The sequence below is a fragment of the Staurois parvus genome, unplaced genomic scaffold, assembly GCF_062004578.1.
Source record: "Staurois parvus isolate SC_StPar_1 unplaced genomic scaffold, SC_StPar_1.0 ptg000038l, whole genome shotgun sequence".
NCBI classification, from domain to species: Eukaryota; Metazoa; Chordata; class Amphibia; order Anura; family Ranidae; genus Staurois; species Staurois parvus.
Genome location: NW_028317834.1, coordinates 1,644,919 through 1,717,007, shown reverse-complemented (window position 1 = coordinate 1,717,007; position 72,089 = coordinate 1,644,919). Strand labels below are relative to the sequence as shown.

The window sequence follows — 72,089 nt, the reverse complement described above, 5'->3', positions numbered from 1 at the left end:
TGACATTAGGGGTCTGATAGACCTCTTGTGTTTCTTTAAAGAGGATCTGTGACCAGCAATATGTTATCACATGCGAGGCTATTAACCCCCTATATGGCAATAATAAAGTTCAGAGAAAGAAAAGTGTAAAGTAACACACTGTAAATGAAAAAACACACAAAACACATTTTAAAGCCCCCAGTTCCCGTATACATGAGAAATTGCAAGGGTTGGGTGCGGTTATGTAGGAAAACATCAATCACACTACACATTGTACATATCTCTGCACACACCAGAGGGAGAGGAATAACTCTAGGGCCATCATTCATGGTTCACTATATAAACTGATGACTGTAAAGGCTTTTAAAGCGTCCCCTATGGACAATATCTGGTACTGAAGATTGTCACCATTTAACAAATACGCACAATTTTTAAAGCTTGGCATGTTTGGTATCTATATACTTGATGCCAACCCAATATTTTACATTTCACCAAACAAATTGGGTCATATATTGTGTTTTTTGTGTATTAAAATGATCTTTCGTGGGATTTTTTTCCAGAAAATATGCATTTGATAAACAGCTGTGCTAATATCCTGTGACATAGAAAATGGGAACTACCACCATTATATTCTCCAGGGTCTCTGCTTCAGAAAACAAAACTTTTGTGGGTTTCAAGTAATCTTCTGTTCTAAAATGTGAATGTAATCATGTGCATAAAAAAGCAAAATCAACTGGCAGCAAAACACACAACAGCAACAATGTATAAAATTATCATCAAATCTATAGTAGGAACTAATGGCCTAAAAAGCAAAGCCACCATATTACTCAACCAAGTTCCAGCTAACCCCATCCAAGAAAATGGATCCCACTTCCCCCCACCCAGGTGACTGTTGGAACTCCTTTACCTTGTGTAGATATCTCCTTCTGAGATCCTCATGATCTAATATAAATGTACAACACTCTCTGACACCAGATTGTAGACTCTGGATTGATCTTCCGAGAGATAGTCAGCCACCATGCAGTTCTGTGACACCACCTTAGGTGATGGAGCCACTTCTGCTGTCAGCTCTGCTATACCATCAATGGTGTCATTGGTTATCTGATCCATGACTCCAGTACACCGGTTCATCTTACTTATCTTAGATTACTTAGATTCCCCATCCCATCTATGAAGGGCTCACTGCATAAAACATCTCCACTCCAGAGAAAATGTTTCTTCTCACTGGAAGGCCAGGGGAGTATTGGGAGAAATTGAGGCTTTCCCTTACAGATATGGGGGAGGGGCAACATCACCTAAAGTACAGCTATGGGTGGAATTGAAGGGAAGCCATTTTAGGGCGCTCCTTCCACACAAGAAGCAATATCATCTGGAATGACTAGGAATCCATTGGACCAATGGGGATTAAACATTCTGCAATACATTGAGACACCATGAAATGTTACTGGCCTGTGATTGGCTCTCCTATTGTTAGTGAAGTGAGACTCCCCTTGTCGGTGTCATTAATGGAAAGAAACCATGTGAAATGTTTCCCCCAAATCCAAAAAGGTGACCCCCTTGGGTAGGTAGCCATCCTACTATTCCTGATATGAGTTTGTAGTCCCTGTTACTACAGGAAACATGCGGGCGATCATTTACACCTTTTACAGCAGGACAGTAAATATCAGAAAACAAATCAAACATCAGACCAACAGCAGGAAGTCTGCTAACTGAATGTGTAATGCAATCTGTCATTAGCATTCCCAGAGTTCCCTCTGCAACATAGTTGTATCAGCTGTTGGTCCTGTCTGCAGATCTGTTATTTTCCCACTTTCTGTAACAGGGTGACAACCCTGATCATTCTGCAGGAACATTACACAGCAGCGTTGTCACCCTGTACAGGGAAGTCTTAGATAGATTATAAGTAAGACACACAACAAGTAAAGCCCAACTTCAGCTAACGCTTCTACAGCAGTTACAGCAACAGGTTCTCTATAAGGTCCAACCCCCCATATGAATGACAACTGACAGTTGTGAGCACCCCCAGCAGTGTTATAGGATTTGCCCCAACCCCTCCAACTGCCATTTTTCCCGAAAGACTTGGCCTTCTACAGGAAGTAGACAAAAAATATCTACTGGCAGGGATAACAAAAAAATAAAACAATAAGAGACTCGGAAAAACAAAACCTGCTCTGCTAATGACAGATTTCATTATTAATGTCATTATTGATGTTGCCCATAGTTACACTTTGGTGCCAACGTTGTAATATTTCCAGGGAGAAGAAGTTTTCTTTACAAACTTTCCAGCAAAAAGAGATGTGTGCACTCAGAGTGATTATTGTGAACCCCAATCAGAGGAATGTCAGTCCCCCGGAAGAAGTGGTAGGAATATGACCGCACACTCAGCACTTTGTAAGTTCAGATCTCTGGCAGTTGTATTGTGTGATTAGTCTATGGAGAGGAGTAATAGCTGGAAAGAGAAAACATGGAACAAGGATTTCTGATCTTCACCTGATGGAATCCCATTTGGCAGAACCACATGGAACACAAGTGGCCAGCTGGGCTTACGTTTTACTGCTGAATACATCCCCTAAATCAGCAGTAACTCAGTATTGGAAGGCCTGCATCAGCTTGGGATGTTGTTTTCTCACTGAACAGAGACTTCTTTCTAGCTGGTGTCACAGCCGCAGACCTGCCTGAAAGGTTGTCACCCATGAGATGATATCCTACAACCTCACAAACACCCCCTTTCCTCTCTATGATCACAATTAGAGATGAGCGAAGAAATGAAAAATTCGATTCGACTGATTCGGCGAATTCGTGGACAATATTTGATTCGAGTCGAATAAATTCGCTGTGAATTTAACTTAAAAAAGGGTGTTTCTAGGCTTCAGAGAGACTTAATATTAGTGCAGAACACTGTACCTTTAATTTAAATGCCCTTGGAGTCTGCTGGGGAAGAGAAATAATACTGTCAGTCAGTATGACATGCAGATGAGTGCCGTCGATCTTAGAATCACTGCACACTTCACTCATTTGGCCAGTCACGGGGCCAAAACCAGTGTTTGGAGCCACAGTGTGGCGGTGGAGCCAGCAGCAATGGGAGGCCATACAGAAACCTATGACAAAATGGAAACCAGCAGGAGCGTGAGGAGACCTGAAAGTGGCACATGGCAGAGTGGGAGCAATGGGAGGCGGTACAGGGACCCAGGTCACACTGTGGGCCCAGCAGCAGCGTGACCAGGCGGTATGGGGGCCCATGGCCGATTTGGGGCCTGGCGGCATCTATGGGAGGCCTGTAATCTGCCAGCAACCTATGACAAAATGGAAAACCGCAGGAGTGTGAGGAGACCTCAAAGTGGCACATGGCAGAGTGGAAGCAATGGGAGGCCGTACAGGGACCCAGGTCACACTGTGGGACCAGCAGCAGTGTGACCAGGCGGTACGGGGGCCCATGGCCGATTTGGGGCCTGGCGGCACCTATGGAAGGCCTGTAATCTGCCAGCAACCTATGACAAAATGGAAAACCGCAGGAGTGTGAGGAGATTTCAAAGTGGCACATGGCAGAGTGGAAGCAATGGGAGGCCGTACAGGGACCCAGGTCACACTGTGGGCCCAGCAGCAGCGTGACCAGGCGGTACGGGGGCCCATGGCCGATTTGGGGCCTGGCGGCACCTATAGGAGGCCTGCAATCTGCCAGCAACCTATGTCAAAATGGAAAAGCACAGGAGTGTGAGGAGACCTCAAAGCGACACATGGCAGAGTGGGAGCAATGGGAGGCGGTACAGGGACCCAGGTCACACTGTGGGACCAGCAGCAGCGTGACCAGGCGGTACGGGGGCCCATGGCCGATTTGACCTCGTTCATCCCATAGTCCTGCCGACTCACAAATAGCGTGGCCTCCTCAAAGGGCCTGAGCAAGCGCAGGTGTCACGCATGAGCTGCCAATGGCTGACATCTAAGTTACACAGGGAGTACCTTTATCCGCTTTTAACATCAGGAAATCTGTGATGGCCTTTCGCTGTTCGTAAAGGCGGTCTAACATATGTAGGGTTGAATTACACCTTGTTGCAACGTCACAGCATGAGGAGTCGGTAAGGGGGCCCATGGCAGATTACGTGCCTGGCAGTAGCAATGGGAGGCCCGTAATCTGCCAGCACCCTATGTCAAAAAATTCAACACACCAGCAGTGTGAAGAGACCTGAATGTGGCACATGGCAGAGTGTGGCGATGGAGACAGCAGCAATGGGAGGCCGTACAGGGACCCATGAGAGACTCTGGACTTGGCAGCAGCATGAGGAGGCGGTATATAGAGGCCCATGGCAGATTAGGGGCCTGGCAGCAGCTATGGGAGGCCCGTAATCTGCCAGCACCCTATGTCAAAAAATTCAACACAACAGCAGTGTGAAGAGACCTGAATGTGGCACATGGCAGAGTGTGGCGATGGAGACAGCAGCAATGGGAGGCCCGTAATCTGCCAGCACCCTATGACAAAAAATGGAACACACCAGCAGTGTGTGAGGAGACCTGAAAGTGGCACATGGCAGGGGCATGATTCATGGCGGATTTAGTCGGTTGTGTCAGGAACTGGTGGTTTGAAATCCAGACTAATCCACGCCTGATTCATTTTCACAAACGTGAGTCTCTCCACACTTTGGGTGGACAGTCGTGTCCTCCGCGGAGTTACAATACCTCCTGCCGCACTAAACACGCGCTCCGATGCCACGCTACTGGCCGGGCATGACAGCCTTTCAAGGGCAAATTCAGCTAGTTGGGGCCAAAGGTCAAGTTTCGTTGCCCAGTAGTCAAGGGGATTGTCTACCTCGGTTGGCAGGGTGCTGTCCAAGTAGGCCCAAGCCTGTTGTTTGAGGTCCTGCTCCATGTCCACCTGATGCTGCTGCTGCTGCTGCTGCTGCAGCTGGTTAGTAGTTTCCTCACTGCGCTGGTGAAGAAAGCTACTCATCATCGACTGCAGACTGAGGCAGCCGCTGCTGGTGGAGCTGCCACTGCTCCTACCACCCCACCCCTCCCCTGCTGCCATGGCAGCGGAACGCGAGCGCACAGGGCCCACAGTGTCTGAGGATGGACGTTGGCACACAAAGGCAGAGACCAACTGACTACATAGGTGGTTTTTATAGTACGTAATTTTGGCCTCCCTCTCAGCAGGTGTGAAAAAGGCCACCATTTTGGAACGATAGCGAGGGTCCAACAAGGTGGACAGCCAAAAGTCATCCCTCTGTCTGATGGTTATTATTCGGCTGTCGCTACGCAAGCAACCGAGCATGCTATGGGCCATTTGTGCCAAGGAATGCGAGGGACTCCCTGCCTCCATCTCCACAGCATACTGCCACGGTGCGTCTGGGTCCTCTGTCTCCTCCTCCTCTACCAGATGCTCCTGCTCCTCCACTCCTGTCCGCTGAGTGGAAAAACCACCCATTTCACTCAATAATTCCTGAGCACAAATGTCCTCCTCTACCTCCTCCTCTTCTTCCTGTCCTGGCCCCACAGGGGTCATGTGGCGTTGAGATCTGTGCGCCACGTCTACCGCACCCTGACCAGCCATTGTTAACAGCATTTGTTCCAGGACGTGCAACAGAGGAATGACGTCGTTCATCCCATAGTCCTGCCGACTCACGAATAGTGTGGCCTCCTCAAAGGGCCTGAGCAAGCGGCAGGTGTCACACATGAGCTGCCAATGGCTGACATCGAAGTTACACAGGGGAGTACCTTTATCCGCTTGTAACATCAGGAAATCGGTGATGGCCTTTCGCTGCTTGTAAAGGCGGTCTAACATGTGTAGGGTTGAATTCCACCTTGTTGCAACGTCGCAGATCAGGCGATGATGTGGAATTCCGTTCTGCCGCTGCAGCTCAATGAGGGTGTGCTTTGCGGTGTAGGAATGGCTGAAATGCATGCAAAGTTTACGTGACATTTTAAGGATGTCTTGCAGTGGGATGGTGGATTTTAGGAACCGCTTGACAACCAGATTGAACACGTGAGCCATGCATGGCGCATGGCACAACCTTCCTTGACGCAGAGCAGACACCATGTTCTTTCCGTTGTCGGTCAACATGGTTCCGATTTTCAGTTTGCGCGGAGACAGCCATCTGTCGATTTCTCTGTTCATTACACTCAGAAGTTACTCCCCTGTGTGACTACGTTCGCCAAGGCATACCAGGTGCAGCACAGCGTGACACCGTTGCGCCCTGCACATGTGATATGCCGGTCGGGTAATGGGACTTGGCACGGGGGTGGCGGCTGAGGACACGGCGGAAAAAGAGGTGGTAGAGGCGGACATGTTTGCTGGACCAAGGACGTGCAAACGTGGAGGCAAAAGCGTCGTGACCTGTCCAAGTTGCTGGTGCGGCTGTGCCGGCACCACGTTCACCCAGTGGGCCGTAAATGACATGTACTGTCCCTGACCGTAGTTACAGCTCCACACGTCGGCGCTGCCGTGCACTTTGGCAGAGACCGACATGCTCAAAGACTGGCCCACCATCTCTTCTACATGTGAATGCAGGGCTGGCACTGCCTTTATGGCGAAGAAATGACGGCTTGGCACTCTCCACCGCAGCGCAGCACAAGCCATCATTTCTCGGAAAGGTGCTGAGTCCACCAGTTGGAAAGGGAGGGACTGCAGCATCAGCAACTTGGACAGGAGGACGTTCAGCTTTTGCACCGTCGGGTGCGTGCTCGCAAACTGTTGTCTCTTGGAAACGGATTCCAAGAAAGACTGCTGACGGAATCCGAGAAGAGGAGTAGCAGGAGAAGGAGCATCTGAACGAGCGGAAGATGCCAACGAGCGACAACTCCCCTCAGCAGAGGTGTTGGAGCCTGGACTGGCTGATAGAGGGTGATTGACGACGTCGGGTGACGGAGCAAGTAACGGAGCGGGTGATGGAGCGGGGGCTGGGGCAGGCAGAACCGCCGTATCTTTATCACGGTTTTCCCAGGCCACCAAATGGTGACGCTGCATATGCTGACGCAACGCTGTAGTCCCAACATGGGCCCCCTGGCCACGCTTGCATTTCTGGCCACATAGTCGACATACGGCTACGTTTACTTCCTCGGGCGGCTTGACGAAAAATTGCCACACCACCGAGTAGGAAACTTTGCCCCCGCTACTCCTCACTGGCTGACTGCTACTTCCTCCGTGCGCACCGGCACCACTACTGGCCGTGGTGGTAGGCTGCAGTGGAGCTGGTGCTCTACTCCGTGGACGTTTGGCTCCACTGACACTGATGCGACCCTGCTGCCTCCTGGGCAACCCACCGACTGTTTCGCTCGCTGCCAAACTGGCACCCTCTACTCCTGATGATGCGGAAGAAATTGCCTGATGACGACGAGGCAGCCAAGTGCGATCAACCTCCTCATCATCAAGTAGGGTCTCCGCCTCACTACTAGCCCCCTCGGCTGCGTCTGGGTCAGGAGACAGACCTGTCTCTAGACTGGCTACCGAGCCACTCTCCTCGCCAGTACTTGTTCGCCTGGCTGCTGAAAAGGCGGATGTCTCCCCCCGTTCCTGACCGCCCTCTCTTAGCTCTTCCTCACTGTACAGTGGGGCTGAGCCCACAGCATGCGATACTTCGCTTGGTGAGGGAACAGCAAAGGACAGGGGCAGGTAGAGGACATGTGATTTCAGTGGGCTTGCTCCCGGGCCATGCCAACTAACGGTTGTGTCTGACGTACCCACCGACCGTTGGCTGTAGGTGTCAGAGGTGACCTGAGAAGAGGAAGACAACCGAGCCAACCAATCGATGACGGCAGGGTTGTCGGTGGAGACACGACCGCTGGATGACACCGGGAGCACTGGCCTCTGGCTGTGAATAGTGCTGCCTCGACCCCTTCCTCTGCTGCCACGTCTGCTCGCTCCTAAAACATTGCCTCCTCTGCCACTCCTCTGCATGTTGTCTGACATACTCTTTAATTCAACGATTATGTGTCCCTGAGAAACAATTCTGTGTCCCTGAGTAACAATTCTGTGTCTGTCCGAGTAACAATTCTGTGGCCCTAAGTAACAGTTCTGTGGCCCTCAGTAACAATTCTGTGTCCCTGAGTAACAATTCTGTGGCCCTAAGTAACGGTTCAGTGGCCCTCAGTAACAATTCTGTGTCCCTGAGTAACAATTCTGTGTCTGTGCGAGTAACAATTCTGTGGCCCTAAGTAACAGTTTTGTGGCCCTCAGTAACAATTCTGTGTCCCTGAGTAACAATTCTGTGTCTGTGCGAGTAACAAATCTGTGGCCCTAAGTAACAGTTCTGTGGCCCTCAGTAACAATTCTGTGTCCCTGATTAACGTTTATGTGGCCCTAAGTAACGGTTCTGTGGCCCTCAGTAACAATTCTGTGTCCCTCAAGAAACAATTCTGTGTCTGTCCCTGAGTAACAATTCTGTGGCCCTAAGTAACGGTTCTGTGGCCCTCAGTAACAATTCTGTGTCCCTGATTAACATTTCTGTGGCCCCAAGTAACGGTTCTGTGGCCCTCAGTAACAATTCTGTGTCCCTGAGTAACAATTCTGTGTCTGTCCGAGTAACAATTCTGTGGCCCTCAGTAACAGTTCTGTGGCCCTCAGTAACAATTCTGTGTCCCTGAGTAACAATTCTGTGGCCCTAAGTAACGGTTCTGTGGCCCTCAGTAACAATTCTGTGTCCCTGAGTAACAATTCTGTGGCCCTAAGTAACGGTTCTGCGGCCCTCAGTAACAATTCTGTGTCCCTGTGTAACAATTCTGTGTCTGTGCGAGTAACAATTCTGTGGCCCTAAGTAACAGTTCTGTGGTCCTCAGTAACAATTCTGTGTCCCTGAGTAACAATTCTGTGTCTGTGCGAGTAACAATTCTGTGGCCCTAAGTAACAGTTCTGTGGCCCTCAGTAACAATTCTGTGTCCCTGAGTAACAATTCTGTGTCTGTCCGAGTAACAATTATGTGGCCCTAAGTAACAGTTCTGTGGCCCTCAGTAACAATTCTGTGTCCCTGATTAACGTTTCTGTGGCCCTAAGTAACGGTTCTGTGGCCCTCAGTAACAATTCTGTGTCCCTGATTAATGTTTATGTGGCCCTAAGTAACGGTTCTGTGGCCCTCAGTAACAATTCTGTGTCCCTCAAGAAACAATTCTGTGTCTGTCCCTGAGTAACAATTCTGTTGCCCTAAGTAACGGTTCTGTGGCCCTCAGTAACAATTCTGTGTCCCTGATTAACGTTTCTGTGGCCCCAAGTAACGGTTCTGTGGCCCTCAGTAACAATTCTGTGTCCCTGAGTAACAATTCTGTGTCTGTGCGAGTAACAATTCTGTGGCCCTAAGTAACAGTTCTGTGGCCCTCAGTAACAATTCTGTGTCCCTGAGTAACAATTCTGTGTCTGTCTGAGTAACAATTCTGTGGCCCTAAGTAACAGTTCTGTGGCCCTCAGTAACAATTCTGTGGCCCTAAGTAACGGTTCTGTGGCCCTCAGTAACAATTCTGTGTCCCTGATTAACGTTTCTGTGGCCCCAAGTAACGGTTCTGTGGCCCTCAGTAACAATTCTGTGTCCCTGAGTAACAATTCTGTGTCTGTCTGAGTAACAATTCTGTGGCCCTAAGTAACAGTTCTGTGGCCCTCAGTAACAATTCTGTGTCCCTGAGTAACAATTCTGTGGCCCTAAGTAACGGTTCTGTGGCCCTCAGTAACAATTCTGTGTCCCTGATTAACGTTTATGTGGCCCTAAGTAACGGTTCTGTGGCCCTGAGTAACAATTCTGTGTCTGTGCAAGTAACAATTCTGTGGCCCTAAGTAACAGTTCTGTGGCCCTCAGTAACAGTTCTGTGTCCCTGAGTAACAATTCTGTGTCTGTGCGAGTAACAATTCTGTGGCCCTAAGTAACAGTTCTGTGGCCCTCAGTAACAATTCTGTCCCTGAGTAACAATTCTGTGGCCCCAAGTAACGGTTCTGTGGCCCTCAGTAACAATTCTGTGTCCCTGTGTAACAATTCTGTGTCTGTGCAAGTAACAATTCTGTGGCCCTAAGTAACAGTTCTGTGGCCCTCAGTAACAATTCTGTGTCCCTGAGTAACAATTCTGTGTCTGTGCGAGTAACAATTCTGTGGCCCTAAGTAACAGTTCTGTGGCCCTCAGTAACAATTCTGTGGCCCTAAGTAACGGTTCTGTGGAACTCAGTAACAATTCTGTGTTCCTGAGTAACAATTCTGTGTCTGTGCGAGTAACAATTCTGTGGCCCTAAGTAACAGTTCTGTGGCCCTCAGTAACAGTTCGGTGTCCCTGAGTAACAATTCTGTGTCTGTGCGAGTAACAATTCTGTGGCCCTAAGTAACAGTTCTGTGGCCCTCAGTAACAATTCTGTGTCCCTGAGTAACAATTCTGTGGCCCTAATTAACGGTTCTGTGTCCCTGTGTAACAATTCTGTGTCCCTGTGTAACAATTCTGTGTCTGTGCGAGTAACAATTCTGTGGCCCTAAGTAACAGTTCTGTGGCCCTCAGTAACAATTTTGTGTCCCTGAGTAACAATTCTGTGTCTGTGCGAGTAACAATTCTGTGGCCCTAAGTAACAGTTCTGTGGCCCTCAGTAACAATTCTGTGGCCCTAAGTAATGGTTCTGTGGCCCTCAGTAACAATTCTGTGTCCCTGTGTAACAATTCTGTGTCTGTGCGAGTAACAATTCTGTGGCCCCAAGAAACAGTTCTGTGGCCCTCAGTAACAATTCTGTGTCCCTGAGTAACAATTCTGTGTCTGTCTGAGTAACAATTCTGTGGCCCTAAGTAACAGTTCTGTGGCCCTCAGTAACAATTCTGTGGCCCTAAGTAACGGTTCTGTGGCCCTCAGTAACAATTCTGTGTCCCTGATTAACGTTTCTGTGGCCCCAAGTAACGGTTCTGTGGCCCTCAGTAACAATTCTGTGTCCCTGAGTAACAATTCTGTGTCTGTCTGAGTAACAATTCTGTGGCCCTAAGTAACAGTTCTGTGGCCCTCAGTAACAATTCTGTGTCCCTGAGTAACAATTCTGTGGCCCTAAGTAACGGTTCTGTGGCCCTCAGTAACAATTCTGTGTCCCTGATTAACGTTTATGTGGCCCTAAGTAACGGTTCTGTGGCCCTCAGTAACAATTCTGTGTCCCTGAGTAACAATTCTGTGTCTGTGCAAGTAACAATTCTGTGGCCCTAAGTAACAGTTCTGTGGCCCTCAGTAACAGTTCTGTGTCCCTGAGTAACAATTCTGTGTCTGTGCGAGTAACAATTCTGTGGCCCTAAGTAACAGTTCTGTGGCCCTCAGTAACAATTCTGTGTCCCTGAGTAACAATTCTGTGGCCCTAAGTAACGGTTCTGTGGCCCTCAGTAACAATTCTGTGTCCCTGTGTAACAATTCTGTGTCTGTGCAAGTAACAATTCTGTGGCCCTAAGTAACAGTTCTGTGGCCCTCAGTAACAATTCTGTGTCCCTGAGTAACAATTCTGTGTCTGTGCGAGTAACAATTCTGTGGCCCTAAGTAACAGTTCTGTGGCCCTCAGTAACAATTCTGTGGCCCTAAGTAACGGTTCTGTGGAACTCAGTAACAATTCTGTGTCCCTGAGTAACAATTCTGTGTCTGTGCGAGTAACAATTCTGTGGCCCTAAGTAACAGTTCTGTGGCCCTCAGTAACAGTTCGGTGTCCCTGAGTAACAATTCTGTGTCTGTGCGAGTAACAATTCTGTGGCCCTAAGTAACAGTTCTGTGGCCCTCAGTAACAATTCTGTGTCCCTGAGTAACAATTCTGTGGCCCTAAGTAACGGTTCTGTGTCCCTGTGTAACAATTCTGTGTCCCTGTGTAACAATTCTGTGTCTGTGCGAGTAACAATTCTGTGGCCCTAAGTAACAGTTCTGTGGCCCTCAGTAACAATTTTGTGTCCCTGAGTAACAATTCTGTGTCTGTGCGAGTAACAATTCTGTGGCCCTAAGTAACAGTTCTGTGGCCCTCAGTAACAATTCTGTGGCCCTAAGTAATGGTTCTGTGGCCCTCAGTAACAATTCTGTGTCCCTGTGTAACAATTCTGTGTCTGTGCGAGTAACAATTCTGTGGCCCTAAGAAACAGTTCTGTGGCCCTCAGTAACAATTCTGTGTCCCTGAGTAACAATTCTGTCTGTGCGAGTAACAATTCTCTGTCCCCAAGTAACGTTTCTGTGGCCCTAACTCTGTCCCTAATACAGAGCGGTCTGCCTCTGTTCAATGACTGGAGGCAAATGAAGAATTCCAAAATGGCCGCTATTTATAGCTCGACCATTACACAGTGCTGGCTGGCTGGCTGCTGATTGGCTGATGCGATCACATGTCATTAAGGAATGCATTATGGGTCAGCGCGCCTTGTCTGCTCACCTTCCCAGACATCCCCGCTCCGTCGCCGCACATGTCCGCCGCCATTTTCGGAAAAATTTTGATTCGCGCGTCCGAAGTAGGCTATTTTTTGGATTCGGCGCGAATCGAAATTTTTCCGATATTCGACTCGAATTCCACTTCGCCTACTTCGATTCGCTCATCTCTAATTGTATACACACAGCGGGCAGATCTCAATCAATGTCACCCACTAGTCTATACTGTCACGGGGTTGGCCAGCCAATCATGTGGCTCCTATTCTGTCCTTCCAATGACCATTCCTAGTACATAGGACTCATCTTCCATACTACATTCATGATACAACAAGATGGAAACTCCCAATATACAGAGAAAATCTCCCATAAAATACATAGAAATCACATCTGCCCTAAAGGGCCATAAACATAAGAAGATTGCCCCCGACGCCCCCAGATTCATCTACAATACTAGCCAAGGTGTCATTGGTCCCCCTAATACACGGACAGTACCTGTTTCATGTACAGGAATGAAGACAACACAAGCTGCTGGTGTGAGGAATCATGTTGTACAACAGAACTGCATCCAGGTCAGCATAGAACAGGAAGCAGGAAGTAGAAGGCCATGCAATATTCCCGGATACAAGTCAGGTCACAGGATTTGTACAATGACTCTATAACGTCTCCCTTTTTTACATTCCATTCAAACCTTGTAAACAATGAAACTAAAACAGATCCTGAACAGTCTTGAACATGGCATGCTGTGTGACTGGTAGATACACTACAGATTGAGTCCATCTGGTGGTCTGGAAACTCGACCACTACGCAAGGCCACAGGGATTTTCCTGGGGAAATCCGTTCAGCTCCAGAAGGTGTTGATAAGGAGCGACCCTCTTTCCTGGCTGGTGTGTTTGGCAGAGAAGATCTTGTCGGGATATGTGGCTGCATTATGTCATCCTCATTGTATCCCGATATGACAGCGGAGTTCTCTCTGCTTTGAGTATATGGTCCAGTAGGACTCGGGGCATTGAGCACCTCAGGAGGATCACGTGCAGGATGCTCATAGGCTTGTGTGGTGAATCGTTCTGCCTTTCGCAGGTCCACTCGATTGCGGCGGTAAAGACTGCCTTCTACATCCACAAGATATGATCGAGGAGCAACCATCTGAACACAGGAACCCAGTCTCCAGAGACCGGTCCTGTCACCTGGAAGCGGCTTCATACAGATTGGCTCTCCAATGCTTAGTTCAGGTAAGTCTTTAGCAGACACATCGTATGACAGTTTGGCAATCTGTTTCCTCCTCTGCAGTTTCGCCGGGACACCTGTAACCACACAAGGATCAAGTAATATGTTGGCCACAGGCAATGTCTCCTAGACATCAAGCGCTGTGCAGGACTACTGTCCATGCCTTCAGATGGGGTGTTCCTCCAATGTAGAATGGCCTTCCACGGATCAGTACCATCAAACTTGGCCTTTGTCAGGGATCGCGGCGTCCTGTCGGCCGGCGCATGCGCGCTGGCAACGGCTCACGCCGGGATACAAGCACTAGGTCCCGGCGAGCCGCGGATGACAGGACGCTGCGCATGCGCAGTGGGAGCCGGGGGCGCGCCTCGGGTGGCCAATGACAGCCCGGGGGCGCGTCCTGGGCGGCCAATGACAGTGCAGGGCGCGATATTTAAAGATGCCCTGCACTGTCACTGATTGCCGCAAGGTCTTCTGAGTTCCTGAATCCTGTACCTGTGTTTTTGATCCTGATTGACCCTGACTACTCTACTCTCTCCTGCATTTTGACCCGGATTGTCCTGACTACTCTACTCTCTCCCATCCTGACCCCCGGCTTGTTAAACCTATCTACGGACTGACTTCTCCTGCTGATCCTGCGAGTGACCTGACGATTCTCCGCCTGCCGATTCTGTACCACGCCTCTCCCACGGGACCACTGCTCGCAATCTATCCTGCTGGGCCCTGCCGTCCTCCTCACATCTGGCTCTACCGGTACCAATACATCCCCAGAGGTTCCCCCTGCCACTGGTGGGCCTGCTCAGAGGTCGTGACCTGGTCCTGGTCTGTTTCAAGTCCATCCTCACCATCAGGGGCCCTGGTGAAAGCACAGACCGGGACTTAGACTCCACGCTTTAGGTAGGTCTGTCAAGTGGGCAGCCAGCAGCACCATCTGGCGGATCTTAACAGTACCTTGCGGCCATGACAGAGCCAGGAAGAGGACCGGCGTCCCTAGAGGATATATGCCAGCATCTGGCGACTCTAACCCAGGCCGTCCAGAACTTTCACAGCCGCTGCACCCGTCTTGAAGACCGCTTAGAGACATTAGCCACCCAGACTCCCCCTGCTCCTAGTTCCGCCACTGCGGAGTCACCCGCTACCTCAGCATCCGGAGCAGTTGCTACACCCCTAGCTCCTGAACCCTGCGTTCCCCTGCTGGAACGATTCCGTGGAGACCGAAGCCGCTTCCGGGCCTTCCGGAACGCGTGCACTTTATTTTTTGACCTGCAGCCCCGCACATTCATCACCGAGACCGTCAAGGTGGGGTTTGTAATCTCCCTCCTTCAGGATGAGCCCCAGGATTGGGCTCATCGCCTGATGGAGAAACGCGACCCCCATCTTGATTCCGTGACTGGGTTCTTTCAGGCCATGGCCATCTTATATGACGACCCCATTAGGGCTGCCTCTGCAGAGGCTACGCTATACTCTCTGCGGCAAGGCCGCCGGGCAGCCGAAGAGTATGCGGCTGACTTTAGGCGTTGCATGGGAGATACCAGATGGAACGATGCAGCACTATGTCACCAGTTCCGCATTGGGCTGTCTGAGTCGCTAAAGGACGAATTAGCACGAGTAGGTCTACCGGACTCTCTTGAGAAACTGATAGAGTTGGCCATCCAAATTGACCGCAGACTGAGAGAGCGTCGCCTTGAAAGGAGCAGCCAGGGTCAAAGGTTGGCATGGATTCCACCGAGGGAAGCAGTTCCAAACCCAGGGAACCATACCCGGAGCACGGAAGCAGGGGATACCTTGGAACCCATGCAACTGGGACTGGCCCGTTCCACTTTATCGGCCGAGGAACGTCAGAGGAGACGATCGCAGAACCTATGTCTGTATTGTGGGGAAGCTGGTCACCAGGTGCGCTCCTGTCCTGCAAAAATGAGTAAGTCCGCTTCCTGTTTTCCTTTACCTACTGAAAGGGGTGATCAACCTAGTTACCTGGCAATACCTGTGTCTTTACAGCTCCCCGGAAGAACCCTGTCGGTGACCGCAATCATTGATTCGGGAGCATGTAGTTGTTTCATCGACCTTACTTTTGCTCACCGGCAAAAGATTCCCCTCCAGACCAAAGAAAGGGGGTTTAACATCTTCCTGGCAGACGGGTCTAGCATAAGGTCGGGAGTGGTGGATCAGGAGACTCCCCCTATTTTTACCACGATGGCTGACCATCATCAGGAGTTCCTCCGTCTGGATGCCATCGCGTCCCCCCTTTTCCCAATCATTCTGGGGCTCCCTTGGCTGCGGGCCCATAACCCCCAGGTTGATTGGGAGATGGGAACGGTTCAATTTCGGTCACCGTACTGCCGGGATCACTGCCACGTCCCAGGGCCCGTGTCTTCCCGGTTTCTCCTGTGCATGGATGGTGATACGGATCTTTCGCAGGTTGTCCCTCCGGCCTACCACGATTTCCTAGATGTGTTTAGTAAGCGAGGTGCAGACATTCTTCCCCCGCATCGTTCATACGATTTCCCCATAGACCTCCTACCGGGATCTGAGATTTCGTTTGGTCACATTTTTCCCTTATCCGAACTAGAATCAGGAGTTTTGAGGGAGTACATTGATGACAATCTACGGAAGGGATTTATTCGCCCGTCCACGTCCCCGGCCGGGGCTGGGTTGTTTTTTGTGGAAAAGAAGGATAAATCATTACGGCCCTGTATTGACTACCGTGACCTGAATAAGATCACAGTAAAAAATCGCTACCCGTTACCCCTAGTCCCCGAGCTCCTCCAGAGGTTAGGATCAGCAGCAATTTTTACTAAATTAGATCTGCGGGGGGCTTATAACCTTGTTCGCATCAGGGAAGGGGATGAGTGGAAAACAGCCTTTCGTACGAGATTCGGTCATTTTGAATATTTGGTGATGCTGTTCGGGCTCTGTAATGCACCGGCCACCTTCCAGCACTTTATCAATGACGTCTTTCGTGATTTCCTCGATGTCTTCATGGTTGTTTACCTAGATGACATTCTGATATTTTCATCCTCACTGGAGGCTCATAGGGAGCATGTGGCAAGGGTCTTAGCACGTTTACGTCAACACGGGCTTTACGCCAAAGCAGAGAAATGCTGCTTTGAACAGTAAAATCACGTTCTTGGGACTGGTTCTCTCTCCCGCGGGGGTTGCGATGGATCCCCAGAAAGTCACGGCGATCTTAGATTGGCCAACACCCACTGATAAGAGGGGGATACAGCGTTTCATTGGATTCGCAAACTTTTATAGAAAGTTTGTCAGGAACTTCTCAGGGCTGGTCTCCCCAATCACGCAACTGACTAAACAAGGACTCCGTTTTAGTTGGACTCCCGAAGCTCAGACCGCGTTCGACACGCTCAAGAAGTTGTTTACTTCCGCTCCCATCCTCTGCCATCCAGATTCTTCTCTTCCATATGTTTTGGAGGTAGATGCCTCCGAAAACGCGGTAGGAGCGATTCTTTCCCAAAGGAGTGGGACCAAGGAATTACTGCATCCTGTGGCGTTTTTCTCCAGGAAGTTGACTCCGGCGGAGCGCAATTATGATATTGGAGATCGGGAACTCCTGGCCATCAAATCCGCTCTAGAAGAATGGAGGTATCTCCTGGAAGGAGCCACGCACCCAATCCTAATATTCACGGATCACAAGAACCTTGAGTATTTAAGGACGGCGAAACGACTGAGACCACGCCAGGCGAGATGGGCTCTCTTCTTCTCTCGGTTCAACTTTCATATAACGTACCGACCTGGGTCTAAGAATACGAAACCAGACGCTCTGTCCCGTATGTTTGAGGACCCCGACGATACGGTGTTACCTGACACAATTTTGCCATCCGGAAGCTTCCTCGCCCTGCAAACGGAACTTCGCTCCAGACTGATTGACGCTTCCATTGGACTGCCAGTCCCGCCTGGGTTGCCTCTCCGGAACCGTGAGGGTCTGCTTTGGAAGGAAAATCGGATCGTGGTGCCAGAAGAGGTTCAAACTTTGGTCCTGGGGCACTGCCACGACCATCCAATGGCGGGGCATTTTGGGGTGACGAAGACTCGGGAGCTACTGCAGTGCTCATTCTGGTGGCCAAACATGGTCAAAGACTGTGAGCGCTACGTCCAGTCCTGTCCCACCTGCCAAAGGAACAAACCCTCCCGAAGCAAGGCCTGGGGATTACTGCGTCCATTACCGGTTCCCAAACGGGCCTGGCAAATGATTGCCATGGATTTTGTAGTTGAACTCCCACCGTCTCAAGGCTACACAGCTATAATGGTGATCGTGGATCGCTTTTCAAAAATGGCCCATTTCGTGCCCCTGGAGAGGACCCCGTCGGCGCCGGAGACTGCCCGGATATTCATTAAGGAAGTAGTGAGGCTACATGGGATTCCCGATGTCTTGGAAATTCACTTTAACGAATTTCTCCTTACCGTGAGTACTCGCAGTTGGATGCGCAGAAATCCCCCATAAAGCTGTGCGAATCTCGCTTACCACGACTGCAGCCAAACTACACGATTCCTGCCCATCCAAATACTTTGGTCCTGTTGAGTTTGTGGGTGATTGGAGCTCCGCTACCCTAGAATGATCACACGACACTCTAAGGCTGGTGTTGCAATCCACATAAGGGCTGATTTTAGGCTCAGCTCTCTGTTTTATTAAGAATACACACATGCCCCCCACATGAATAAAGTCAATCCCTCCCACCGAACAATACAATGGGGATTGCTTATACAGAGGATGTACATTCCAATTGGAGCATAGCCTTTGCTATTATCTATCACTGGTCCTCCCCCATGAACCTTCTGAGGTCAGCAGACTTCCTCCCCTTCCCCCCTATGAGCCATCTGAGGTCATATTTCCTGTCCTACTATCTTCTATTGGTATGTACATTCTCTGTACAAGCACTCTCTAAAAATATCAGTCTGTACCTGGATGGGCCCGATACGATCTTTATTAAAACACATCCATCCCAGATACAGTTTCAAGTTGGTAATGGGTTGTAAGATATGCATAAGCCTACACGTGGAGTTCACACCGCTTGCGCATTGCGTTATGAAGCCCACGTGCTACCATGCTGCTGATATGTGGATACAGGCCCACGGTCTACTGACAGCGGCATTCGCATGGAATGCCGTGGTGGTATACACGCCGGTCTATAAGCGCAGATCTGCCATCTCATCCATTACCAAGCCGAGTACTGTAATACATACATTGTACATGCGCATGGCCCAATTGCAGCCTTCAGAGCTTTAATTAAGCCACACGAGAGACATATGAATAACACGAATACATGACACATTTAAAGTTCGACCAACAATACAAAATTTCCATGACATTCCCTCCTGTTTTATCATATTCTCCTCGTGTCCCTTCTTGATCTTCTTCAGCTTGATGGGTGTAGTCTCAAACTTCAAAGAGTTCCTGTAGTTGTCCCTGAGAATAAAGCTCCACGGGGTACCTGAAACAACAAGACCCGACGCAGACTCGACGCAAACAGGCTTGATTGAAGCGATGATCCTCAAGAGCGTTGGAACCTTCACTACAGGAAGGCTCTTGCAAAAACCACAAACAGACTTGTGGTATGAATAAAGCTTGTGATCCCACGGTGGTCTGGGGAGATCCAGCAATAGATTCTCAAATTGCCCCTGCAGACGGGGCCACACAAGGCTGGTCTCGACCCAGACAGTTTTCCAAATCGCAGACACAAACAATGATGAGGCTTGAAGCTTGCTTGAAGGTCTTGGAGAATGTGGTCTTCAGAGAGATAAATTAGAGGGAAGCCAGGACGTAATCTGTAGAGAAGGTGGATGGTTGGTGAGGTCTTCCTCCGATCAGTGGTTGGAGTGGGATCCCAGGAGCGGGCATGGAGATGTGGTCGTCTGCCCGAGCTTGGTTTACACGGTCGATGAGGCAACAGGAACATCTCACCGCGGCATATAAAAGGCAGATGAAAAAGAGAAGCATCAGGATATACACTCCCACTTCCTTCAACCAAGATCCGATGGAGAACAGGAAATCTCCCAATCCTCCCAAACCCTTGAACGGATTCCAACCCTCACTAGCTATAGCTCTAGCTTTTCCCTGTAGTTCACTAACTTTGTCCATATGGGCCTGGACCTTGTCATCGGTGTCTTCTATCCAAGTACAACAATCCTCTCCGATGAACTCACAGAACCCCCCTTTGGCGGCTAAAAGATAATCAAGGGCCATCTTCTCCTGAAGCACTAAAATTCCCATCTGCCGTTGTTCTTGGGCAATTTCTCTGACAGCCTCTACGGTCTCGTTAAACATACTATCCACGATGACAGAAAAATTGTTCAGGCGCTTCATAAGTTCTATTCCCCATCCTGTCCATGAGGGGAACCAAGCCCATGCCTGGTCGCCCTCAGAGAACAGTTCCCTGCGAACTCTCCCTGCCATCCTTACCTTCTTGTGGACCATCAACTCTTCATGGTCCATCACTACATAGGATGCGGGGACTAGCTTTATGAGGGCACACGAACCTTTCGCGTTCTGGGGAAATGTTCTATAGGCTGCCGAACCACACAGAAAATAGTATGGACCTGTCAGAGCAGAACAGGAGGAGTTCCTCGTTCGGCCTCTGGTACTGAGCAACAGTTGCACAGACTGGGGGATTGCTCCCTCAGTCTGCACATCACATCCGTCCTTCCAACACACGTGGTCTGGTCGGTCAGTGTGGTTACTCAGAAGGGAAGTCTGGTTAGTCAGATTGACAGTTATACCTCCCTCACAGGTGGTAGTCCCAACAAACTTGTTACCTGTGCCAAAGCTGATGTTAAAGCACACCTGAGGGCTGCCTAGCTGCCCAGTTACCCATAATGGACTGACGAGGGCCCTACAGGAGCTAGAGCTAATATTGGTGCTGAAACTGATGTTACCTGCTAAAAATGTGTCATTAAGTTCTACCGACAAATGTCTACGTGGGGGCTGACCAGGGGTCCCTTGCTTTTTCATGCCGACGCGGATGTCATATAGGGCATGAACAGCGGCCATTGCGGACATGTGATGACTGGGTGGGGGCTTTGAGCATACCCAACAGTTGGTTTTGTTGGCGGTTCTGGCTAAACGCAGGTGCATTTTAAATAAAAGGTTGGGGTATCTGCCGTCTTTTCCTCCGTTCACACACATGTATGACATACAAACAAAAAGAAAAAGGAAAATGACACCCCTCATTCTCTGGTGTAGCTGAAAAGCTTCTTGCAGTGGCTTGCGTGCACCCAGTTGTCTCGTCCCTCGAGCTTGAGTGAGGTAGGTGTCGTCAGCTGGACTTGGTATGGTCCGGTGAACCGTGGCTCGAGTCCGGTTCTTTGATGTTTCTTTAGGACGACCCAATCACCTGGCTCAATAGAAAGAACACCTGTTATTGTATTTGGATCGGGGAGCGATTCGCGAACCCGATGGTGTATCTTCTGCAGCTCCCGTTGCAGAGATTGCACATAACCTGTAAGCTGTGAATGCAAAGACAACAACTGTTGAGGAAAGTACAACCCTGTTTTGGGAGGTCCCCCAAACAACACCTCGTAGGGTGACAGCCCATGTGGTTGCCGAGGGGCATTCCGGATGGAATAGGGGGCAATGGGGAGACATTCAGGCCAAGGTTTTTGGGTATCGGAAGACGTTCAACCTTACCGCTACTCTCGGGGTGATATGGGGTGTGTCGCCGCTGACTCCAGTTCCACCAAAGAGATGCAGTCGTGTCCTTTGGAAGAGAGATTAGTAGTGGACAAAGAAGACATGTTAGCAGAAGAGGTGTTAGTATTGTTAGTCGTGTTGCAAAATTCAGCACTGTCATTGCTGTCCTCCCCCCCCTTCTCATCTTCCGACACAGGAAGAAGAGAAGCTGGGTTAAGAATAGTGCATCGTTTGATAGTGAGGTTAGTAGGGGTTAGGAGGGTTTTCCCCTGAGAGGGGTACCTTGCCTTGGATGTCCTGTTTTCGCAGGACCGTTCTTGCTGCACTGGTGTCGGTGAGGCAAGGGAGGGGATATTTTAATTCCTCTAGAAAAAGATGGATCTGGGCCGACACCGATTTGTCAACTTCCTATGAGAATTCATAGGAGTTACTTACCATGGTGGTCATAGGGGCGGAGGACTCATCAGGAATGAACTGCCACCGACCTTTAGGTAATTGGGGACAGCTCCTCCTCATGTGCCCCGTTTGGTGGCACTGGAAGCACCTGGGTGGGGGCCTATCCTTCCTGTGACCCGGATCCCTTGGTTTTTCGTGTGGGGTCTGGGACATAAGAACTTTGGCCTTGTCTTGTTTTCTTCTATCCATTTCCCTCTCTATTGCCGCAAGAGTGGAAAGGATAGCAGGGATAGACATCTCATTATATTCGGGTCGGGCCAGAACCAGCCTTTCCCGAATTTTAGTATCGATGCCTTCCAAAAATTTGGCCCGCAACAGAATGTGCGTCGCGGTCACCTTTACCCCTTCAGTTGGAGCATCAGGTCCAACTTCCAGATCCGCATCCAGTGCCGTCTGCTTGAGACGGCGCCAGAAGCAGGCGCTTTCCTCATTAGGACCCTGGGTGAGCTTCATCATGTCCGTAGTAGAGGTAGCACCATACATTTCTGGAAGCTTTGCCTTTAGCTGTGTACAGAATTCTTTGCCCCCTGAAGTCATCTCCTCATGAGTGGTTATAGAGCACCCTGCAATCACTGTACTGGCCACTTCCATGCCCACCTTTGCCCGTAGGATCTGTGCACAATCTGACCCGCTCATACCATAGCTGAACTGGTTTTGTCCAAACATTCGAGCAAATCCTCTCGGATTGACTCGATAGTCCGGGAGCTCAGCCAGAATAGTGCGGATCTCTGCCGGGGTGAAGGGGACATGCCAAACTACCCGTTCCCCTAAAGTCCGTTCCCCCCGTGCATTGGGAGGACCTTCAAATTGCTGCACCCTGACTGGATAGGCCTCGGTCCGGGAAGAGTGCAAGGGCTGACCCAGCATCATCGGTGGGCTTAGATTAACCACCTCGCTTACTGCACCTTCAGGTTTGAGGTCCCTCAGATCAGGGTATAGCTGGGGGGCAGGGGTCTGATCAGTGGCTCGTAGCGCTTTGATGCAATCCGCCCTGTTTTTTAACCGGGTGTCTATTCCCCTTGATTCACAGATAGTCTGCAAATCGGTTGTTGAGTAGGCTTCATAGTTGGAAACAGAAGGAGCTGGGGTGAAGCAGGGAGAAGGGAGAGGTAGAGGCAGAGGCTGAGGCATAGAGACAGAAGACACAGAAGGTATGTCAAGAGTGACGTCACTAACAGAAGAGACAGGTGCAGTTATACTTATCTCAGCCACTGTTGGTTGTTGGGGAACCCCAGCAGACCCTGATCCTGCCTGCCTTAGTAGAGTCAGCCCTGAAAGAGCTTCCTCCACCTCTGACACCGGATCCTCCTGTTTTATTCCCTCTGGAGGCCAGGTATACATCACCTGGTTCTTCCGGACAGACACCAGTTTATGTATGCCCTGCTTCCCTAATCGGATTGACCTGTGAAGCCATAGCTGTGCGATCTCTAGTTCTGACGCCTGCATCCGTGGTTCAAATTCAGAGATGAATTTTTCCCACCTCCATGCGTCAAATGTACCTTCCCGGGGAATTTCCCATCTGGTACCCTTCGACCATTTATTCCACCTTTTGAGGGGTTCTGTAGACTTCCCCCCCAAACTCACCTTCATCAGTTGTGCAGCTGTCCTTACCCTGAAGAGGGCTGGTTCCCCCTCTCTCTTCATGGACTGACTACTGCCCATCGTGACTAGTCACTGGTATATATCCCGCGTCCGGGTACCTGTTTACCCCCTGGAGCACTCGGTGGGATCCTACCGAGAGGCCTGATTCCACCACTTTCCCAGCACAGCGTAATTTATGTGATACTTATCGATCACCCGAAGCGCATCAAGTGGCGGTCAGACTGAGAGCACACCTCCCACTCCCACAGCGCAATTTGTGTGATCCTGACCACCCGAAGTGTTTGTGGTAACCAGGCTAAGTGTTATACTTCCCTGGACCGCCCACTCGCACAGCGTAATTTATGTGGTTCTCATCACCCACTGTGTTTGGCAGGCCACACCGCACAATGATGAAAGTGGCTTTTCTCTCCCTGCACACAGTAGCTAACACAAGTCAAAACAAAAAGAGGGGTTCTTGGATGTTACTTAGGGGTCACTGGTTGGGCAGAAACCTGCTAACTGACCTTTAGGAAATTTGTGTAAAGAAAAAAACTTTCCTAATACACACAGAAAAAAAAAAACTCTTTTCAACCTGAAAAACTGTTAAAAAGGACAAAGTGGATCCTTATGAAAAACACGGGACGTTTCACAGTAAAACAATTACACAGAGGTAAACCGAAAAACTGCGCCAAAAGTAACCTTGTTGCTGACGCAAAAATCACTCCTATCAGCACCGCTAAACGATCCACGTTATACACGCAATCTTTACTGCAACCACCTAGAACCGTTTACACAAAAAGTCTGCTGGACGTGAAACACGCGACACAGCAGCTTAAAACAAACCCGCTTTACAATAAGGAACTACTTTTAACAGGAAAAACACAAGAAAAACATAATCACTATACAAGAAATCTATGTGCAAAAACCCAGACTACACCGCGCTCATTAAATGTGGAACACGTGAAGGGAAAACTCGCTTAATACACTTTAAATTGGCTGGCAATACGCAAATTTAAAGCTAAAAGCAAACAAATGAAACTGTAAAAAATTTGGATTAAAAACACAATATGGGTCAAATGCATATAGGAAACTTCATGCACATTGCATAGAGATTACTGCACATATGGTAGCCAACAAAATGGCCACCAACAGGGAAAGCACATGGTCATTAACAAAATGGCCACCAAACAAAAGGAGTCCATGTGGTTTAGTCAAGAAGATGACCCCCCACAGAGGAGCACATGGCAGATACTAGAATGACCCCCCACAGAGGAGCACATGGTAACACTAGAATGGCCCCCCACAGGGAAGCACACGGCAGCCTCTAGCCTCAAAATTGCCTCTTACATAAAACAGACTTTTGAACAGAACATACACTGGACAATTACACAACAATATGAAGTACACATACAACACAATTTGGGCACAATCACAGAACGGACATAAAACACCAACATATCACACTAACATGCACATGTAACAGAAAGGACCCCCTGCTGCATGCTTGCTGGGAGCAGTAGTTCCACAAAACATTGTACACAGATCTTACAACAGTTAACAATTAACCTAAGCCTTTCAGCACTGTAATAATTACCTCACGTGGAGGGGGGTAAAGCAATCACCACAGTACCTACAACCCGCAAATACTTACCTAACACTATGCAACAACTTTTACCCACTAAAACATATACCCGTTTAATTTTTGGTTGGAAGATTTTTAAACTTGACCAAATCCAGCCAACCAAACCCACCCCTCTGCTGCTCTCCGCAGAGACAAACCCTCGTCTTTCACCCACAAATCAAGAGTTTAGGACAAAAAACAAGGTCCTTGTTAAGCGGTATTTCTTGTTAGCTAACAGAGAGCGAAATCAGCCACACGAACACGCAAAAAGCGATCCTCTTAATGGCAGAGAGACCTGAAATGTGCCGGCATACTTTTTGCTAGTTCATGATGGCTCATTCCCCCCTCGTTCTTGGTTAGCTACGCAAGAATACGCGTTAGTATCCACCAGGCTCGCCAAACTGTCTTGGAAATTCACTTTAACGAATTTCTCCTTACCGTGAGTACTCGCAGTTGGATGCGCAGAAATCCCCCATAAAGCTGTGCGAATCTCGCTTACCACGACTGCAGCCAAACTACACGATTCCTGCCCATCCAAATACTTTGGTCCTGTTGAGTTTGTGGGTGATTGGAGCTCCGCTACCCTAGAATGATCACACGACACTCTAAGGCTGGTGTTGCAATCCACATAAGGGCTGATTTTAGGCTCAGCTCTCTGTTTTATTAAGAATACACACATGCCCCCCACATGAATAAAGTCAATCCCTCCCACCGAACAATACAATGGGGATTGCTTATACAGAGGATGTACATTCCAATTGGAGCATAGCCTTTGCTATTATCTATCACTGGTCCTCCCCCATGAACCTTCTGAGGTCAGCAGACTTCCTCCCCTTCCCCCCTATGAGCCATCTGAGGTCATATTTCCTGTCCTACTATCTTCTATTGGTATGTACATTCTCTGTACAAGCACTCTCTAAAAATATCAGTCTGTACCTGGATGGGCCCGATACGATCTTTATTAAAACACATCCATCCCAGATACAGTTTCAAGTTGGTAATGGGTTGTAAGATATGCATAAGCCTACACGTGGAGTTCACACCGCTTGCGCATTGCGTTATGAAGCCCACGTGCTACCATGCTGCTGATATGTGGATACAGGCCCACGGTCTACTGACAGCGGCATTCGCATGGAATGCCGTGGTGGTATACACGCCGGTCTATAAGCGCAGATCTGCCATCTCATCCATTACCAAGCCGAGTACTGTAATACATACATTGTACATGCGCATGGCCCAATTGCAGCCTTCAGAGCTTTAATTAAGCCACACGAGAGACATATGAATAACACGAATACATGACACATTTAAAGTTCGACCAACAATACAAAATTTCCATGACACCGAGGACATAGTGTCGGATCGGGGAGTCCAGTTCACATCGAGATTCTGGAAAGCCTTATGTGAAGCATTAGGAATCAAACTGTCACTGTCATCCGCTTACCATCCACAGACCAACGGGCAAACGGAAAGGACCAATCAAACGTTGGAACAGTACCTAAGATGCTACACCTCCTACCTTTAGGACGACTGGCTAACACTATTACCTTCTGCAGAGTTCGCCTATAATAACTCGATCCACTCAGCTACGGGACAATCACCATTTTTTACCAATTTCGGATATCATCCTACATTTCTCCCCGACCTAATGCCTGAAAATCCGGTACCTGCATCTCAAGATGTTTTGCATTTCTTTTCTGTCAATAACAAGATTATTCAGGAGGCCATCACTAAAGCCCAAGAAGACAGTAAGAAGGCGTTCGACAGAAAGAGAAGAGGAGAGCTGTTGCTCCAGCCAGGGGATCGGGTTTGGTTGGCTACGACCAACCTGAAAATGCTGTGTCCTTCGAGGAAGTTAGGACCGAAGTACCTTGGCCCGTTTCCAATTAAACGGGTAATCAACAAAGTGGCCTACGAACTCGGGCTCCCGGAATCCTTCAAAATACACCCTGTGTTCCATGTCTCTCTCCTGAAACCGTCCAGACCTGATTCCTTCCCAGATCGCCAATCCAGACCTCCCGAGGCAGTCACCATAGGTGAACAAGAGGAATATGAGGTGGAATCTATTCTCAGTTGCCGAAAGAGGGGGGGCCAGACGCAGTTCCTAATAAAATGGAAGGGTTATGGCCCTGAGGAGAACTCTTGGGAACCCCTCCAGAATGTGCACGCCCCCAGGCTTATCCGGGAGTTTTTTCGTGGCCATCCGCGGTGGAGAGATCAGTGGGGCTCCCGGAGGGTGCCCGTAGGGGGGGGGCAATGTCAGGGATCGCGGCGTCCTGTCGGCCGGCGCATGCGCGCTGGCAACGGCTCACGCCGGGATACAAGCACTAGGTCCCGGCGAGCCGCGGATGACAGGACGCCGCGCATGCGCAGTGGGAGCTGGGGGCACGCCTCGGGCGGCCAATGACAGCCCGGGGGCGCGTCCTGGGCGGCCAATGACAGTGCAGGGCGCGATATTTAAAGATGCCCTGCACTGTCACTGATTGCCGCAAGGTCTTCTGAGTTCCTGAATCCTGTACCTGTGTTTTTGATCCTGATTGACCCTGACTACTCTACTCTCTCCTGCATTTTGACCCGGATTGTCCTGACTACTCTACTCTCTCCCATCCTGACCCCCGGCTTGTTAAACCTATCTACGGACTGACTTCTCCTGCTGATCCTGCGAGTGACCTGACGATTCTCCGCCTGCCGATTCTGTACCACGCCTCTCCCACGGGACCACTGCTCGCAATCTATCCTGCTGGGCCCTGCCGTCCTCCTCACATCTGGCTCTACCGGTACCAATACATCCCCAGAGGTTCCCCCTGCCACTGGTGGGCCTGCTCAGAGGTCGTGACCTGGTCCTGGTCTGTTTCAAGTCCATCCCCACCATCAGGGGCCCTGGTGAAAGCACAGACCGGGACTTAGACTCCACGCTTTGGGTAGGTCTGTCAAGTGGGCAGCCAGCAGCACCATCTGGCGGATCTTAACAGCCTTCTTACAAAGATTCTTCACTATCTTGACAGCCGATTCCGCTTTGCCAATGGCTTGCGGGTGCCTCGGGGGTGAGGTAACATGCTCAAATCCCCAATCTGTAGAGAAACGTCTGAATTGCTCACATGCAAATTGAGGTCCATTATCTGAGATTACTCTATCCGGCTGGCCATAACATGCAAACTGTGCTTTACAATGCTTGATGGTAGTATCAGCAGACAGGTCAGGAAGTAGCTCAATCTCCCAAAAGTCGGAATAGTGATCAACAATTAGTAGAAAATCCTGCCCAGCATAATTCAGTAAGTCCATGCTTACAATTTGCCAAGGCCGGGTGGGCAGCACATGCGACATCATAGGTCCTTTCTGTTGTGCCTGCGCATATTCATTGCATGCCGAGCAACAGCTAACAAAGTCTCTAATCTCGTTTTGCATGTTGGGCCAGTATAGGGTATCACGTGCTTGCCTATAGCATGCTTCTCCGCCAATGTGACTGGCATGAATACGAGTCAGCATCTCCCATCTTAAAGATTTAGGAATGATGACCCTTGGCCCCTTGTACAGTATACCATCTTGGATGGCGATTTCATCTCTGAAAGTCCAATATTCTCTCACAAGTAATGGGGCTTCCAACTTGGAATCAGGCCAACCGTTCAGAACAACATATTTAAGAGCCTGCAAACTCTCATCGGTTTCAGTGTGCTGTTTTATCTGAAGCAATCGTTGGTCCGTGACGTATAAATAGTCTGAATGATTAATCTGTGACAGGACCTCCAGGTCCCGCTGAACATTGCAAACTGTGTGTTGTGCATACTCAGGTGTACCACCTGCTGCTGTAGCTCTGCTAAGAGTGTCACCAATGTACATTTCAGGACCAGGTTTATAGACAACATTTAGGCAATAGTTTTGTAACGTGACAACATGCTCTGTAGACATTTGGGTGCACACAAAAGTGGTTTCTGGAAAATAGAAATCAGAGGTTTATGGTCAGTTTCTGCCGTGATCTCGTCGCGCCCATAGAGGTAGTGGTGAAAGCGCTGGCAGGCAAATACTATACTCAGACATTCCTCTTCTATTTGTGCGTAGTTTTGTTCGGTAGAGTCAGTGCCCTTGAAGCAAAAGCGATAGGCTGGCCAGCTTGCAATAGACAAAACACAAGTCCAGTTTTGCTTGCATCACTTTGAATAGTTACAGGTTTTGTAACGTCATAGTACTTCAGGACAGGTGTGTCTGTGACCAAGCGTTTGATGTCCTGCACTGCATTATCATGCTTAGGAAGCCAATGCCAAACAGCGTCCTTGTCCAGAAGCCTTCTCAATGGCTCACAGACCTCTGAGAGGTGTGGTAGGAATTTTGCTAGGTAGGTAACAAATCCAATGAAGCGCTGCAGGGATTTCACATTTGCTGGCTGCGGCATATCCAGTATGGCTCTGATTTTTTCTGGGTCAGCCTTCAAACCCTCCCAGGTTAGAATGTGTCCATGAAAGCGGACTTCTTTGACCTTGAATTGCAGCTTTTTCATGCCAAGTCTCAATTTTACCTGCCTACAACGATTCATCAGTTCCAGCAGTTTGCCATCATGATCTTACTCTGCTTCCTCATCTGTGTCCCCACAGCCAATCACAAGGATGTCATCAGCTATTGGTTCAATACCATTGAGTCCAGCCAATAGTTCATGTTGTTTATGTTGATACACGTCTGGTGCAACTGATATTCCAAAAGGCAGTTTGAGCCATCTTTTCCTGCCCCAAGGAGTCCAGAAGGTTGTCATGTAACTACTTGCATCATCCAACTTACACTGTAAAAATGCATCCCGGGCATCAACAAGCGTGAACAGACGTGCCTTAGGCAGCTTGTACAAAACATCCTCGAGAGTTGGCATGATGTAGTGAGATCGTCTCAGTGCCATATTTAAGAATTTGGGATCTATGCATATTCGTAGCTTATTTGGCTTCCTTACAATCACCATGTTACTTATCCAGCCAGTTGGGTCAGTCACTGGTGCCAAGTGTCCATTGGCCTCATACTGGTCAAGCTGTGCCTTAACTGCCTTTTTTAATGCCACCGGCACATTGCGTGGTGCACATTGGACTGGAGGGACACTCACATCAAGGTGGAAATGAACTTCCCCTGGTACAGATTCTACTGGCCCAGTAAACACATCACTAACTTCCTTTATCAGCAGTTGTTTTGTCAAGGGCCCCTTGGATAGATTGTCCATCACATTACGCTCTGCAGGGACGGAGAAACGTCTCAGCCCTAGACGCCCACAGGATGAGCCAGACAACAGTGGCTTTTGGCTGCTTCCACAATTTCACACTCCAGCTTGTGTGTTAGTCCACGTATGGTACATTCTGTCTTGAAGAGCCCTAGAGATTTCATCATCGCACCGGAGTATAACTTTAATCTGGTGTCACTTGGCAGTAGACGTGCTTCTGGTGCTGACACTATTTTGTCTCTTAAGCACATTACATCCCATGTATGCGGATGTGTTCTCCACGTTGTGTCATTTGCCTATTGATGGCCGTCGTTTACTTGACAAACAAACGTTAGTAAAATGGTTTGTTCTTCCACAAGACTTACAAGACTTCCCATAAGCTGGACACGGCTCTTTAATTCTTTCATGCACAGTCCCACAGTATTTGCAAGCTGTAGGGTTGGCAGTATTAGTGCTCATCAGGCGGCGTTGCTGAAGTTTGTTCCTGTTGCCATGCTGCATTGCAATGTTTATGCTGTCGGTCTGCTGTCTGTCCTGTTCCATAACTTTCAGACGTCTGTCAGTGAGCTCTGCTGTACGGCACGTCTCAATGGCTGTGTGTAGAGTGAAGTCATGTTCTCTTAGGAGGCGCCTGCGTGTGCTCTCTCACTAGCTATACCAACAACAATTGTGTCCCTTATCAATTGGTCTCTGAGTGCCATATTCACAAGTTGCTGCCATTTCTCTCCAGTGTGTAACAAAGTGATGCAAAGATTGTCCCTCTTCTTGTTTGCAGCATCCAAACACATCCCTTTCATAAATGACATTTGTAGCAGGTATGAGATCATCTTCCAGTACATTTACAATGGCTGTAACATTGTGTTGCTGATCTGCTGTGAGGGTCACATGGTGTTTATACACATGCCTGCATTCACTGCCCATGACTCTTCTCAGAGTTGCTGCCGGCACTCCTGCACATTTCTCATTCCAGCCTGTAGCCAGACAATAATCTTCACATTCAGCTCTGAAAGATTCCCAATTGCTGCTCCAATCCCCACTCATTGTCATCCCCTCTGGGGGAGGTATGCCATTCATGGCAGCCATATTGTCAGGAAGCCTCTGAGCTATCAAATCTCAGACAATCCTCAGTCTCAGGCTGTAGTTCACAAACCCTTGTTTCCCAAAGCTGCTGCGCTCCAAACAAGAGGCTCAGTCCTGATTCCAGTCACTTCTGACACCATGTTTCATGTACAGGAATGAAGACAACACAAGCTGCTGGTGTGAGGAATCATGTTGTACAACAGAACTGCATCCAGGTCAGCATAGAACAGGAAGCAGGAAGTAGAAGGCCATGCAATATTCCCGGATACAAGTCGGGTCACAGTATTTGTACAATGACTCTATAACAGTTTCCATCTTGTTGTATCATGAATGTAGTATGGAAGATGAGTCCTATGTACTAGGAATGGTCATTGGAAGGACAGAATAGGAGCCACATGATTGGCTGGCCAACCCCGTGACAGTATAGACTAGTGGGTGACATTGATTGAGATCTGCCCGCTGTGTGTATACAATCACCCGGCTAATGTCTAATATCAGGGGACAAAATGTGCCAGCATTCATATCAGACTAAGGGAAAATGGCCGCCAGAGGAGGGACAGGCGGGCTACAACAAAATGGAGGAGGGAGATCTAATCCACTGTAATGTAAAAACACTATATTAGACCAAGGGAAAATGGCTGCCAAATAAGGGACAGACAGGCTACAACATAATGGCGCCCAATTAGTCTATTATGGATTATAATGGTATATATAGGCAGCTGTTTGTCCGATGGCCAACTCCTGAGGAAGTCACGTGATGTGATGTAACCTATAGAGTGGGACAATGACATCAAGCTGCTAAATAGGAAGTTTACGAGCCGCCATCGTCTTTTGCTTTTCAGGGTTTTTTCCCTGTTGTTTTATACTATTCAATTTTTGCTGGACCAGCACCATCTAGTGTCTGCTCTCCTTACTGCACCCTCTGTATAAATCTTTAGGAAGTCACTTCCTGTCTGTCACTTCCTGTCTGTGTCACTTCCTGTCCCGGGAACACTTTCCTCCTCTCAGCCATTTTAGATCAGCTTCTAAAAAGTCCTGTGATTGTGGGTCTCCATCCTGAACACACGGCCACCATAGGGCCAGCATGGGATCTTCTCCATGTCAGAGCACACGGGTAAGTCAGGTGGATCTCCTATTCCTGGTCCCGGCTCCTGTCCCTGCTATAGACAGACCAATCATCTGTGACCGAACCTTCCTCCTCGTCATCGATGATCTGGGTGTATTATTATTATTTATTCCAGGTACTTGTATAGCGCCGTCAGTTTACATCTATATTGTACATTCCCATCAGTCCCCGCCCCCGAGGGGCATACAATCTAAGAGCCCTAACTCACATTCATACATACACATACTAGGGACAACTTAGACAGGAGACAATTCATGTCCCAGCATGTCTTTGTAGTGTAGGAGGAAACCAGAGTACCCGGAGGAAACCCACGCAGGCACAGGGAGAACATGCAAACTCCAGGCAGGTGGTGCCATGGTTGGGATTTGAACCAACAACCCGAGTACTGCCAGGTGGAAGTGCTAACCACTCAACCACTGTGCTGCCCCGTGCTGTATATATCTCAGCATCTACTTCTCAGTGTTGGTTTCCTCCTCATTGCCGGCCATTAAATGGGCCTCAGAATGGCTCCGGTATTCCCTCCTAGGAAGGACATTCAGGCCGATCTCCCACCATGTTCCTCTGATGTGTCTGAGACAGAATAACAGGAGAGACACCAGGAGAACCCGCTGGGACCTGACACTCCGAGAACCAGAGTTATGGTGGAGTATAGACCCTTCCTGAGATACTCCTCCCTGGGAATGGTCATACCTCCGTACTCCTCTCCTGTACATACCGATCACTGCCATACCTCCGTACTCCTCTCCTGTACATACCCATCACTGTCATACCTCCGTACTCCTCTCCCGTACGTACCCATCACTGTCATACCTCCGTACTCCTCTCCCGTACATACCCATCACTGTCATACCTCCGTACTCCTCTCCCGTACATACCGATCACTGTCATACCTCCGTACTCCTCTCCCGTACATACCGATCACTGTCATACCTCCGTACTCCTCTCCCGTACATACCGATCACTGTCATACCTCCGTACTCCTCTCCTGTACATACCCATCACTGTCATACCTCCACACTCCTCTCCTGTACATACCCATCACTGTCATACCTCCGTACTACTCTCCTGTACATACCCATCACTGTCATACCTCCGTACTCCTCTCCTGTACATACCCATCACTGTCATACCTCCGTACTCCTCTCCTGTACATACCCATCACTGTCATACCTCCGTACTCCTCTCCTGTACATACCCATCACTGTCATACCTCCGTACTCCTCTCCTGTACATACCCATCACTGTCATACCTCCGTACTCCTCTCCTGTACATACCCATCACTGTCATACCTCCGTACTCCTCTCCTGTACATACCCATCACTGTCATACCTCCGTACTCCTCTCCTGTACATACCCATCACTGTCATACCTCCGTACTCCTCTCCTGTACATACCCATCACTGTCATACCTCCGTACTCCTCTCCTGTACATACCCAACACTGTCATACCTCCGTACTCCTCTCCTGTACATACCCAACACTGTCATACCTCCACACTCCTCTCCTGTATGTACCGATCACTGTCATACCCACCACACTCCTCTCCTGTACATACCGATCACTGTCATACCTCCGTACTCCTCTCCTGTACATACCAATCACTGTCATACCTCCGTACTCCTCTCCTGTACGTACCGATCACTGTCATACCTCCACACTCCTCTCCTGTATGTACTACCCACCATCGTATCATCTGCAACTCCTCTCTGCATTTACTACCTGCAGTTCTTTTTAAATTGTGGAATAATACACTTTAATTTGTATTTCATGATAAATCCTGCCTCATCTCTGCCTCTCTACCTGCAGCCTAACAATGAGGTGTGCATGCAGCCACTGATCTATTTCTGGCTTTTGTCTCTCAGTCATTCTAATCTTCATTTCTCCAAACGTCCTCCAGGACAGCCTTCCTGAGACTGAGCTCCTCCCTCTGGGACAGGAAACACGTAAGCACAGTACTATAAAAGGCGGACCACCAGGACTCCTTATGTATCAAGGTTTGTATGTTAGACTAGGGTCTTTCCAGTCCATAGTTCCCTGGTTGATACCATTAAGCAGGAATGGGAAAGCCCTGAGAGGAAACCCTTTTTCTCAAGTAATCAAGGAGGTTCTGGTCAGAGGCTGCGGTGTCATCCGGCTCAGCAGTGGACACACAAGATGACACACAAGATGAATTCTAACACTCGAGGTCACACTTCGCTCACAGACTCATCACACAGCTATGGGTATGGGTATTGGCTCCACACTCCCAGACAGGCTCCACCTTGTAATGCTCACAACAAGCAAGCCAGGACAAAAAATGGTGCTAATAGTGTAGTACCACTTTTATTAAGTATTGTAACAAATCCAAGATACAAAAATGATAAAACTCACATTAGGTCAATAAGTGGCCTTCCTGGTGGCCATGTACAGCTAGGCGTCTCAACTACACTATTAGCACCATTTTTTGTCCTGGCTTGCTTATTGCGAGCATTACAAGGTGGAGCCTGTCTGGGAGTGTGGAGCCAATACCCATACCCATAGCTGTGTGATGAGTCTGTGAGCGAAGTGTGACCCCGAGTGTGAGAATTCATCTTGTGTGTCCACTGGTGAGCCGGATGACACCGCAGCCTCTGACCAGATCCAGATGACTCCATCATCAGGATTATACATATAATGCTCATATTATATGTACTCCTGGTAAGTGCATAACTTAACCAGATCCTTACCGGATTCTGGCACCTATATCACTAGATACGGAACACCTGCTACAATTTTTTGGATGTTATTCCTATGGAACTTTCCATTATTATGATGGGACTCCTATACTTTTGTTGTACATAGACATACCAATATTATGATTTCCTTTTCCCTATATTTTTCAAGCACTGCATATTTATTTATTTAAAAAATTAGACACCCTTCAACTGGTAGACTCCTGGAGGGCACATAATGTAGGAGCTAGAGATTATTCATTTTACTCCCACCCACATGACTCTTATGCTAGACTAGATTATATCTATTGCTCCCCCATTCTGCTGGCTAACTCTAGGAAAGCTTGCATTCATTTAAGCCCCTGGTCAGATCATAATATTATCGCGCTGTCTATCACTTTTATAGGTCTAGCCCCTACTCCCTACTCCTGGAGACTTAACGACTCTATGCTTACGGATACTAACACCCGCCATGAAGTAGTTACTTCCATTCAAGAATACTTTCAGTCAAACACAACTCCTGATATCTCCCCGGCCATCTTGTGGGTAGCCCATAAGGCGGTCCTGCGAGGTCACCTTATTTCTATGGCTTCTTCTAGAAATAGAGAGCGATGGAAACAAATTCAGAAACTTATCCGAGAATTAGAAGCACATTATAGGGCTCATGATGGCAATCCATCTCTCCGTAACAAACCATGATATCGCAAAAGCGTCTAGAACTGAATATTTTACTATCCCAGAAAACTGAAAAAGCTCTACGCTGGTCGAAGGCCTCCTTTTTATTACATAGTAATTCAGCGTCTACTATGTTCACATAGAAATTAAACCTTTCAATACGACCCCCACATATATACAAGTTACATACTAAATCCGGCAGTATCTCCTCTCTTCCTCGTGAAGTCCTGGGTATTTTTGAAAATTTTATTCCACCCTATTAGCTCCTCTGCAACCAACTTCTGCTTCCTCAAATGGCTCATGGCTTGATTCTATACCCCTTCCTGTTCTCTCACCCTCTCAGATATCCTCTCCCAATGCCCCATGCACTTTGAAGGAAATATCCTGTGTGATTAGCACACTCAGAACTTCCACAGCACCGGCCCTGATGGGTTCACGGCCAGTTATTATAAACATTTTGCTCCTACATTGGCTCCCTCTTTGATGTCATTATTCAATGATGTTTTGCAGGGCGGTAGTTTTCCTGAGGAGATACTCTTGGCTAACCTGTCTCTATTACCTAAACCCCTGAAAGACCATCATTTACCTCAAAACTATAGACCAATCTCAGTGATGAACAATGATCTGAAAATATTTAGCCACATTCTGGCAGATAGGTTGGCCCCTATTATCTCCTCTTTGGTATCACCGGACCAATCGGGATTTATCCCAGGCAGACTTATCACGGACAATATTCCTCTCACATTAAATGTTATTTAGGACGTCAATTTGCATCCTAAAGAAGTTTTGTTGCTGAGCCGGGACATTAACAAGGCCTTTTGATAGTGTCCTCTGGCCATACTTGTTTTCATTACTGCAGAAGATGGGCTTTAGTGATGAATTTCTGTCTGGTGTACATGCTTTGTATGACTCCCCCCAAAACAAGAATAAGACTTCCAGGCTGCAATTCTGTATTTTGTACACTAGGCGGAGGTACCCGTCAGGGTTGTCCTCTTTCACCCTTATTATTGGTGCTTGTTTTGGAACCCTTGGCAATTGCAATAACCACACTCAGACATTTCTGGTTCCCCATTATTGGTTCACATTTCACAATTTGTATGTATGCAGATGATGTTATGCTTTTCCTTACTAAACTGTTGGTGTCATTGCCTGACTTCTGCTCATTATTGAATGACTTTGTAACAGTATCAGGTCTTACTGTAAATTTTACTAAATCAGTAGTTGTCAGGGCTCCAGGGTGTGACCAGAGGTGTGTGACTGATGCAGGGAAACACAGACTTCAGAAATGTGATAAACAATATAATTTATTAACACTAACCATACAAACATAAACGCAGTGCAATACTAAACATAATACAGTGCAAACAAACCAAACCAACCACCCACAGATAACAGTACATACAAGCAAGCGTCGTCAGGCAGGCCGGGTCAATATCAATTGGGCAGGTAGGTACAGGGGGAGCAAGCAGAGAATGGTCGGGGTCACAGGCCAGGTTCAGCAGGTAGCAAGCAGCGAGGTACAGAGGGTCAGGCAGAGGGATGGTCAGAAGCGAGCCGGGATCAGAGCAGGAGAAGTCAGCAGCGGTTCAGAAACAGGATGCAGGACAGAAACAGGATACAGGGCCCAGGACAAACACAACACCAAGGCAGAGTCTGTGGGTCTGGCCATCCCTTAAATACCCCAGCATAATCAGTTACAGGTGTTAGCTGGCTGCAAAGTTGAGTCTCTGATTGCTGGGAACACCCGCTGGCCAGCCCTGGTACTGTAGATCAAAAGGCAGGTGAGTCCCACCATAGCTGGCCAGTCCATTCCTGACAGTACCCCCCCCTCAAGGAGCGGCCTCAGGACGCTCCAAACAGTCCTAGCTGGGAAAAATGTTCCACCACCCGGGTCTGGTAACTGGCGGGATATCAAAGACTGGCACACCGGGCAGGACTCCGGGCAGCGGTACACCGAGCAGAGGCACATCGGGCTGGACTCCGGGCAGAGGCACATCGGGCTGGACTCCGGGCAGAGGCACACCGGGCAGAGGCACACCGGGCAGAGGCACACCGGGCAGAGGCACACCGGGCAGAGGCACATCGGGCTGGACTCCGGGCAGAGGCACATCGGGCAGAGGCACATCGGGCTGGACTCCGGGCAGAGGCACATCGGGCTGGACTCCGGGCAGAGGCACATCGGGCTGGACTCCGGGCAGAGGCACATCGGGCTGGACTCCGGGCAGAGGCACATCGGGCAGGACTCCGGGCAGAGGCACATCGGGCAGGACTCCGGGCAGAGGCACATCGGGCAGGACTCCGGGCAGAGGCACATCGGGCAGGACCCCGGGCAGAGGCACATCAGGCTACCAGGCGAAGAAGCAGGCAGCGGGCCACCAGGTGGAGCGACAGGCACCGGGCCACCAGGCGGGGCGACAGGCACCGGGCCCCCGGGCGGGGCGACAGGCACCGGGCCCCCGGGCGGGGCTGCGGGCGCCGGACCCCCAGGCGGAACTACAGGTCTCGGGCTCTCAGGCGGAGCGGCGGGCACCGGACCCCCAGATGGAGCGACAGGCCTCGGGCCCCCAGGCGGGGCGACAGGCATCGGACCCCCAGGCGGGGCGACAGGCATCGGACCCCCAGGCGGGGTGACAGGCATCGGGCCCCCAGGCGGGGCGACAGGCATCGGGCCCCCATGCGGAGCGGCGGGCGCCGGACCCCCAGGCGGAGTTACAGGTCTCGGGCCCTCAGGTGGAGCGGCGGGCGCCGGACCCCCAGATGGAGCGACAGGTCTCGGGCCCTCAGGCGGAGCGGCGGGCGCCGGACCCCCAGATGGAGCGACAGGTCTCGGGCCCTCAGGCGGAGCAACAGGTCTCGGGCCCCCAGACTGCGGGCACCGAGTCGCCTGGCAAGACTGCGGGCACCGAGTCGCCTGGCAAGACTGCGGGCACCGAGTCGCCTGGCAAGACTGCGGGCACCGAGTCGTCTGGCGGAACAGCGGGCACCGAGTCGTCTGGCAAGACTGCGGGCACCGAGTCGTCTGGCAAGACTGCGGGCACCGAGTCAACTGGCGGAACAGCGGGCACGAGTCGTCTGGCAAGACTGCGGGCACCGAGCCAACTGGCGGAACAGCAGGCTTCGAATCGTCTGGCAAGACTGCGGGCACCGAGTCAACTGGCGGAACAGCGGGCATCGAGTCAACTGGCGGAACAGCGGGCACCGAGTCGTCTGGCAAGACTGCGGGCACCGAGTCGTCTGGCAAGACTGCGGGCACCGAGTCGTCTGGCAAGACTGCGGGCACCGAGTCGTCTGGCAAGACTGCGGGCACCGAGTCGTCTGGCAAGACTGCAGGCACCGAGTCGTCTGGCAAGACTGCAGGCACCGAGTCGTCTGGCAAGACTGCGGGCACCGAGTCATCTGGCGGAACAGCGGGCATCGAGTCAACTGGCGGAACAGCGGGCACCGAGTCGTCTGGCAAGACTGCGGGCACCGAGTCGTCTGGCAAGACTGCGGGCACCGAGTCAACTGGCGGAACAGCGGGCACCGAGTCGTCTGGCAAGACTGCGGGCACCGAGCCAACTGGCGGAACAGCAGGCTTCGAGTCGTCTGGCAAGACTGCGGGCACCGAGTCAACTGGCGGAACAGCGGGCATCGAGTCAACTGGCGGAACAGCGGGCACCGAGTCGTCTGGCAAGACTGCGGGCACCGAGTCGTCTGGCAAGACTGCGGGCACCGAGTCGTCTGGCAAGACTGCGGGCACCGAGTCGTCTGGCAAGACTGCGGGCACCGAGTCGTCTGGCGGGACTGCGGGCACCGAGTCGTCTGGCAAGACTGCGGGCACCGAGTCGTCTGGCAAGACTGCGGGCACCGAGTCGTCTGGCAAGACTGCGGGCACCGAGTCGTCTGGCGGAACAGCGGGCACCGAGTCGTCTGGCGGAACAGCGGGCACCGAGTCGTCTGGCGGAACAGCGGGCACCGAGTCGTCTGGCGGAACAGCGGGCACCGAGTCGTCTGGCGGGACTGCGGGCACCGAGTCGTCTGGCGGGACTGCGGGCACCGAGTCGTCTGGCGGGACTGCGGGCACCGAGTCGTCTGGCAAGACTGCGGGCACCGAGTCGTCTGGCAAGACTGCGGGCACCGAGTCGTCTGGCAAGACTGCGGGCACCGAGTCGTCTGGCAAGACTGCGGGCACCGAGTCGTCTGGCAAGACTGCGGGCACCGAGTCGTCTGGCAAGACTGCGGGCACCGAGTCGTCTGGCAAGACTGCGGGCACCGAGTCGTCTGGCAAGACTGCGGGCACCGAGTCAATTGGCACGACAGCGGGCACTGGATCAGGTACCGGATCATCTGGATCAACAGCGGGCATCGAGTCAACTGGCCTAATAGGACCGTCGGGCTGGATCAGTTCATCATGCTGAGTAGCGGCATCCGGCTGAAGAGAGGCATCCGGCTGAAGAGAGGCATCCGGCTGAAGAGAGGCATCCGGCTGAAGAGAGGCATCCGGCTGAAGAGAGGCATCCGGCTGAAGAGAGGCATCCGGCCGAGTAGAGGCATCCGGCCGAGTAGAGGCATCCGGCCGAGTAGAGGCATCCGGCCGAGTAGAGGCATCCGGCCGAGTAGAGGCTTCAGGCCGAGTAGAGGCTTCAGGCCGAGTCACGGAAGGCAGGCTCACCGGTTTGGATACTGGCAGGATGGTATTGGTTGGAAAGAATTTTCGCTTTTTTCTGGTTTTAACTACTGGAGCACTGCAAGTAAACGCAGGTCTGCAAATGAAAGGAGCAGCTGGAGACAGAAAAGAACTGGAGGATGGAACAGGAGAGGGAGCAGTTGCTACAGAGGGCTTCTTTACAGGGTTAAAGGCAGGATAGGTGCAGCGAGTGGGAACAGGGGACTGACATGCGGTAGATAGCCAAGTATACTGGGCTGTAACTGGAGGAGCTGTTGGGAATACAGGAGTAGAGTTAGAAGCAGGACTGGGTTTTTGTAAGCTGACTGAGGCTGGGTGCAACAAGTCTGTCCATGTCTGCAGTAGGGGTTGAACAAAGCTGAGCTTACACAAAGCCTGTCTGACCAAAGACTGCACTGCGTTTATACAATCTCTTAGTGTCTGTGGTGAACATGTGGAATAACGCTCCAGAAAGTAACCCACATCATCCTCTAATAACCACACCAGGGACTCTACCTGGTCTGCACTAAATGGTGGCAAAAATTCATCCCTGCATTCGGGGGAACCAGATGAAACCAACTCAGCACAAACCTCAATCAAAGGCTGCACCTCAGAGAACTCTGTGCCCTGATCTACTAGAACATGAGCGAGCCGTATACATTCTAGCAGTTCATCCCGGGGATACTCCTTCAGAGTCTGATAAGCATACTCCCTGTCATCAAACACTAGCAGATATAAATACACAACCTCATCCAGATCCATCCTTCCCAGCAACAAGCCAAGATGGCTTCCCTGTGCAGCCACTTCTGGTCAGGATTGGCCTTGGTGTAATGTCAGGGCTCCAGGGTGTGACCAGAGGTGTGTGACTGATGCAGGGAAACGCAGACTTCAGAAATGTGATAAACAATATAATTTATTAACACTAACCATACAAACATAAACGCAGTGCAATACTAAAACATAATACAGTGCAAACAAACCCAACCAACCACCCACAGATAACAGTACATACAAGCAAGCGTCGTCAGGCAGGCCGGGTCAATATCAATTGGGCAGGTAGGTACAGGGGGAGCAAGCAGAGAATGGTCGGGGTCACAGGCCAGGTTCAGCAGGTAGCAAGCAGCGAGGTACAGAGGGTCAGGCAGAGGGATGGTCAGAAGCGAGCCGGGATCAGAGCAGGAGAAGTCAGCAGCGGTTCAGAAACAGGATGCAGGACAGAAACAGGATACAGGGCCCAGGACAAACACAACACCAAGGCAGAGTCTGTGGGTCTGGCCATCCCTTAAATACCCCAGCATAATCAGTTACAGGTGTTAGCTGGCTGCAAAGTTGAGTCTCTGATTGCTGGGAACACCCGCTGGCCAGCCCTGTTACTGCAGATCAAAAGGCAGGTGAGTCCCACCATAGCTGGCCAGTCCATTCCTGACAGTAGTTATGCCTATTAATGTTCCTGATTCCCTGGGTGCATCTCTCCGCAATTCTTTTCCATTTCGTTGGGCCACAGATCAGATTTCATACCTAGGTATAAACCTCACCCCCAGATACTCAAAATTATTTGCTGCTAATTGGCCACCATGTGTGTCACGCCTCTCACCTCTATTGAAGATCTGGCATGGATCCCCTATCTCATTCTTGGGCAGAGTCACGGCAGTAACAATGAATGTCTTTCCTAAATTACTTTATTTAGATCACTCCCAATCCCTGTCTCATAAACGTTCTTAGATCACTTTTACAGGATTATTAATAATTTTATTTGGCGTAACAAACGCCCTCGTTTTACTTCATCGGTCCTCTACCGGTCACAATGGGCGGGAGGCCTAGGTCTCCCCAATTTCTGGCTTTACTACCTGTCAGCCCGTTTCGCACGGCTATCACAATGGGTGACTATTACTTCCCAGGTCCCATGGATCAGATTTGTATCTCAGTCTATACATCCGTTCTATTTACCAGGTGTATTATGGTCCAAATTTCACCCCCCCCCCCCCCCCCGTTATTGCTCTATAATTCCATTGTTGCCCAATCATTGATGTTTTCATCCCGTTATAAACTTAAATTGAATCTTGTCTCCTCTGTCTCACCAGGTTCATCATTTTTTGGTGACCCAAATTTTATTCCAGCATTCTCATCTTCACAGGTATTCCGTTGGTGGTATGATAGGTCCTTTATTAGGTCATCTGACTTTCAGAGAGGAGGATCTTGTATCACTTTTGAGATGCTACGCATACTTTTTGATATCCCGCTTCGTGAATATTATCATTATCGACAGATTAGACTTTTTTTTAATTCACATTTTGGTCTTACACCTTCGTCTCCGATTTCATTTTTTGAACATATTAGCCGTGACTCTCCTAGGGGCAGGGGTCTTATTTCAGATTTGTATCGCCAATTTTTGGTTACTTTCTTTCCCTCACCCCCTCTTTATAGACAGAAATGGGAGGCTGATAGTGATGTCACTTTTTCTGATGAGGATTGGGATTCCATGGTGGATAATGTGTGTAAGAGCTCTAGATCTTTCTGTCCGTGAGAGACGGCCCTCAAAGTAATAACCAGATGGTATCATACCCCATCTAGATTACACGCCATGTATCCAGGGACGTCCCACCTTTGTTTCCAGTCCTGCCTACTGGGAGCCCCTATCTCGGGAGTTCAGACTGAGGTTATGAGGCTAATCCATAGCATTTGTATATCCACCCTATGGGCTATTGCCCTACATTGGAAATCCCTCACAGTACCATTGACCACAGTTCTGCAGAGTTGATGCGGTGATGCTCATGGAGAGAATTCATTATACTCTATTGGATAAGATGCATTTATTTGACAGAAAATGGGAACTTTGGAGAACTCACAGGCATTTACTAGATCAATAAGGACCATTTATGCTTTGATTGATTGAGTTACTTTGTTGGTCGTTTTATAACTCTGCCTACCTCTCTACCTATATTGCTCATGTACTTAATTTCTTTTCTCTTTTTTTTCTTTTCTCTTTTTCCCTTTATTCTACATAATTTCACCTTTGAAATGAATACTGCAGTTGTTCCTTGTTTCTGTTGTATATTCTATTTGAAGCTGTAATGCCATTTTGAAGTCTATTTCTTAAAAAACAAAAACGTTTGTAAACAAAAAAATATATATTTAGTATAATTCTACAATTTTTGCAACTAACAGCTCAATGCTGTTAGCTAAACCTTCTACCAATAGCTGGACAACAAAATAACAAACGGATCACCCTTTCATCCAGCTGTGGTCTAATGCTGTTTAATGCCCATGATACCCAGCCAAGCATAGCCTCTTTGAACAATGCATACACTTACCAACTGCTTATATCTGCAGGCTGACATCTTATTCCCAATAGTCTATCCTTGGCCTGACTCCTCTACCAAACGGATATTTAATATCCTGTTTTTGGCCTCTGTGTCTTCTGAAGATGTTCACTAGAGATGAGCGAATCGAACATGACGAAGTGGAATTCATTCCGAAGATTTGGAAAAATTCTATTCGCGAAGAATCCGAAGATTAGCAAACTTCGGATGCACGAATCGAATTTTCCCAAAAATGGCGGCGACATGTGTGGCGACGGAGAAAATGGACAGAGAAGATGGGGCGGGGATCTCTGGGAAGGCGCGCAGACAAGGCGCGCTGACCCATAATGCATTCATGACGTGATCGCATTAGCCAATCAGCAGCCAGCCAGCACTGTGTAATGGTGGAGCTATAAATTGCGGCCATCTTAGAATTCTCCATTAGCCTCCGGTCATTCAAGAGAGACAGACCTGTGTGTATTAAGGGACAGAGTTAGGGCCACAGAGACTTTAGGGCCACAGAATCGTTACTCAGGGACACAGAATCGTTACTCAGGGACACAGAATCGTTACTCAGGGACACAGAATCGTTACTCAGGGACACAGAATCGTTACTCAGGGACACAGAATCGTTACTTAGGGCCACAGCTATCAAAGAATCAAAAATTTAAAGTGACATACACCCTTTTTTTTTTTGGTGGCTGTCGTGCACAGTTGGTGCTGCAATTGACCGATTGTGTACAATAAACTGACTTTCTGCTTCACAACCACTATTGTACGTTCAAAGAGTTAGATCCATTTACACGCCGGGTGGCGGTAATATTTTTTGGGTGATTAGTGCATTCCAGTGACATAAACGTACAGTTTCCAGCCAACGGCAAGCTGCAATTGACCGATTGTGCTAAATAAACTGACTTTCTGCTTCACAACCACTATTGTACGTTCAAAGAGTTAAATCCATATACACGCCGGGTGGCGGTAATATTTTTTGGGTGATTAGTGCATTCCAGTGACATAAACGTACAGTTTACAGCCAACGGCAAGCTGCAATTGACCGATTGTGCTAAATAAACTGACTTTCTGCTTCACAACCACTATTGTACGTTCAAAGAGTTAAATCTGGTTTTATTTTTGGGGTGCTTATTGAATTAAAGAGTATGTCAGACAACACGCAGAGGAGTGGCAGAGGAGGCAATGTTTCAGGAGCGAGCAGACGTGGCAGCAGAGGAAGGGGTCGAGGCAGCACTAGTCGCAGCCAGAGGCCAGTGCTCCCGGTGTCATCCAGCGGTCGTGTCTCCACCGACAACCCTGCCATCATCGATTGGTTGACTCGGTCGTCTTACTCTTCCCAGGTCACCTCTGACACCTACAGCCAACGTTCGGTGGGTACGTCAGACACAACCGTTAGTTGGCATGGCCCGGGAGCAAGCCCACTGAAATCACGTGTCCTCGACCTGCCCCTGTTTTTTGGTGTTCCCTCACCAAGCGAAGTATCGCATGCTGTGGGCTCAGCCCCACTGTACAGTGAGGAAGAGCTAACAGAGGGCGGTCAGGAACGGGGGAGACATCCGCCTCTTCAGCAGCCAGGCGAAGAAGTACTGGTGAGGAGAGTGGCTCGGTAGCCGGTCTAGAGACAGGTCTGTCTCCTGACCCACACGCAGCCGAGGGGGCTAGTAGTGACGCGGAGACCCTAATTGATGATGATGAGGCTGATCGCACTTGGCAGCTTCGTCGTCATCAGGCTATTGCTTCCGCATCATCAGGAGAAGAGGGTGCCAGCTTGCCAGCGAGCAAAACAGTCGGTGGGTTGCCCAGGAGGCAGCAGGGTCGCAGCAGTGTCAGTGGAGCCAAACGGCCACGGAGTAGAGCACCAGCTCCACTGCAGCCTACCACCACGGCCAGTAGTGGTGCCGGTGCGCACGGAGGAAGTAGCAGTCAGCCAGTGAGGAGTAGCGGGGGCAAAGTTTCCTACTCGGCGGTGTGGCAATTTTTCGTCAAGCCGCCCGAGGAAGTAAACGTAGCCGTATGTCGACTATGTGGCCAGAAAGTCAAGCGTGGCAAGGGGGCCAATGTTGGGACTACAGCGTTGCGTCCGCATATGCAGCGTCGCCATTCGGTGGCCTGGGAAAACCGTGATAAAGATACGGCGGTTCTGCCTACCCCAGCCCCCGCTCCATCACCCGCTCCGTTACTTGCTCCGTCACCCGACGTCAATCGCCCTCTATCAGCCAGTCAAGGCTCCAACACCTCTGCTGAGGGGAGTTGTCGCTCGTTGGCATCTTCCGCTCGTTCAGATGCTCCTTCTCCTGCTACTCCTCTTCACGGATTCCGTCAGCAGTCTTTCTTGGAATCCGTTTCCAAGAGACAACCATTTGCGAGCACGCACCCGACGGTGCAGAAGCTGAACGTCCTCCTGTCCAAGTTGCTGGTGCTGCAGTCCCTCCCTTTCCAAGTGGTGGACTCAGCACCTTTCCGAGAAATGATGGCTTGTGCCGAGCCGCGGTGGAGAGTGCCAAGCCGGCATTTCTTTGCCAAAAAGGCAGTGCCAGCCCTGCATTCACATGTAGAAGAGATGGTGAGCCAGTCTTTGAGCATGTCGGTCTCTGCCAAAGTGCACGGCAGCGCCGACGTGTGGAGCGGGTCAGGGCAATAAAGCTCCCGGTTCGCAGTTTGTTCCGTCTTATGGATGGAAGTACGACGGTATATGATCTTTTTCGCACCCACGGCATCACCTCATAGAATCTCTGCATTGCATCTGCAATCACAACGCTGACTTCCCGGATCGCCACTCTGCCATTGGACTCTTGATAGTCGTCTCCCCACACTGCTGCTGGGGGGACTTTTTAACATAGGCCTCTGTATGGCCTTCAATTTAAGCTGCTTACGCTTCGCCACTCTGCCATGGGCCCCTGTACCGCTTCCTTTTGCTGCTGCCCGGTCCAGAGTGTGTCATGGGTCCCTGTACGGCCTCCCATTGCTGCTGATTTCATCGCCAGACTCTGCCATGTGCCACTTTCAGGTCTCCTTACACTGTTGGTGGGTTCCATTTTGTGATAGGGTGCTGTATGGCCTTCCATTGCTGCTGCCTCCACCGCCACCCTGCGCCATGTGCCTCTGTCGTCTGCTCACGCTGCTGACGGCTTCCGCTTTTTAACCGAGGCCTGTGTTTGGCTTCCGAATACTGCTGCATCCACCGCCACCCTGCGCCATGTGTCTCTGTCGTCTGCTCACGCTGCTGACGGCTTCCGCTTTTTAACCTAGGCCTGTGTATGGCTTCAGAATAATGCTGCCTACACCGCCACCCTGCGCCATGTGCCTCTGTCGTCTGCTCACGCTGCTGCCAGGTCCATACTGATTCATGGCCCCCTGTACCGGCTCCTCATGAACGCGGTTCAGCGGGTTTGCATCACTTAACGGCAAATCGTTGACAAACGCTGGGACGTTCAGTGTTGTGCGCATTAAGCCAGACACCAAAGGGCAGCACAGACCTGTTATTACTCGCTCAAGCATGGCTGAACAAAACCAGTCTCTACCACAAATTGGACCCAGACCTGCCCAGGGTCTCGTAAGTAGATTGCACGGAGGAGTAGAGTTCGTTATTGGAATTAACTGTGAGGGACTTTTAAACCTAGGCCTGTGTATGGCCTTCAATTGAAGCTGCTTCTGCTCCGCCACTCTGCCATTGGACTCTTGATAGTCGTCTCCCCACACTGCTGCTGGGGGGACTTTTTAACATAGGCCTCTGTATGGCCTTCAATTTTAGCTGCTTACGCTCCGCCACTCTGCCATGGGCCCCTGTACCGCCTCCTCGTGCTGCTGCCAGGCCCGAAATCTGCCATGGGCCCCCGTACCGACTCCTCATGCTGCTGCCAGGCCCGTAATCTGTCATGGGCCCCTGTACCGCCTCCTCATGCTGCTGCCAGGTCCAGAGTGTGTCATGGGTCCCTGTACGGCCTCCTATTGCTGCTGTCTCCATCGCCACACTCTGCCATGTGCCACTTTCAGGTCTCCTCACACTGCTGGTGGATTCCATTTTGTCATAGGGTGCTGTATGGCCTCCCATTGCTGCTGCCTCCACCGCCACACTGTGGCTCCACACTCTGGTTTTGGCCCCGTGACTGCCCAAATGAGTGAAGTGTGCGGTGATTCTAAGATCGACGGCACTCATCTGCATGTCATACTGACTGACAGTATTATTTCTCTTCCCCAGCAGACTCCAAGGACATTTAAATTAAAGGTACAGTGTTCTGCACTAATATAAAGGCTCTCTGAAGCCTAGAAACACCCTTTTTATAAGTTAAATTCGCAGCGAATATATTCGGCTCAAAGCGAATTTATTCGGCGAATTCGGCGAATCGGCCGAACCAAATTTTTGAATAATTCGCTCATCTCTAATGTTCACTGCTCCCTCACATTTTCCTTGGTAGCCCTGAGTTGAGCCTGCCCAGGACAGTTTTTTTCCCGTCCATTTATATCCCAGTGACATAGACAGATGGACAACCTACCTGTTTTCACATCATGGCCTCTTGGCCTCCTGACCTGTTTTGTCAGACATTTCTCTCTTTACTAACCTTGCTTCCCCCACTTCTCTCCTCTTTCTTTCTCTTATTCCTGTCCCAGGGGTGATGATGTGACCATGATGCAACACCTACAATCAGCTTTGTATCTGTCCTTTATCATGGCTCCAATAAATATACTTACCCTGAATGTTCGGGGAATAAAAAAATTAAGGCCTTCAAATCCTTTGCCCATGCCAAAGCACATGTGGTGTGCCTGCAGGAGATTCATTTTACTGCCAGCCATATGCCGAAATATCTCAGCTCTTCCTACCCACAGGTTTATATGGCTTCTGCCGCAACTAAACACACAGGTGTACTCAAAGCTTTCCACTGCTCTACTCCCTTTACACCCAAGGCAGGGATCTGGGACCCAGAGGGCAGTTATATTTTCTAGTGGGTCACCTCCTTGACTCAGAGGTCACTATAGCTTCATACTATGCCCCAATCCCAATCCTAACTCCCATTTGCTACAGGTAATAGATTCCCATAAATTAGGTATAATTTTACTATGTGGCAATTCAAATCAGCTAGTTTATCCCTTTCTATACAAATCCCCCATAACCTCTTATCCATCCACATCCTCCTTCCACCAACAACTCCAACAACGCTCTCTCATAGACACATGGCAAGAAGATAACCCAGCTAGAAGACACTATACATACTTCTCATATCCACATAAAACTTTCTCCCACATTGACCATATATTTCTGACTAGAGGTATGTCCCCAGCCCTCCTATCCTGAACCATCATACCTTACCCCTGGACTGGTCACAAAGCTGTCCTCTTGACCCTCTCCTCCTTAGTACCCCAACAAACTAGCACTACATGGAGTCTAAATGGCCCACCCATCCCACAGACTGGACATTGAACTAGCCATCAAAGAATACCTGACACATAACACAACTGATGACATCTCTCTCCTGACCTTTTGGGAAGCCCATAAGTCTGTAATTAGAGGAGCCTGTATCAGCCAAGCCTCACATCTCAAGAAAGGACAGCGAGCAATCCATCACCGCTTAGAAACCTCATTTCATCAGGCCAACAAAGCCTTCCAATCAGACCCCTCACCTTCTCATAGATTGTCCTGGACAAGACCAGGCTAGAAGTAGATGTTTTCTTGACAGAATCAGATGAAAAATTTCTACGCCAATCCAGGCATGAACATTATATGAACGCAAACAAACCTGACACTTCTCTAGCCCTGGGACTGTGAACCTCAGACCACACACACAGACTTGTCCATTTAAAGATTACAAAAACTTCACACACCAGCCATCCTAATAAAATATTACAGGTCTTCCTCAAACATCTAGCAGAATTATACTCTGAGACCGGCTCCTATGATGAATCGCAGGCCACTGGACTTTTCTCAAGCCTATCTCTACCAACACTCTCAGCTTCTCAATGTTCTTCCTTGGAAACACCTATTACAGAACTTGAGGTCCCGAACTCCATCAAGTCCCTAAAGTCTAATAAGTGGCCTGGCCCAGACAGCTTACAGCCCTATATTCCAAATATTTACTAACCTCCTTCCACCTTTATTGGTTAATGCATTTAATGCCTTACTCAAAGGTTATTCTTTCTGCTCAGACTCCCTAACAGCAGTCATTTCTATGCTACCTGAACCCCAATCAGATCACACCACATGGCTTCATTACACACCAATCTCCCTTCTTAACTTGGATGTTAAAATCCTAGAAAAATCCTATCTGCATGGCTGAACTCCATCATAGGCACCTTGATACACAAGGATCAGATGGGTTTTAACCCCCCTCTGCCAAGCCGAGACCTCAGAGTGATTTTGCTAGAACATGCAGCTTGCATACGCCGCATACCCGGCTGTTTCCTTTCCTTAGACATAAAAAAAGCCTTTGACTCCAATGGATATCACCCCTTTACACCTCCCCAAGGGCTTACTTGAGATATGTGGGTTGCAAGTCAGACTTTTTTCCATACAAAGGGGAATGAGGCAAGGCTGCCCCTTGCCTCCCCCTCCTTTTCATTCTAGCGAATGAACCCTTAGCACAGCTGATAAGAACTAACACAAATATTAAATAATTAGAACTTGGCGGTCATCATCATAAGTTATGCTTTTTCTCTGATGACAATCTCCTCTTCATGTCTTCTCCTTTGATCTCAGCACCCAACCTTCTCCAATGCCTGGACCAATTTGCATTGATTTCGGACCTGGTTGTGAATCCCAAAAAGTCTACAGCTCCTAATATCTCTCTACCCTCCTTAACTGTGTCACAACTACAATGTCCTCCACCCTTCTCTTGGTCCAGTCAATATATTCTTGATTTAGGACCCAAGCTGATGGCAGACCTCAATATTCTATATTCTACTAACTACCCTCCTATGTTAACACACCTTACTAATCTTATGACATCCTGGTCCAGACTACCCCTCTCATGGATGGGTTGTATCATGATTGTAAAAAATGACAATTCTGCCCAAAATATTATACCTTTATTGGGTCCTACCCATATCTATACCTTTTTGTTTCCTCTGCATATTAGTGCCGTGGCACCACTTATGTATGGGGCACCATTAAACTGCATTTACCCAGGTCCATCCGTACCTTACCGAAACTTAGAATGATCTGGGGCTTCTGAACTTTGCAAAATATTTCCAAGCTGCAAATCTTGCTCAACTCCCTAAATATCACGCAGTAAAAGTGACGTCGCTATAGAGTCAGTAGATTGTGGGGTCGCTATAGAGTCAGTAGATTGTGACCCCTTATCAGATTCCAATTTACTATGGCTACACTCCAGAGACCATCGCTCACTCCAAAACTTAATTACTCAACACTACCTGTCACAGCTGCCCTCCCCAGCCCCTTCTCTGTCCCTGCTCTCTCTCTGCCATCTCTCATCCATACCCCTCCCCCCTCCTGCAAATATGAAAGGAATTCCTAAGGCAAGCTTGAGCCACCCTAGCTCCCCCCCCGGTTGCCTAGGTGACTAGGGGGGTCCAACCAGTTTTAAGAAGCTGATGCAGAGCTCCCGAGGTATTCATCGCTGGGTAGCTGACGGAAGGAGCCCGAGAGCTTTGGCCGGGACCTTTTGTGGCCAGGCTTGGCAGAGACCCAAGGCTGCCTAGGACCGCCCTTCTCCTACAGCTGGGGAAGACTTTACTTGCTACAGAGACTCTTCCTTGGCTCTCGGTGCTGGACTTTAAGTGTGTTGGTCCTTCCGTGTCATCCTGGACTGGCGTATTCACCCTCCCTGCAAACTCCCCTATTCGGTGACTGCCGTCTGTTTGTCTCAATAAAGCTTTGTGCATTTGCCATCTACTCTGTGTGTTCTGTCCTGCCTACGCTCCGTCACACTACCCATCTATCTGGGACAGTCTAAAGTTCTGATACACCTTACAGTCACCCCATAACCCACTCATGGCATACCTCCTCATTCCAGGCTTTTATCCGGCATGGATGCCTCCATCTTCTTTTCATGCTTGTCCTAGAGCTAGTCTAGTTCAAACTTACAATTTCACAGCACCAGACTCCTTTATACCCTTCCAAACCCTATGTGACTCCCACAAAATATCTAGACCTGAACTTTTTAGATATCTTCAGATCAATCACTTTTGTTCCTCCCACTTACACACCAACCCCCTCCCTCCCAGACATGACCAGGTTTGAACACTGTAACGGTGTTCGCTCGGCAGTGGGTGTGTGTGACCCCCTGGATGGGTGCACAACACAAAACACAGGCACAGCACAACAGTGGAGGTGAAAAAACAAAAAGGTGCAGTTTATTTACAATATTTACAGAAAAACGTAAAAAAAAATAAGAAACATCAAATCCTGGCCAACTTGGATACTTACTGTACAACATAGCTTCCCTAGCTACCCACCAGGTATAGCCTGATGCTATACCTAGCCCCTGTTAGTTGGAGGCTTAGCCACACAGGCTTTGTCTCACTGCACACAGATAGGATGTTGTCCCCAGTCAGTTCAGGCACAGATCTGGTTCCAGGTTGGAGCAACTCCCTAAGCAGGCTGGGGAGTTTTATAAAGGCCTTAATGAGCGCACTATCTTCAGCTGGGCTCATTACCTCAGTGCTGAAGGACTCAGCACTTCCCCCCTAGTGGAACAAATCCCCATATAGTCTAAACCTTGGACAAATGTATCGTCCATCCAGGACACAACCAGGTGATTTCACCTGCCTACTGTCACATACCCCCCCTCTTGTTTCAACCTTGGGGTTGTAACACCAGTAGCCAGGCAGGCATGAACCCGGGCTAAAGCATCCACATTTCCCATCTGAACTCCAGGTCAATGCTTTACCGTGAAGGTAAATTCTTGTAGGGCCAGGAACCACCTATTTACCCTTCTATTGGTCTCTTTATTTTGAGCCATCCATTTCAAGGGAGCGTGATCCGTGACTAGATCAAAATGTCTGCCTAGCAGATAGTACCGCAGGGAATCTAGAGCCCACTTTACTGCTAAACACTTCTTCTCAATTGTGGTGTAATTTTCCTTGTGAGACTTAAGCTTTCTGCTCAGGTAGATTACCGGGTGCTCCTCCCCCTTCCAAACCTGGGACAACACTGCTCCTAAGCCAACATCGGATGCATCCGTCTGGACCACAAAGTCTTTTGAGAAGTCTGGTGAGTATAGAACTGGCTGGCTACATAAGGCCCTTTTTAAAGACTGAAATGCTGCTTCAGCCTCCGGGGACCACTTAACCACGACCGACTCCTTCCTTTTTGTCAAGTTGGTTGGGGCACTGCCAGAGAAGCAAAATGGGAAATGAATTGCCAATAGTAGCCAGCAATACCTAGAAAAGCCCGTACCTGCTTCTTGTTGTTTGGGCGTGGCCAACTCTATCGCTGCAACTTTGTTGATCTTGGGTTTTATTACTCCTCTCCCAATGGTGTACCTGGCCTCTTCCTGTCCAATCATACACTTCTTTGGGTTGGCCGTAAACCCAGCTTTCCGTATTGAGTCTAGTACAGCCTGAACTTTTGGCAAATGTGAGGCCCAATCTGCGCTATGGACAATCACATCGTCCAGGTAAGCTGCAGCATACTTCTGATGGGGGCGAAGAATTTGATCCATTTTGCGCTGAAAGGTGGCCGGTGCATTCTGTAACCCGAACGGCATTCTTCTATACTGGAATAACCTTCTGGGGTTCCAAATGCAGTCTTCTCCTTTGCTGACTCAGCTAGGGGTATCTGCCAATATCCTTTGGTCAAATCGAGCGTCGTCATGTACCGGGCTGCTCCCAGACGGTCGATTAATTCATCTATCCTCAGCATGGGGTAGGTGTCAAACTTTGTAACTTTATTTAACTGTCGGAAGTCGTTACAAAATCGCCAGCTCCCATCCGGTTTGGGCACCAACACTATGGAGCTGGACCAGCCACTCTGGGACTCCTATCGCAAGCAGGTGATTTCACCTGCCTACCGTCACATAACATATGTAAATGTGACCCCCATGTCAGAGGTTTGATTTCCACCTTTATATACACAGCTACCAGCTCCACCACCTTACACTTCATCCCATATACAGTTGTGTTCAAAATAATAGCAGTGTGTTGGAAAAAGTGACTAAAGCTGAAAATCCTTCTAATAGCTTTTATTTCCATCCACACAAATGCATTGGGAACACGACACATTCTATTCCAAATCACAACATGAAGAAAAATACATCAAATTTGTGTTGTTCCTCTAAAAAAATATATAAACTGAGAAATGTTTGAAGATTTTGCTTTCCTTTGAATGACTTCATGAATATTTGGTTGTAGTCGCACTGTTTCTGAGAACTGCTGTACATCTGTGTTGCATGGAGTCCCCCAACTTCTGGCCCCTGTGATCAGGCATTTCCTCTTCAGCATAAGACAGCATGACCTCTTCAAGTATTCTGATGGATTCAAACTGATCCATGATCCCTGGTATGCGATAAATAGGCCCAACACTGTAGTATAAGATACATCCCCATATCATGATGCTTGCACCACCATGCTTCACTGTCTTCACAGTGTCCTGTGGCTTGAATTCAGTGTTTGGGGGTCGTCTGACAAACTGTCTCCGCCCACTAGACCCAAAAAGAACAATCTTACTTTCATCAGTCCACAAAATGTTGCACCATTTCTCTTTAGGCCGGTCAATGTGCTCTTTGGCAGATTGTATCCTCTTCAGCACACGTCTTTTTCCCAACAGTGGGACTTTGCGGGGACTTCTTGCAGATAGCTTGGCTTCACATAGGCGTCTTCTAATTGTAACAGTCCTCACAGGGAACGTCACACCTTCTTTCATCTTCCTGGAGCTGATTGTTGGCTGAGTCCGCGCCATTTTGGCTATTCTTCCATCCATTCCAATGGTAGTTTTTCGCTTTCTTCCACATCTTTCAGGTTTTGGTTGCCACTTTAAAGCATTTGCGATTATTTTAGCTGAACGGCCAATCATTTTCTGCACTGCTTTATATGTTTTCCCTTCTCCAATCAACTTTTTAATCAAGGTACGCTGTTCTTCTGAACAATGTCTGGAACGACCCATTTTCCTCAGAATTTCAGAGAGAAATGCACTGTAACCAGCATGTCCAACATTTGCTGCCTTCCTTCCTTAAATAAGGGCAATAATTGCCATCTGTTTCTCAAAGAATGAATGACCTCACTAATAGAACTCCACACGGCTATTATTTTGAACACGCCCCTTTCAATGAGTGATTCAATGACACAGAATCAGCAGCATGCATGTCATGACTGTTGGGTCTGTTGGATTTCTATGACTCTACTACACCTGCTAGGAAATTATTTGCCATGTAGAAATCTCATATGATATCCTCCCAGAATGCGCTCTCCTGCATGACCCCGGGGGCATGAACCTGGCGATCTCCATGATCGCTGTGTCCTATGACACGCTGGTCATCGGGAATTGCAGTTGCCGGTTCTCGACTGCACTTTCCTCACGCTGTCAGAGCATGAGGAAGGTACTGCCAGCAGTTGTCAGAGGATGGATCATCAGGGCACTTATGATTAGTGCCCTGAGGATTGGTGCCCAGCAGCGCCACCCACCAGTTCCGCCCACAAGTGCACAGCAGTGCCACCCACCTTTGCCCAGCAGTGCTGCCAATCAGTGACAACTATCAGTACCCATCATCAGTGCCACCTATCAGTGCCGCCTCATTAGTGCTGCCTATCAGTGCCCATCAGTGCTGCCTATCCTTGCTGCCTATCAGTGCAGCCTCATCAACGCACATCAGTGAAGGAGAAAAATTACCTGCAGGGAGTAAATACCACCAAAATAAAGCTCTATTTGTGTAAAGAAAAAAAGATAAAAATTTCAATTGAGTACAATGTTGCATGACCGCGCAATTGTCATTTAAAGTGCGACAATGCTGAAAATTGGCCTAGTAAGGAAGGGGATATAAGTGCCTGATAGGCAAGTGGTTAAGGACCCCACTGGCACCTATCAGTGCCGCCTCATCAGTGCCACATATCAGTGCACATCAGTGAAGGAGAAAAATTACCTGTTTGCAATATGTTATAATAGAAACAAAGAAACTTTTTTTTTTTAATTTTTTGCTCTTTTTTTGTTTATAGCATAAAAAATAAAACACCCAGCGGGGGGTAAAGACCACCAAAAGAAAGCTCTATTTGTGTAAAAAAAATTATAAAAATGAGTACAATGTTGCATGACCGCGCAATTGTCATTTAAAGTGTGGCAACGTTGAAAGTTGAAAATTGGCCTGGTAAGGAAGGGGGTATAAGTGCCTGGTGGGCAAGTGATTAAGGACCCCACTGGCACCTTTTGGGGGGGTAACCGAAATTGACAGGTACCCGCTCCCACTTCTACTGCAATCACCTAGGTGATCAGAAGTGGAAGTTGTCCCCCCCCCCCACCCTCCCTCCCTCTCTGTAGTCTTCTGGGACACATGAAAGGTCCTAGAAGACTACAGGACCATTCACAAAGCACAGAGATACTCGCACATGCTCAGTGGGCACCCGGATGTGAAGCCGCAAGCAGTCACAGCTGGGTGCCCACACTGAAGATGCCGGCACTGGAAACACAGGGCGGCCGGTGAAACGAGCTGCGGGGAGGACACCACGAGATCGAGGGACAGGTAAGTGCTCGTCTTTTAAAAGTCAGCAGCTACAGTTTTTGTAGCTGCTGACTTTTATTTTTTTTTATTTTCACTGGAACTCCACTTTAATGTATGAAGATATTATTTGTAGTGTACAAATTACAACCTGTACGTTACCTCTAAGGGTTGTACCCCTTCTGACTTACTGTTGGTGAGTCCTGCAATCACATTGTTATGAGCTCCTTGTAAAACTATTATCTCTTTCCAATAAAATCTATGAACAAGAGAAGATATGGACCCCACAATTCCTCTATATACTCCACAATTCTCCCATATGGACACCTCGTAAATGGTTCTCCAGTATAGACTCCCAGTTTGGGGAACTCATATAGAAGAAGCCGTCAGCTAGAATCAAACTCACTACTCTACAGTATGGTGAAGACCAAGGAGGCCTAGCAATACCAAATGTTAGACTTTATATTATAGCTGCCCAACTTCAACATCTTACCAGGTGGGACTTAGTAGACACATTAGATCCCATCCATCGGTTGCTACTTCCATCAGATACAGATTTCACATCACTCTCACACTTGTTAATGGGCTTCAGATGGCACCAGTGGGAAAGGCATGATCTCTCATCTATTTATTCCCGTCTTTTGACTCTTACCGAAGACTTATAGAAAGAAATGGGAAACAGAGAAAATAATAGAGAGTGGTGGGAGGTGATTGTGACCTCCATACCTCTCATCTCTCTGTCCTCTTCACAGAAACTTAGTCATTTCTTTTGCATAGATCTTTCAGGACTCCAGCCCAATTGTTCAGCTAGGACAGGAGGGATTTCCCCTTATGACCCCAAATGTGGTGATGTCGGGGATTTGATACACATGTTTTGGAGATGTCCAAAATTATTCAAAAAGTGGAACGATATGACCAGTATTGTAATGTTGGTGTTCAATATTCCTCGGGTGTGCCTCTTGGTCTCAATAGAGGAGGAATTATTTACACCTCCTCCTATTACAAGTCATATAGCAATAGTGAGGCTGCTTGACCACAAAAAATATCCCGATCTTGGCTATCATCTCAAACTCCCAGCAGACACCAGTGGATTGAGCAGGTGATTTCCACATTAACATCATAGGTTTTGAAAGCTTTAGCTTTTTTAGCCCCATAGAAGGAGAACGAACCAGTTGTAACCTACTGAATGGTGACTACATTGGAGACCCATACTTGGGGTATGATCCTGTAGACACAGGCGTCATTGATCGGTGTCAGCTATCTATGTATGTACTGGGGGAGTTACTTGCCGTGTACAGCTGAATTGTTCTAGGTTGTTTCTTCTTTTCTCTGTTCATTTGTTTATAAAAGGTAAAAGTGACACCATAGACAAAGCAAGTTATTGTTCTGTATGATCTGTAACAGTGCCACAACTGCCTATACATGAGAATGTATGACTCCATTGTCTGGGCTGAATGTTGGGAATACTGTGCGCACTTACAAACTTTATTAATACAATCTATTTGATGAAAAAAATACTGTAGATAATGCTGTACATATTCTTTCTATTCATAAGATATATTTAGTAATGAACATTAAAAATAGAAATCAACTTTATGTAGCCCTTTATATAGAATTCTTTTTTCTTTCTCTACAGGTAGATTGATGAACCAAGTTTTCGGTCATGTTGATCTTCATGAATATAGCTGAGTCACATGGAAAACAAGACATAGGGGTGTCTTAATTGACTGAAAGTCTTTATTGCAGCTCACTGGAGGATTCACACGGGATACAAGTCATATCTGTGTTCTAAAAGTCATGGTTTGGATCCTCTTCCACATTGATCCAGCCTCAGAGGACAACAGGAGAAAAGGAATTTCAGTGTTCTGGAAGTGACAATGGCTTTACAATAAAGTCCAAACCACATATACATAAGAGGAGTCATTTCATACTACTTCTTGTTTGGAGATTTTACAATGGAGAGAAAATATATCACACACCAGAAGGTTCACAATGGAGGGAAGTCATATCATTGTTCTGAATGTGGCAAAACTTTTACAAGCGAGAGAGACCTTATAATACACCAAAGAGTTCACACCGGAGAGAAGCCATATCAGTGTTCTGAATGTGATAAAGCTTTTACAGTGAAGTCACGTCTTCTCACACACCAGAGGATTCACACTGGAGAGAAGTCATATCAGTGTTCTGAATGTGATAAAGCTTTTACACAGAAGTCACATCTTATCACACACCAGAGGATTCACACTGGAGAGAAGCCATATCAGTGTTCTGAATGTGATAAAGCTTTTACTCTGAAGTCAAATCTTATCAGACACCAGATGATTCACACCGGAGAGAAGTCATATCAGTGTTCTGAATGTGATAAAGCCTTTACAGAGAAGTCACATCTTATCACACACCAGAGGATTCACACTGGAGAGAAGTCATATCTGTGTTCTGAATGTGATAAAGCTTTTACACGGAAGTCATATCTTATCGCACACCAGAGGATTCACACTGGAGAGAAGTCATATCAGTGTTCTGAATGTGATAAAGCTTTTACATGGAAGTCACATCTTATCAGACACCAGAGGATTCACACTGGAGAGAAGCCATATCAGTGTTCTGAATGTGATAAAGCTTTTACAGGAAAGTCAGATCTTATCACACACCAGAGGGTTCACACTGGAGAGAAGTCATATCAGTGTTCTGAATGCGATAAAGCTTTTACACAGAAGTCACATCTTATCAGACACCAGAGGAGTCACACTGGAGAGAAACCAAATTAATGCTCTAAATGTGACAAAACGTTTACAGTTAATGCCGGTCTAATCTATCACCGGAGGATTCACAAATTTCTGCATAGATTAAATTCTGGAAGAAAAGAGATATTAAAGAAGTTTCAGGTGCCACAAGTTAGTTTCACATCCCCAATGTCATCCCACAACCTAGAGAAGAAGGGAGAAGATAAAATGTTACCTTAAAAGAAACAAACTAAAATCTGAGCAAACTGGAATGTAATGATTGGATGAACTGAGTTTAGTGCTTATCTCCATCAATACACAACTAGAAGGGATTTGAATATTTTATCTTTTGACAATTTTTTTAAGATAAGCATCAATAATTGAACAGCTTCCCTCATGATTCTCATCTTTATCTTTTTTTATGGAGCTTTGAATGAACATGTAATGCATTTTCATGATTCACCAACTGAGTTGTGTTTCCAAGCATTTTCTTCATTTCTGGATCCTGAGGTAATACATGACAAGCACTGCCTCAGTACCAGAGACTAGGATGGGGTCTATTATCTTGCCAAGTCTCTGAAGCCTCAGTGGGAGAGTCCATTCCAGGTTCTTCTGACTATTGATACATCATCAGCCAGGCTTGAGGTCTCCAGCTAAGCCCACCTTGTCCACTCCTCTCATTACATGTTCCATCTCCTCTCCCATTAACAATGCCTTCTTTCCACATTTCATCTCCTCTCATTATTATTATTATACAGGATTTGGGTTGGGTTTGGGTGATATTTGGAGACAATATTGGTGATGTAATTTGGGGCAGTTATAAATGACTTTATATGTTATTGTTAATGTTTTGAATTTTATCCGTTGGGCAATGGGAAGCCAGTGGAGGGATTGGCAGAGGGGGGTGGAGGACACTGAATGGAGGCCACTGGAGGGATTGGCAGAGGGGGGTGGAGGACACTGAATGAAGGCCAGTGGAGGGATTGGCAGAGAGGGGTGGAGGACACTGAGTGAAGGCCAGTGGAGGGATTGGCAGTGAGGGGTGGCTGATACAGAATGGTTAGTAAGGTGAATGAGTCTGGCAGCAGCCTTCATGATAGACTGAAGAGGGGATAGCCTGCAATGTGGTCGGCCAATGAAGAGGGAGTTACAATAGTCAAGGTGAGATATAACAAGGGAGTGAATAAGTTGCTTAGTGGTTTCCGAGGTTAAGAACGGCCATATCTTGGAACTGTTGTGGAGGTGAAGTCTACAAGATTTGGACAGTGATTGTATTTGGGACTGAAAGGACAGATGGGAGTCTAGGATTACACCTAGTACCCTGGCATGAGGGGAGGGACTGATGATTGTGTTATTGATCTTGATGGAGAAGTCATGGAAGAGGGCACAGGCTGGAGGGAATACTAAGAGCTCAGTTTTGGAAAGATTGAGTTTGAGGAAGTGGAGTGACATCCATGCCGATATGTCGCTTAGTAGGTTAGTAATGCGAGAGGAGACTGAAGGGGCGAGGTGAGGAGGAGACTGAAGGGGCGAGGTGAGGAGGAGACTGAAGGGGCGAGGTGAGGAGGAGACTGAAGGGGTGAGATGAGGGGTAGAAAGATAGATTTGTTTGTCATTAGCATAGAGGTGGTACTTAAAGCTGTGGGAGTTTATCAAGTGACAAAGGGAGGAGATGTAGATGGAGAAGAGTAGGGGTCCAAGGACGGAACCTTGAGGGACCCTTACAGAAAGAGGGAGTAGAGAGGAGGAGTCAGAGTTATAGGTAACGCTGATGGAGCGCTGCGATAGATAGGAGGAGAATCAAGAGAGAGCAGAGTCTTGGAGGCCAAAAGAGTTGAATTTTTTGAGGAGGAGGGGATGGTCAACTGTATCAAAAGCTGAAGAGAGGTCGAGTAGTAAGAGTACTGAGTAGTGGCCATTGGTTGGGAGGAGTACGGAGTAGTGGCCATTGGTTGGGAGGAGTACGGAGTAGTGGCCATTGGTTGGGAGGAGTACGGAGTAGTGGCCATTGGTTGGGATGAGTACGGAGTAGTGGCCATTGGTTGGGATGAGTACGGTGTAGTGGCCATTGGTTGGGATGAGTACGGAGTAGTGGCCATTGGTTGGGATGAGTACGGAGTAGTGGCCATTGGTTGGGATGAGTACGGAGTAGTGGCCATTGGTTGGGATGAGTACGGAGTAGTGGCCATTGGTTGGGATGAGTACGGAGTAGTGGCCATTGGTTGGGATGAGTACGGAGTAGTGGCCATTGGTTGGGATGAGTACGGAGTAGTGGCCATTGGTTGGGATGAGTACAGAGTAGTGGCCATTGGTTGGGATGAGTACGGAGTAGTGGCCATTGGTTGGGATGAGTACGGAGTAGTGGCCATTGGCCATTGGTTGGGAGGAGTACGGAGTAGTGGCCATTGGTTGGGAGGAGTACGGAGTAGTGGCCATTGGTTGGGAGGAGTACGGAGTAGTGGCCATTGGTTGGGATGAGTACGGTGTAGTGGCCATTGGTTGGGATGAGTACGGAGTAGTGGCCATTGGTTTTAGCAGTTAGTAGATCATTAGTGAGGTTTAGTAGGGTAGTTTCAGTGGAGTGTAGTGAGGGAATGCCAGACTGTAAAGGGTCAGGAAGGTTGTTGTCAGTGAGGTGGGAGCTCAGGCGATTGTGGACTAAGCGTTCTAGGAGTTTAGAGGTAAATGGCAGCAGGGAGATGGGTCTTAAGTTGTTCAGGTTGGTGGGGTCCAGGGAGGGCTTGTTAATTATGGGGGTGATGTGCGCATGCTTTAGAGGGGAGGGGAAGGCACCAGTAGAGAGGGAGAGATTGAAGATGTGAGTGAGGGAGCATAGGATGGAAGAAGAGGGTGACCGTAGTAGTTGTGAGGGGACAGGATCCAGGGGGCAGGTAGTGAGACGGGCTTCTGAGAAACCTTTGTTGACCTCTTTGGTAGTAGGAAGGTCAGAAGAGGAAAGTGTTGAGGGAGGTTTCGTATAAGGTATGCTAAGTGGGATGGATGTCTGTGCAGTGGAGATGCCCCTATGAATTGCATCAATCTTGTTTTTGAAATGATTTGCAATCTCGTGAGCAGTGAGTGAGGTACTGGGTGGAGGTGGAGAAAGTTGAGAGTTAGAAGTAGAGAAGAGACGATGAGGACTGGATGACAAGCTATTGATGAGAGTGACAAAGTAGGCTTGTCTGGCAGCATGGAGGGAGGAATTGTATGTGAAGAAAGCAGATTTATATCGGGTGAATGCTTGGTGAGATTTGGTTTTACGCCACAATCGCTCCAGCACACGACTGTCATTTAAGATCTCTGGTGTTGTCAGTCTGCCAAGGTTGTAATGGTCGGGACCTGATGCTTCATGTTGTTAGAGGAGCAAGTGAGTCTAATGTGGATGAAAGTGAACTGTTGTAGACAGCAGTGGCCAGGTCAGGGCAGGACAGGGGAGAGATTCTGTCATAGAGTTGGTCAGTTGCAGAGTGGAAAGGAGAAGGGTTCAAGTTGTGAAGGTTTCTGCAGGTGATTGCTGATTGGAGGGATAAGTGTTTGAAGATGAGGAGACTGTGAAGGTGATGAGATTGTGATTAGAGAGAGGAAAGGGGGTGTTTGTGAGGTTGTAGGATATCATCTCATGGGTGACAACCTTTCAGGCAGGTCTGCGGCTGTGACACCAGCTAGAAAGAAGTCTCTGCTCAGTGAGAAAACAACATCCCAAGCTGATGCAGGCCTTCCAATACTGAGTTACTGCTGATTTAGGGGATGTATTCAGCAGTAAAACGTAAGCCCAGCTGGCCACTTGTGTTCCATGTGGTTCTGCCAAATGGGATTCCATCAGGTGAAGATCAGAAATCCTTGTTCCATGTTTTCTCTTTCCAGCTATTACTCCTCTCCATAGACTAATCACACAATACAACTGCCAGAGATCTGAACTTACAAAGTGCTGAGTGTGCGGTCATATTCCTACCACTTCTTCCGGGGGACTGACATTCCTCTGATTGGGGTTCACAATAATCACTCTGAGTGCACACATCTCTTTTTGGTGGAAAGTTTGTAAAGAAAACTTCTTCTCCCTGGAAATATTACAACGTTGGCACCAAAGTGTAACTATGGGCAAAATCAGTAATGACATTAATAATGAAATCTGTCATTAGCAGAGCAGGCTTTGTTTTTCCGAGTCTCTTATTGTTTTATTTTTTTGTTGTCCCTCCCAGTAGATATTTTTTGTCTACTTCCTGTAGAAGGCCAAGTCTTTTGGGAAAAATGGCAGTTGGAGGGGTCGGGGCAAATCCTATAACACTGCTGGGGGTGCTCACAACTGTCAGTTGTCATTCATATGGGGGGTTGGACCTTATAGAGAACCTGTTGCTGTAACTGCTGTAGAAGCGTTAGCTGAAGTTGGACTTTACTTGTTGTGTGTCTTACTTATAATCTATCTAAGACTTCCCTGTACAGGGTGACAACGCTGCTGTGTAATGTTCCTGCAGAATGATCAGGGTTGTCACCCTGATACAGAAGGCGGGAAAATAACAGATGTACAGACAGGACCAACAGCTGATACAACTATGTTGCAGAGGGAACTCTGGGAATGCTAATGACAGATTGCATTACACATTCAGTTAGCAGACTTCCTGCTGTTGGTCTGATGTTTGAATTGTGTTCTGATATTTACTGTCCTGCTGTAAAAGGTGTAAATGATCGCCCGCATGTTTCCGGTAGTAGCAGGGACTACAAACTCATATCAGGAATAGTAGGATGGCTACCTACCCAAGGGGGTCACCTTTTTGGATTTGGGGGAAACATTTCACATGGTTTCTTTCCATTAATGACACCGACAAGGGGAGTCTCACTTCACTAACAATAGGAGAGCCAATCACAGGCCAGTAACATTTCATGGTGTCTCAATGTATTGCAGAATGTTTAATCCCCATTGGTCCAATGGATTCCTAGTCCTTCCAGATAACATTTGCTTCTTGTGTGGAAGGAGCGCCCTAAAATGGCTTCCCTTCAATTCCACCCATAGCTGTACTTTAGGTTATGTTGCCCCTCCCCCATATCTGTAAGGGAAAGCCTCAATTTCTCCCAATACTCCCCTGGCCTTCCAGTGAGAAGAAACATTTTCTCTGGAGTGGAGATGTTTTATGCAGTGAGCCCTTCATAGACGGGATGGGGAATCTAAGTAATCTAAGATAAGTAAGATGAACCGGTGTACTGGAGTCATGGATCAGATAACCAATGACACCATTGATGGTATAGCAGAGCTGACAGCAGAAGTGGCTCCATCACCTAAGGTGGTGTCACAGAACTGCATGGCAGCTGACTATCTCTCGGAAGATCAAGGCGGAGTCTACAAACTGGTGTCAGAGAGTGTTGTACATTTATATTAGATCATGAGGATCTCAGAAGGGGATATCTACACAAGGTAAAGGAGTTCCAGCAGTCACCTGGGTGGGGGGAAGTGGGATCCATTTTGTTGGATGGGTTTAGTTGGAACTTGGTTGAGTAATATGGCGGCTTTGCTTTTTTATGCACATGATAAAATTCACATTTTAAAACAGAAGATTACTTTAAACCCGCAAACATGTTTTATTTTCTGAAGCAGAGTCCCTGGAGAATATAATGGTGGTGGTTGCCATTTTCTATGTCACAGGATATTAGCACAGCTTTTTGTCAAATGCACATTTTCTGTAAAAAAAACCCACTAAAGATCATTTTAATGCATAAAAAAACACAATATATGACCCAATTTGATGAAATATGAAAGATGAGGTTGGCATCAAGTATATAGATACCAAACATGTAAAACTTTAAAAATTGTGTGTATTTGTGAAATGGTGACAAACTTCAGTACCAAATATTGTCCATAGGTGACGCTTTAAAAGCCTTTACAGGTCATCAGTTTATATAGTGAACCATGAATGATGGCCCTAGAGTTATTCCTCTCCCTCTGGTGTGTGCAGAGATATGTACAATGTGTAGTGTGATTGATGTTTTCCTACATAACCGCACCCAACCCTGGCAATTGCTCATGTATACGGGAACTGGGGGCTTTAAAATGTGTTTTGTGTGTTTTTTCATTTACAGTGTGTTACTTTACACTTTTCTTTCTCTGAACTTTATTATTGCCATATAGGGGGTTAATAGCCTCGCATGTGATAACATATTGCTGGTCACAGATCTTCTTTACAGAAACACAAGAGGTCTATCAGACCCCTAATGTCACCTCTGGACCCCAGAAAAGATGGTCAAGCACAGATCATGTTTGATCAGCTCCTTGAAGACACGAATGTACATCTGCCAAATCTGTATCTGAGTAGACCATAGAAGCAGCATTAGAAAGAAATGTGAGCATGGCTTCAGTCAGGCGATGGTCCTGGTGGTCATGGTCTTGTTCTCCTTCAGGTCCTCTCACCTTGTAGATGGTGACATGGACTTGTTGTGTGGGAATGAGCAGGAGGGGCTCGGGGTTCTCTTGTACCCAATCAGCTTGTTATGGATAAAAGATGAAAGTGTCTTCTGGGAAGTTACAGGGATTTGGATGTTTAGAGGGTTACATAAGTGGGCGGGGCTGGTATTAATGAGGGGCGTGTCATCTGTTAATCAGTTTCTTAGCATCGATTATATAAATGTTATAAATAGATCCTTGAAATGTAAACAATCTATCTCTTTCCTTCTGTTGTTAAAGTGTCACATATATATGATGAATAAAGTTGGGTGATATTTTCACCGCACAATACCGTGGTCTGGGTTCTTCTACAACACATCCCCCCAAAAATGTCCTCTTCCAGTTCTAGGAGTCTGGTGGAATGGGACACAAGCTGATGGTATCTCTTAGGCCCCTTGTACATGGGGGGTCCGGCCCCTGTGGGTGCAATGCTGGCATTATAATACACCTGGTAGGCACAGGTACAGCGTCCAGCCCCGCTGCCTGCAGCCTGTCAAAGTCTACACTACAGCTGGATGGGGCTCAATGCTGCACCACGTTTACCTCGTGTTTACGGCGCTCTGTGTTCAGGGAGAAATGGCCGCCATCCTGATCAGACAAAGCATAGAGCAGATGTAGGCCGGTGCAGTCTGCTTCTTCCCCTGTAGGTGGCACCTGACCAGAGTGACATCCCAGCCTGGAGAGGAAGTCGGGGGACACTTGGCTTCTCTGTGGTTTCCCGGTTCCTGAAGACGGCGTGGAATGAAGGGGTCCATGGAGTCCTGGGGACATTTTTACATATTTTTTATTTCTTGTTTACACCTTTTAAAAATCATTTTGTTCCTGAAGATCACTAAACCCCAAATCTGATGTATTCTTTGATAGCAGACACCCTATATAATCCAATGTTGGGAGTTGTCATTTTCTATGTTACATGATATTAGCACAACAGTTTATGAAAGGCAACATTTCAGGAACAATATAGTAACGTTTATTTCTGAGCACATAAATGCAATTCATGACCTATTTTCTGGTGAAATATAAAAGATGAGGTTGTGCCGAGGAAATCCCAACATGTCAAGCCGTAACACTGTGTGCACTTGGAACGCTTTAATAGCCCCTCCAGGTCATCAGTATAGAGCTACACAGGAGCACTGGTGCTCCAATCATTGCTCTCCCTCCGGCGTGTGCGCTGATATGTAACGTGTGGGATCACTGTGTTCCTATGTAGGCACCCCAATGTGCATGTCACGTCCTGGTCTGTGTATAGGAGGTCCGCTGAGCTCTCTCTGTCCTCCCAGTGACACCCACTAAGACAGCACCAGGCTCTGCTGTCCCACATGGTGTCAGGGGGAGGGGCACATCTCAGTGGTGGGTATGGGAATGATAGTGTTAAGCCGCCTGGCAGAGTCTCTAGCAGCCCACCGCACGGACGCTCTCAGGGCGCGGGGTCTAAGTCCCAGCCTGCTGTTCACCAGGACCCCTGATGGTGGGGATGGACTTGGTGCAGACTGAGACCAGGTCGCAACCCCCCAGTGCGTCCTGCGGTGGTAGAGAATACTGACAGCGGAGTGCAGGAACGGAATCTACTTTGGAAGAGGCAGACAGATACACTGGTCTGATCCAAACCGGATGGATGGTCGGGTACGGTATGCGTGGTCAGACAGGCCGGGTCGGTATTATGCGGGCAGCGAGGTACAGAGGAGCGAGCTAAGAATGGTCAGGTCACAAGCCAGGTTCAGCAGGATGCGGGCAAATACAGTGCCAGGGTTCAGACAGAAAAGTAGTCAGGCAAGCCAGGGGTTAAACAGGAGAAGAGCAGGATCAGAAACAAGCAGAGGTCGGCAACGGAGTATACAGCACACAGGAACAGGATACAGGATACAAGATACAAGACCAAAGGGCAACTAACATACCTGTTCCTACGTTTAAATAGCCCGCCTCCCGCTGTCATTGGTGCCAGACGCGCATCCGTGATCCCGAGTGCGCATGCGCGAACCCCGCCGCTGCCATGCGCGGCCAGGTCCTACCGCCCGCCGGGTAGAGAGAGTTGGTGTTCTGCGCATGCGCCGCCCGTCGCGATGCCGCAGAACACCTGGATCCTGACATTGCCCCCCCCCTACGGGCAGCCGTCGGATGCCCAACAGTTCTCTCTTGCGTGGGTGGTTGTCAAAAAATCCCGAATCAATCTAGAGGCATGAATGTTCTGGGAGGGTTCCCATGAGTTCTCCTCTGGACCATACCCTTTCCACTTAATGAGAAACTGGGTCTGACCTCCCCTCTTCCTACAGTCTAGAATTGTCTCAATTTCGAATTCCTCCTCCCCATCAACGTTTATGGCGTCAGGAGGCCTAGATCTCTGGTTCGGGAATGGGTCCGGTGCCGCGGGTTTCAACAGAGATACATGAAATACCGGGTGAATTCTAAAGGATTCTAGGAGTACGAGCTCGTACGCCACTTCGTTAACCTTCCTCTTCACCTGAAATGGGCCCATAAATCTTGGTCCCAATTTCCGTGATGGGCATGTCATCTTAAGGTTTGTTGTGGCCAACCAGACCTGGTCCCCTGGGTGTAACATAAGCTCCCCTCTTCTCCTTTTGTCAAAGGCTTTCTTACTGCCCTCCTGAGCCTTCACGATTGCCTCTTGTAAGACCCCATTGTTTGTAGAAAGGAAGTGCAACATGTCCTGTGTAGCTGGCACTGAACTCTCAGGAATTGCGTCAGGTAAAAAGGTCGGGTGGAAGCCGTAATTGGCAAAGAATGGGGATTGCTGAGTAGTCGAGTGGCTTGCATTATTGTACGCAAATTCGGCCAGTGGTAAAAGAGTTAGCCAATCGTCCTGAAGAAATGATGTATAACATCGGAGATATTGTTCCAAGGTCTGGTTCGTACGTTCGGTCTGTCCATTGGTCTGTGGATGATATGCCGAGGAGAGAGATAACTTGATTTCCAAGGTCTCGCATAGTGCCTTCCAAAATTTGGAGGTGAACTGGTCACCCCTATCCGAAACTATATCCTTAGGAATTCCATGGAGTCTCACCACCTCTCTCACAAAAATTTGCGCTGTCTCCGCAGCGGAGGGTGTGTCTTTGAGAGGCACGAAGTGGGCCATCTTGGATAGGCGGTCCACAATCACGAAAATGGCGGTATGGTCTTGAGATGGAGGAAGTTCAACAATGTAGTCCATTGAAATCATTTCCCATGGTCTGTTAGGTATGGGTAAGGGTCACAGGAGCCCCCAAGCCTTGTTCCTGGAAGGCTTATTCCTTTGACAGACCGCGCAGGTCTTTACGTAAGCCTCACAATCTTTGGACATGCTGGGCTACCAGAACATACGTTGTAGAAGTTCCAACGTCTTCCGGGTCCCGAAGTGGCCAGCCAGGGGTGGTCATGGCAATGACCCAAGACCGTGGTGCGAGATTCATCAGGTACCAAGATTCGTCCTTCTTTCCACCATAATCCGTCTCTATTCTGTAGCGGCACCCCTGGAACATTTGGAGCCCCTATGGATGCTGCCTGTAGTTGGGAACGTAGCTCAGTCTGTAATGCCAAAAAATTACCAGAAGACAGGATGGTGTCAGGTTTGTGGGCCTCCTCCGGGTCTTCGAACATACGCAAAAGAGCATCTGGTTTCGTGTTCTTTGATCCAGGCCTATAAGTAATATGAAACACAAACCGAGAGAAGAAAAGTGCCCACCTAGCCTGTCTTGGTCTCAAGCGCTTTGCCGTTCTTAAATATTCAAGGTTCTTGTGATCCGTAAAAATCAATATCGGGTGCACGGCTCCTTCCAACAAGTACCTCCATTCCTCCAATGCTGCCTTGATGGCCAGGAGTTCTCGGTCCCCTATGTCATAGTTTATTTCGGCAGAAGACAGTTTCCTGGAGAAAAATGCCACGGGATGCATCAGTTCCTTGATGCCCTTCCTTTGGGAAAGCACAGCCCCAACCGCGTTTTCGGATGCATCCACCTCCAAGATGTAGGGTAGTGAAGAATCAGGATGGCTCAATACTGGGGCCTCGGTGAATAACCTCTTTAGGGACTCAAAGGCTTCTTGCGCCTCAGATGTCCACTTGAAACGTACTCCCTGTTTGGTAAGTTGCGTGATGGGGGATACCAGGCCTGAAAAATTCCTAATGAATTTCAGGTAAAAATTGGCAAAGCCAATGAACCGCTGAACCCCTTTTTTATCTAACGGCACCGGCCATTCCAGAACTGCGGAGATCTTCTGTGGATCCATCGCTATTCCAGTAGTAGAAATAATTAGGCCTAAGAAGGGGATACTGTGCTGCTCAAAACTGCATTTATCTGCCTTTGCGTATAAACCATGCAAACGGAGCCTTTCCAGCACTACCCTGACGTGACCCCTATGCTCCTCCAGAGATGCAGAAAAAATTAAGATATCATCAAGATAGATGACCACAAAGATATCCAAGAAATCCCTGAACACATCGTTAATGAAGTGCTGGAAGGTGGCGGGGGCGTTACACAGACCGAAGGGCATTACCAGGTACTCGAAGTGCCCGAACCTAGTACGGAAGGCAGTCTTCCACTCATCTCCCTCCCGAATACGGACCAGATTGTAAGCCCCCCTCAAATCCAACTTCGTAAAAACGGATGCAGTCCTGAGTCGCTGAAACAGTTCTGATACTAAAAGAAGTGGGTAACGGTTCTTTACCGTGATCTTGTTAAGCTCCCTATAGTCCACACAGGGCCTTAAGGATTTATCCTTCTTCTCAACAAAGAAAATACCCGCCCCGGCCGGGGACGTGGAGGGGCGTATGAACCCCTTCTGAAGATTTTCCTCAATATATTCTTTTAGTAACCCCAGTTCCTTTTCTGACAGGGGAAAGATCCGCCCGAAAGGTACCTCAGATCCCGGGAGCAGATCGATTGGACAGTCGTAGGCCCTATGCGGAGGAAGATTGTCAGCTCCCCACTTACTAAATACGTCAAGGTATTGATGGTAAACTGAAGGGACGAGTTGTGTCAGCTCCATGTCAGTATCTACGCAGAATAGTGTGCGTGGGGCCTCCGGCTCATGTGGACAACAATGCTCTTGGCAGTATGGAGAGCCGAAATGGAGGGTACCGGCTTTCCAATTAATCTGGGGGTCGTGGGCTCGCAGCCACGGAAGCCCCAGAATAATTGGAAACAGAGGGGAGGAGATAGCATTCAAACACAGGAATTCTCGGTGAGTCTCGGATATAGTCACACAGAGAGGCGGGGTCTCCCGGTCCACCACCCCAGACTTGATCCGAGATCCATCGGCTAGGAAAATATTAAACCCACATTCTTTAACCTGTAAGGGAATCTGGAATCGAGCCGCGAAGTCCAGATCCACAAAACAGCTACAGGCCTCAGAATCAATGATCGCTGTTGCCGTCACGACTAGAGATGAGCAAATTATTCAAAAATTCGATTCGACTGATTCGGCGAATTCGTGGAAAAAATTTGATTTGAGTCGAATATATTCGCTGCGAATTTAACTTATAAAAGGGTGTTTCTAGGCTTCAGAGAGCCTTTATATTAGTGCAGAACACTGTACCTTTAATTTAAATGCCCTTGGAGTCTGCTGGGGAAGAGAAATAATACTGTCAGTCAGTATGACATGCAGATGAGTGCCGTCGATCTTAGAATTACCGCACACTTCACTCATTTGGGCAGTCACGGGGCCAAAACCAGAGTGTGGAGCCACAGTGTGGCGGTGGAGGCAGCAGCAATGGGAGGCCATACAGCACCCTATGACAAAATGGAACCCACCAGCAGTGTGAGGAGACCTGAAAGTGGCACATGGCAGAGTGTGGCGATGGAGACAGCAGCAATGGGAGGCCGTACAGGGACCCAGGACACACTCTGGACCTGGCAGCAGCATGAGGAGGCGGTACGGGGGCCCATGGCAGATTACGGGCCTGGCAGCAGCAATGGGAGGCCGTACAGGGACCCATGACACACTCTGGACCTGGCAGCAGCATGAGGAGGCGGTACAGGGGCCCATGACAGATTACGGGCCTGGCAGCAGCATGAGGAGGCGGTACGGGGGCCCATGACAGATTACAGGCCTGGCAGCAGCATGAGGAGTCGGTACGGGGGCCCATGACACACTCTGGACCTGGCAGCAGCATGAGGAGGTGGTACAGGGGCCCATGACAGATTACGGGCCTGGCAGCAGCATGAGGAGGCGGTACGGGGGTCCATGGCAGATTACGGGCCTGGCAGCAGCAATGGGAGGCCGTACAGGGACCCATGACACACTCTGGACCTGGCAGCAGCATGAGGAGGCGGTACAGGGGCCCATGACAGATTACGGGCCTGGCAGCAGCATGAGTAGTCGGTACGGGGGCCCATGGCAGATTACGGCCTGGCAGCAGCAATGGGAGGCCGTACAGGGACCCATGACACACTCTGGACCTGGCAGCAGCATGAGGAGGCGGTACAGGGGCCCATGGCAGATTACGGGCCTGGCAGCAGCAATGGGAGGCCCGTAATCTGCCAGCACCCTATGACAAAATGGAACCCTGGGCTGGGGCAGGCAGAACCGCCGTATCTTTATCACGGTTTTCCCAGGCCACCGAATGGCGACGCTGCATATGCTGACGCAACGCTGTAGTCCCAACATGGGCCCCCTGGCCACGCTTGACTTTCTGGCCACATAGTCGACATACGGCTACGTTTACTTCCTCAGGCGGCTTGACGAAAAATTGCCACACCGCCGAGTAGGAAACTTTGCCCCCGCTACTCCTCACTGGCTGACTGCTACTTCCTCTGTGCACACCGGCACCACTACTGGCCGTGGTGGTAGGCTGCAGTGGAGCTGGTGCTCTACTCCGTGGCCGT

The 72,089-nt window shown here is 48.7% G+C and overlaps 1 protein-coding gene across 1 annotated transcript; it reads left to right on the top strand.

Annotated features, from left to right (window-relative positions):
- The first annotated feature begins 32,062 nt into the window (after window positions 1–32,062).
- On the top strand, window positions 32,063–65,565 carry LOC149470577 (uncharacterized). Its single transcript, XM_089662424.1, has 2 exons — window positions 32,063–32,191; window positions 57,758–65,565. Exon 2 carries the CDS (start codon window positions 58,077–58,079, stop codon window positions 58,887–58,889), a length of 813 nt encoding a protein of 270 aa, XP_089518550.1. The 5' UTR covers window positions 32,063–32,191; window positions 57,758–58,076; the 3' UTR covers window positions 58,890–65,565.
- Window positions 65,566–72,089: the final 6,524 nt, after the last annotated feature.

Coding starts and splice junctions, on each gene's coding strand:
- LOC149470577 (XM_089662424.1), top strand. CDS start 58,077: ATGGAGAGAAAATATATCACACACCAGAAGGTTCACAATGGAGGGAAG.